Genomic DNA, 70325 nt, shown 5'->3' on the forward strand with positions numbered 1-70325 from the left:
CACGCACGCACACGCACACACACACACACACACACACACACACACACACACACACACACACACACACACACACACACACACACACACACACACACACACACACACACACACACACACACACACACAGTTTCTCACTTCAGTCACAACGCTGTAATTGAAAGCTGTCAGTCTGTGGGGATTTGACGGTAGCTGGAGGACTTCAGTGGTTTCATGTCTTTGACATCACCCCTCGCTTCACTTCGACACTCCAGTGTGGGCCTATACTCTCTCTCTCATCTGGGTCCCCTTTCAACGCTCCTCCTTATTACACATGCATGCACACGTGCACACAAAGCATCATGTGTGAATTCGTGTGCAGTCTGCGCTCACACACTACACACACAGATACAGAAAACTTAGGCAGAATGCCCAAAACAACTTCACAGTAAAGTAAAAAAAAAAAGCCATGCCGAGCCATGTGTCCCATAGGGCAGGAGCCTATCTCCTGTTTCTGTAGCATGAGGTGGCTTGATGTGCAAGTACCCCCCTTTGGACATGACACTAGTATGTTGCAAGGACTTACCCGCGAATCCAACCCTTGATGCTGAGTGCCAAGCAGGGAGGTATGGGGTCCCACTTTTACAGTCTTTGGTATGACCTGGCCGGGGAATCGAACCCTCGACCTCCCAATCTCAGTAGACAGTCTACCCAAAAGGCCACTGAGCTGGTCAACTTCACAGTAGCAGCCTTCAAATACCACTGGCACAGTGTTCTCATGATTCTATTATGATAGCATATTAGTGGAATTGTCCCTAGATAGATCCAGTCCATGTCTGGTTTAGGGGTGCAGCAATTAATCAACCTAATCAATTTAATTGATTATGAAAATTGATCGATTATTTACTAAATAGTTTTTCAAAAATAGCGATACACAAGCAGACGAAGCTTGGTGAGGCTATACTATTGTACAATGATGTATAAAATGGGGCTTAAATGGTTAATCAGACCAATCAATATTTTGTGTGTGGATTAGTTAATAAAAAATGCTTTGTGCTTCTAGATTATTGGATTAATCAAAAAAGTAATTGATAGAATAATCACTAAGAAGATAATCAATAGTTGCAGCCCTACTCCAGTTTCTGTGTGACAGACAGTATTGCTGTAACTATAGCACTAGTTAGATCCAGTCCAGCCTCATTGTCATATTCACTGGGACTCCAAAGTGATAATGGTGAACCAATGTTAAAGTCGGGCCATCTGAAGCAGAATAATTTATGTTCATCATTTGCTTCCTCTGATGTCTAAAAAAGTCTCCAATCTCCCTCCCTCACTCTTTGGCTGCAGTGACTAAACAGTGTAATTCATTCATTATGGATTGAGCTCCAAATTAGGTTAGCACATATTCAATCATTAATGTAGGCTCTTTTCTTTGACCGGCCTGTTGAATCATTAATTAGAGTTTTGGAAATGCTAATTTGTTCTGTGATCTGCATGGACATCTGGAAGTTGGATGGACTGAATGAGGGGTGTTTTGCAGTGTTGTTGTTGTGTTTATGTCGGTATCTGAGGTGGTTTCTACGTGATCTGCTGTTAACGACTTCCCTTGAACAAGGCAAACAACCAGAGACAAACACCCCGCACGCACGCACGCACACACACACACACACACACACACACACACACACACACACACACACACACACACACACACACACACACACACACACACACACACACACACACACACACACACACACACACAGAGAGAGAGAGGGGTCATGCTTGAATTTATTTGAAACATTTCACAAGCTGTTGATGTTAAATTCCATCTATTTCCTAATTTAGCCTATGCTCTGTTGTACAACGGTGACGCATGCCAAAAGTAACTGATCTGCAAGCTCAACATAGCGCATCCCTGACCCGTTGTGAGCTTGTAGATAAGCTATTTTTGGCACACAACACTGTTCTCCAACGAAGTATAAGTCAGACTTACTCAAGCACAGATGGAGGATCAAGGGTAAGATAAACACACAATATCGCACAAGTCTCTAAGACCTAATGTAAATACAGAAGCACGCACACTTTAATATTCCTGCAAAACATCAAATTATTACACTTGATTCAAGGTGTATATTTTTGGTAAATTTGTACATGGTTAAATCGGAAGATATAGGCCCCCATGGGGCATTTGTATGCCATATACTTTTTCAATAAATCAATGTAGAGGTGATATGTTTATGCAGGAATTAACTTTTACAATTGGAATTGGATCTTCAGGGGATTTCATTCCCTGCACCACAAAAAGGAAACAGCAATTAATTTGTTGCTTTGTACATAGTGTATGTCAATGGCTTTTTGTGGTCATATGCACATACAAGCTGGTAGCAAAGACAAGTCTGGGGCCTGGGGGGTGCTGTTCCCCAGGCAGTGAAATGTACTCCTCAAAACTGTGGATTAATTATAATGAATGACTATGCGTGGCAGGGGCGTCTGTTTCCGTGAGTCAAGCATGAACCTGACCACATACCACAACGTCTCATGGTGGTGGAGTATAGCGGCAGGGACAATTCCCTATACCGCCCCCTACAACCAGCCATAATATTCTTGCTTTTTCTTAGGAGGCTGGGTAGTTGAAGGCACTGGCTTCATTGGCGTTTGTGTCCATCTTAAGAACTGCTGTTAAGGTGATGTCACACACCTTCAGGGGCCACATCAGGCACATAAGGTAAACTGGTAACACCAGACCTTGAATTTCTCCAGTAGGAACCTTTGGTTGATCTTGCTCAGGCCAGCCGAGAGCTGGGACGTGACAGAGGCAGTCCTGTGCCTTCCCAGGCTCCGCACACGTTGGTCCACCATAAGCGGGACCATCGATTGAGAAAGAGATGTAATTCCTGGCTCCTTTCCAGATTGAGAGGCTGAGGGATTTGGCTGGCTTTATTTTCATCCGAGCCCATGCTTGCAGCTCCTCAAGTCTTTTCAAGAGTCTGGTGGTGCACGCTGCAGTCTGAAGGAGGGTGATTACATCATCCCCGTAGGGCCAGGAGTCAATGACCTTATTGGGATCTGACTCCTCAGACCATCTGTCTTCCACCAATTAGGATGATCTCGAATGCTACTGTGAAACGGATAGGAGAGATAAAACAACCCATTGCTATCCCTTTCTCCAGCTGATGCCAACCAGTTGACCAATCTCCTGGGTTGTGTATAGCAGACGTGGAAGTTGTTGGAAGTGGTTAGCTACGAGGCTTTGGATGCATGGTGGTATGTGGAACAGTTGAATGCAAAATTGATGAGCTGATGGGGAACCGACCCGTAGGCATTTGGAAAAGAAGATCCAACCAAACTATGTGGAGATCTGATTTGTTGCGCTTGGTTGTCTGGATTTGTTCCCAGATCATGGCAGAGTGCTCCACCCAGCCAGGAAAACCTGTGATTGCCTGCCTTCTGACAACTGGTGTTGATGTAGTTGTTTACATAAAGGGTGCGAGCACGACGCCAACTCGTTTCAATATTACTGAGCTTTCTTACCAGGTGCAGCCGGTGCACGGTCTAGAAGAGTTACTTTACAATAATACATCTCTATAAGAGAATACCAGCACCTTTAAGGCACTGTTATAGGCCTATATTAAGTTGGCATGGTGTACTGCAGAGCAGACAGAACAACGTACGTGTTTCGGTGTCAAGCCTTCGTCAGCGATGTATCAATGTTCAGTAGTTGTTTGCCAGGTGGTAGTTTGTCATGTGCTTTGCCACTGATGCCTCTGAACTGGTTGATGTTATGGGAGCGTGTGTGTGTGTGTGTGTGTGTGTGTGTGTGTGTGTGTGTGTGTGTGTGTGTGTGTGTGTGTGTGTGTGTGCGTGCGTGCGTGCGTGTGTGTGTGTGGAGAGTAGAGGTGTCACAGTTCTGAGTTCATAAGTTTATGGCTCTTGCACAGTTCTCCAGATGGTAGCAGAGTGAACAGTCTGTTTCTGAGGCTATTGAGGAAAGGCTTCCTAAAATCAGTCAAGGTAGTCAGAGCAAAGCAGAACCCCTGTCCCCATCACTCATAAATGAAAGTACACAGCATCTACATTCATACATGAAAGTATACACTTTCAACATGCATGAATCATGAATGTTAATTTTGACTATATATTAGGTCTTATGCAGCATGTTTTGAAAAGGAAGTGATGTCATTCACTTTCCAAATTAAGGAATGTAAAAATGGGGTCTGTTAGATCTATTACAAAATCTCTGCATCTACATTATTTCCATAGCCGTGCTCAACAAACTATAATTCATGGTGTTTGTATTCATGTCTATTTTCTCCATTGGTTAATGGTAGTCATCAGTGATCTATAGCCTTAAGTTGTAACCTTTGGCTCTCATCGGCAAATCTGTGAATCTGAGTAAAACATTTAAATAAATAAAAAATAAACATCTGAGTGGATGTGGGTCAAAGAGATCATAATTTTATTTTTTAATTCCCTCATATCCTTGGCTAAAGTAACATAGTTCCCATATTTGTCTCTGTTTTAAATGCAGTACATGAACTGCCATTTCTATTGGCCCAGAGAATAGAGAACAGAGTTCAGCTCCAATGGTAGTTTTTATTTAGATTACCAGCAGGGTGACGTTTTGAACATCGTAGCTCTTCTAAACGTCACCTTGCTGGTAATCTAAATAAAAATGTAATCTTAATAAAACGTTTGGAGCTGGATCCAGTATGCCGACTCTGTTCCTTTTAAATATTTGTCTCTGCCCAGAACCTGGAATTTTAACTTGCCAGATTCATCATTTACTTGCTTGCTAAAACTCATCTTCTTAATGACTCCAACAGTGAAAGCACCGTACTTTTTTTTACCTCTTGGTTTTGAAGGATCCAAAAAGGGCCAACAGAGCACTGCTATATTTAGCTTCTAGCAGTACCCCCTCTGCTGGTCTTTATTGAGCCTCACATGGGGTGGACGACAATCCTTTTTTGAGGTGATCAGATTGGGCTTTTGAGGTCATCAACTGAGTTGATCAAAACTCTTTTCTCTATAGTCACAATTTATCTCACCTTTATTATAATAATATATTAAATAACTGACTCATTCTTTGTTATTTTTTTTAACATATTATAGGACTTATTATTGTCCTATAATAAGACGTGAAAGAAATTGGGTGTTTCAATGGCTGTCTCAGAGGGTGATCTCTGGTCACTCGCCAAACATATCTGATTTCCATTGTCCTATGACAAAGTATAAATTAGAATTAAAGATGAAGTGAAGGCAAGGAGGAGATCCACCACAGTCAGCCTCTCAACTGGCAAGCGCATCAAAGACATCAATAGAGAATGAATATCATTGGAACAAATCATGTCTGAAAGCTATAGTTTCTGTCCCCCACCAAAACACACGCGCGCACACGCACACGCACACGCACACGCACACGCACACGCACACGCACACACACACACACACACACACACACACAATAATGGAAATAAGTTAAGCAATTTTCTGTATTGCGTAGCTGTATATTTTACTTTCAATGTGTGTATTGCTGCAGGGCAGCTTTTATATATTTTCTTTTAATTATCAATCAGTCAATCACCCACACAGAAACATGCACACACTTCATTCTAGTCAGTGTCAGTGTGTGAGTGGACTGGAGGGGTATGCGCTCCATGAATTTGGGGAGGCCTACAAAATTTGTAGGGGCTGAATGCTGTCTGCGTGATAAAAGAAAATCATGGTTTGCCACATCAGGCAGAATTTTAAGCATCAAAACAAATACAATGACCACATCCTTGCGCTACCATTTGTGGACAATGAACTTGAGAGAGTACTGGCTGAATATTAAGCAGTCTCCTAGCGTGATGCTGAAGAAAATCAATCTGATTTCAATTAAAAACAACAGGACATCAAGCACTGAGACGACAGCATCTATATTCTATAGCCTCTCTGAAGAACGATAAAGGGAGAATGTTGATGACATCAAGCACATTGGCTCCTCAGTGTCCAAGAAAATACATCAGAGGAAGCTTTGCCTGCCTGAGGTAGTCTTCTGAAAATCATTCACAACATGATTCAACTTCAGCCTCGTACAGTATGCTTTGAACCGCATATCCACCACAAGTGGACAAAAGGAGTCGACAGCTCTGATAGTAACATAGCAACATCACACACAAGCCCAAGAGACATATCATTATGAAACGTGTAGATTTGCTTTAGTCAAGACGAAAACATAAAAATCATTAGCACCCTCAAAAACTTTTCTTCAGCAACTCCTTTTTACTAGTCTGTGACACAGGGTGAATAGGCTGGATGGAAGATAGGCCCAGCTATAGGGTTCGATTTGCTGGGGGGAGGATAAGGGATCAAATCTATGCTTCTGCTTTTAATAACCCCACCAACAAAAATGGAAAGCAACATTGCCGCAAGAGGAAAGAGGAGTAGGGACAGGAAGAGGTAGACCTGGAAGAGGACATGGACAAAGAAAACTAGGACCACATTTATTGGTGAGATTCGAGAAACATTAGGTTGTTGACCATGTTGTAAGCCAAGGGTTCCCAACCTTTTCAGGCCACGACCCCCCAAAGAAATCATATTTTAACTGGGGACCCGAGGACGCAGAGGGCATTTTAGAACCGAAGGGGACGCGTTTGTTACTTTTTTGGGTGTTTTTGTTACATGAATTCAGTTAATTCGGTACAAAAAATGTACTCCATGAAGTGTAGATGTCGGAGGTTTCTTCTTCTTCTTTTTTCTTCATCCCAAAAGTGGGGGGGGGGATAACCCTCCCCCCAATGGAACTGAGTATGTCCAAACCCCCCCCCCCCCCCCTCCCTCTGCGTCCCTGTGGGGACCCCCCACACTGACAAGCACTTGGAATTGTAGGCATTAATTACATTTAGTTTGACTCGGTTCCACAGATAAATATCGTGAAAATAGCAGAACTAGTGAGCTTGTATAGATCGGCTATTTTCACAATGTTTGACTCTTTCTTATGTAATAATTTTTTTTGACAATATGGCCAATTTGGTATTAAAAAAGTCTTAAAAGTCCTTAAAAAGTCACTTGTGCAGATACCCTGTATACACTTCTACTGTTGGTTTGTTTACTGTTGAGTGAGAAAACAGTGTTGCACATTAAGTAAATCATCTGGGGACCCCCCAAAATAATTTGGGGACCCCCAGTTTGGGAACCACTATTGTAAACCATGGGTTTTTTGGTTAAAGAGCTGGAGAGAGTTCAGCTCAACCTCAGCAGATGTGTGTTTTCTACATGTAAGGGATACTGTTGCAATAGTAGCCTAATTCACACATTTTGACAAGAGCACAGATACAAAAAAAACCTTTCTCAGCTGTCTATACAGTAAAAATCAGTAGGCCTATGTGGAGAAAGAGAAATACACATTTTCATCAGTGTGTAGGCAGTAGTCTTTGGTCAATATATGCATGTAGCCTACTTTAACAATATCTCTGAAAATATCAAACCCAAACTATCATGAGAAAAGTAGACAAATTTACCCTTTTCCACGAGTAGCTGGTTTAAACAGATGAAACTTGTGACATGATCCCTTTACATAATTGGGGTTTTTATTCATTTATTGTTTAAATTAAGTCTTAATTAATTAATTTAATTAAGCAAAATGTTCCGTTAAATGTGTATTGTAGTGTTTTGACTAAATGAGCCCTGTTTTCAAAATAATGCAATAATTAAAAAAAGATATGAAGAACATTAAATAATCAACTGCTTGCCAATGTATTTTCAACTTTTCAAAAAAAACAGAGTAAATTAGATTAGAGTAAAAGTATCAATACTGCAGTCTGGAATTTTAAATTACTTGAGTAAAAGTACAAAAGTATTGGTATCAAAATGTACTTAAAGTACCAAAAGTACAAAGTACTCATTATGCAGAATGTCCCATTTCAAGTTTTAAAGAAGTATTGAACATTTGAAATAGCTACTCCAGTAAAGTCAAAATACCTTAAAATGTTACTTACATACAGTAGGCCTACTTGAGTACATGTGTAACAGAGTGGTTCACTACGTTACACATGTACGTAAGTAAGTACTCTCAAGTACTGTACATGGTTACTATTTTATACCACTGTCCTTTTCAGTCAAATGTAAATCCAGGCCTGCCCTAACGAAATGAAAATTCAGGCTGAGTGTCAGGCTAGAAAGACTGGTGACGCGAGGTTAGGCCTCAATAAAGGCTCACAGCCAATCAGCCCAATCAGACACAGGTGAGACACATTCCAGCTTGGCTCTTTCAAGAACTCCACACATAGGTGGCACCAGGAGCGTTCGTGGACGGTTGCTGCTTGACTGGTGACAACGTATGCTTAGTAGACGAAAAAGGAAATTGGTTTTGGCATTATTGGTGGCGAGGAGGAGGAAGAGAATGAGGGAGGCGGAGGAGGAGAGGAAGAGAGACGTTGAAGTGGCCAGGAGGAGCAGGAGCTTGAGCAGTTGGGATTATTGCCTATTGAGGGCCATCCGTAGGTGTGTGGATACACGAACCCGATGACTAGACGAAACAGGTTGTTGGTGTTGGCATTGTTGGTGGTGAGGAGGAGGAGGAGGAGACTGATGGAGATGGAGGAGCAGGAGGAGGAGCAGCAGGAGGAGAATGATGGAGATGGAGCATGGGAGCAGGAAGAGAATGGAGGAGTAGCAGGAAGAGCATGGGAACAGGAAGAGAATGGTGGAGATGGAGGAGTAGCAGGAAGAGCATGGGAGCAGGAAGAGAATGGTGGAGATGGAGCATGGGAGCAGGAAGAGAATGGTGGAGATGGAGGAGTAGCAGGAAGAGCATGGGAGCAGGAAGAGAATGGTGGAGATGGGGGAGTAGCAGGAGGAGCAGCATGGGAGCAGGAAGAGAATGGTGGAGGTGGAGAAGAAGGAGGATGAGGAGACTGATGGAGATGGAGGAGGAGAAGAAGAGACCGGTTAAAGTGTCTAGGAGGAGGATGTGGGTAGTAGCCTACATCCTAATGGATACAGGTCCAGTGGGCACCTAAACCTTGTGGGCACCTCAACTCTAAACTATGTTTTTTCCCCTCCTAAATGTAATTTAAAAAAAGTATAAATGTATGCTTTGTATTGGAAATGGTAATTTTAGCATGCATGGGTACATTATTGTTGGACCTAAATGTACCCTTGAACTTATTGTTTATCCCCTAAATGACTGCACAGGTTTTGTAGGATACATTAAGTTCAATAATTCATATTTTCCCTCTAAACCGGTATGTGTCAGTGTCACTTAATGACCAGAATGAGTCTTTTCTTTTTGTTTTAATGCAAAATCAAAACAAACATAATAAACTGAACTTTGAACCTGTCAAGTTGATGCTGCTGCAGAGATTTGTTTAGTGTGTGACTTCCTTTCTAGGCAAATGATTCCATTGGATCAACAACAAAGATTTGCAGTTATTGCAAAGTGTGATCTCAGTGTGATCTTCAATTTCAAAATCTCTAGCAAATTTTCAAGACTTCATATTAAACTCAGGCCCTTTTCTGTATTATGACCTTTTATAACAAATGTTAATCATGAGACACACCCATAGAGGTCACAGTTAAAGCTGTTGTTTGGTGAGGACAAGGGGAAAATCTGGTGTTTAGTGAGGATGGGAAAATCCACATCCATATGATGGAGCAGTTTTACTCTGCGTCGTGATATTTCCTTAGTGTTGAAATATTCTGTTGGGCAGCGAAACAAAGCTATTAGCCTACATAATAAAGCCCACAGGTATAGCTACATTTTATTTTGATTAAGTGTGCTGTGGTGGAAAGTATAGTACATTTACTCAAGTACTGTACTTAAGTACAATTTTTAGGTTTTAGTACTTTTACTACTTCTCCATTACATCTCCCCTCAGAGGCAAATATTGTACTTTTACTCCACTACAATTATATGAAAACTTTAGTATAGTTATTTTGTAGATTTTGATTATTACAAAACATACATTAACCACTTCAGCGCTATATAGATTCCGGCCATTTGAAAATAGCCGATCTACAAGCTCACAATGCGTCACGATGCAACGTATTGTGAGCTTGTAGATCTGCTATTTTCAAAAGATTTTATACATTTGAAAACTTGTGAAATTGGAGATTCTGCATAATGAGTTCTTTCTACTTTTGTACTTTTACTCAAGTACATTTTTAATTGTGGACTTTTACTTGTAACAGAGTATTTCTACATTGCAGTATTGATTTACAAAGTAAATTGATACAGTATTGATTTACAAAGTAAATCAATACTGTAAAATTGATTTTAGTAAAACATTTTAGTACTTTTTCCAGTGGAAAAAGTACATTTCTTAAGTTCCACTGGAGTGAGACTACTTGTGGTGAGCTTTAAAATGCTGTCTTCAGGATGTACAGTAGGTGGCGCACCATTGCTTTGAATCAGGTTGGTTCGAGGGAAAACCTGTCGATCGGTGTTGCCAGGTCTGCTTATTATAAGCGACCTTGGGCTTATTTTTCTGTAAAGTTGCTTTTAATTGCGGATTACGTTTTTTGGGGCGTGTTTCTAAAGTGTAGTTGCTAATTATTTGGGCTTGTTTCCTAATGTTGTTTAAACCAGTGGATCTCAAACATTTTCACGACAAGGACTTCCTAATTACTAATTAGTATGTCCGCAGAGCCCCATCTGAAAATATTTTGTGCCAGGAAAATAAAATGTTCAAAAATATTTTTAAAAAAATATTTTTGAAAGTAGCATCACATGCACAACCCGTCGCATTGCGACGTGTTGTGAGCTTGTAGATCGGCTATTTCAAATATCCAATGCATATAGGTTTAAAGTGCTCATGTGGCCTAGTTGCTTCTTCTTTCTTCTTCTTCTATCACTAAATAAAGTACTACTAAAGTACTACTAAATAAAGTACATCAATCAATCAATCAAGAAACTTGATAGTTGCTTCTTTTGAGCTTATTTTTCCAGACCTGGTTGCTTGTTTCTCTCGCAGAACCTGGCAACACTGCCTGCCTATCGATGTCCGAGAAGTCGAACGGAACACACAACAAGGAACGGAAGTGCACGTTGTATGACTAACACAGTAACACAATTATGTAGTTTAGTCAGTGATAATCCAGTTGTTTGAAGAATGCTGGAAGGGAAACCTACGCGGTAGCATTGAGGTTTAGAAACACCATTCACTGTGGCTGACGACGTGTGAAAGTGTCTCTTTAACTTGTGTCAAACACACCAGTTTCATCTGAAAACAGGAGCAGTCTCAGAGAAAGGTAAGGTTAGCATTTAGCTTAGCCACACTGAGCAAACCAACCATCTATCTAGCGTTTCTGTTGTTGATGTTTTGAACTTGGTCGTTTAGCCAGCTTTAATCTGTCTAGTAATGGTGATATCGGATTGGTTTAGACTATTATCAAAGCTTTTTCTGGTTAGTATTGAATGCCAAATAGTTACTTGACTACTGGTTACACACATGAATAGCCTAGTTATGTAACTAGCTAATGTCTGCTATTTTGATAGCGTTAACTTTTCTGTATTGATTGATTGATACTTTATTAACAGTTTGCAAAAAAAAGCACAGAAAATACAGTTCTATACAAGGTCTGTTAAAGGGATTAAACCCAAGAAAGCACTATGGCTTGTTTCCATTAGGGTCCTGTAACCTTTTTTTAATTTGTTAAAATAACTTAGTATTGAAATAGATGACATGGCTTATAACCCCGCGCTGATATCACATTATCTATTGCAGTACAGCTGGGTAGCCTTTGTGTTGAATGAACATGTATTTCCTTGCAGTTTAGAACTAGATTATGATATGAGGTGAAAAATATTGCAAGCATTAAGCCTGTATGGCTCTATTAACCAGTGGTGTAAAGTAAGTACATTTACTTAAAATTAGGAAAATATTGTACTTTTACTCCACTACAATTATATAGAAACTTTAGTTACAAGTTACTTTGTAGATTTTTATTATTACGGTATTACAAAACACACCATTTGAAAATAACAAATTTCAAAAGATTTTTTTAATACATTTTGAACCTGTTTTGAACCTGTGAAATGGCCACAGGTTCAAATAACTAGGTTTTATTTTTGTGTATTTTTGTATTATTTTTGTATGAATCATGTTATTTGAACTAGGTTCAAATAACACAATCAATAACTACTTTTACCTGCACAATGAACCTTTTACCTTTTACTTTTGGTACTGTTGCCAACGTTCAGGGCATACTTTCCAGTACTAGCCTATATATGGAGATCCCCATAAATGGAGACGATCGACCTAAGAAGTCTGACAGCATAGAATCTCTAGAAAGGGAGATTCCTAAACGTACCTAGCTCTGACATCAGAACACCCCTCCTGGAAACTCCATATATGGAGATAACCGAAACATCCAGGACTGACATCATAGTCCCAGATTTGGGCATAACTGACATAGCCCGTATGCCTGACACTAGCTGACGTCACCGTAGTGACATCAGGGGCCACCGCCAACCGTATAAAGGACTCTGGATGCCCTGGTTAAACCACTGTCCTCAGCGACGCTCGAAGATCATCTTAACTCTCTCCAGAGCACCAGGAGATTAGCTGGCCTTACAAACCAGTTAATCACGGATTGCATATTCAAGGACGACTAGCTGGCTTTACAACCCAGTTAGGCCTCTCAGTGGCTCTTGAGTCCGGTTTTAACCAACCAGCCGATTATCAGTATTACAGGTACTTTTGGTACTTTAAGTATATCTTGATACCGATACTTTTGCACTTTTACTCAAGTATATTTTGAATACGGGACTTATGCTTGTAACAGTATATCTACGTTGCAGTATTGATACTTTTACTTAAAACTTGCGAGCACTTCTTCCATCACTGCTATTAACAATACTTGTTCTTGTAATGTCAGGATGGATCCTGCTCTACTGAGGGAGAGAGAGGCCTTCAAGAAGAGGGCTCTGTCCACTCCAGCTGTAGAGAAGAGGCCTACTGACTCGCACAAGAAGAAGAAGGCCAAACTTGACAAGGAAGGGTCCTCAGGGTCCAAACACAATGCTGGTAAGTAGCAGCTGGAACTGTCATGACTTTCCCTCCCAGTGTTGCCAACTCTTGTGAGAGAAATAAATAAGCCAACCCACCTCCAAAAACAAGCCAAATCTTGCGAGAGAAACAAGACAAATCTCACCTCGAATAATGAGCCAAAACAAGCCCAATAATATGTCCATATAATCCTAATTATGAAAATAGTAGCTGCATATATCATTATAATTACTATGTAAGTGTATAATAATGTATGTTTTGGTTATTTATTATAACATTACACACATACTAGAGCCAGGGCTTAATAAGTAGAGACACCAGACAGATTCTGTCACTCAATGTGATTCACATTCCTTCCCAAACCTATGGGGAATTAATAATTATAGTATATACATCAAAGACATAGGCTTGTTTGATTTGCCAAAGAAGCCACAGCGTTTTTAAAACGAGCCCAAAAAAAACGCAACCCGCAATTCGTCATTTCCCGAACGCAACTCTGGAAAAAAAACAAGCCAAAAAGTCACGGTAAATAAGCGAACTTGGCAACACTGCTTCCCTCTGGTCTTATAGTTGGTTTGGTGGTTTATCACTTGAAGACTGGTGTGAAATGTGTGTGTGCCTGTGAAATATCATTGTCACACAAGCCTTGATGTGCATTTCAATATTGACTTACCTTTTCTTAATAACTACTTTTACCTGAAGCATTCCAGCGTAGATGGCAAGGCTCTATGTAAGGCAGTGCTTCCCCAACGTTTTAGCTTGAGACCCAAAAAGATTAATTTTGTGTCTCTCTGGGACCCAAACTAGTGAAAATTGCTTAATCTACAAGTTTGATCTGTAAGTTTATAGATCTGCTATTTTAAAGTTATTTTAATTTATGGAATTTCTTCCATTTAAAAAAAAAATGATCAAATTCTTGTGGACAATTACATTTCCCATTAAAAAAAAAAAAGTCTTGACCCTTTGCAAATTGGTCCGCGACCCACAAGTGGGTCTCGACCCACTGTTTGGGAAACACTGATGTAAGGGATCGTGTACCATGAAGCATTCATTATCAGAAAATAAACGCAGACAGGATGATGCAGGACATGAAGAGGACCCACATGATCACCCGCCTTACAATAATGACCAGTGACCACCTCACTGTACATAACACCGCTTATTACACGGCTACTTAGGAACACAATCAGTAATTTGATGTCCCCTCCCACAGCAACATAAAAAGAGGTGGGACAGTGGACCTGGAAGGGGCTAGCATCCAGTTTGTAAATTATAGGAAGGAATTATAGGCTATATAGGAAGAGACATTTCGTATGAATGGCCTGTAGTCTTGCTGTTTCACCCCTGCTGGTGTCAGAAGCAATTAGGCTCTATTCAAGCGGATGGGTTTTTGTCGAACTTTACACTCTATTTTATTACCTTTTAATAAACATTGTCATAAATACTATATGCTTCCAGCCGCTAGTTTAAAGTCTTCCCACGATTTTGTAACCCCATTTTTGGGCGGTGAAACCGCCCCTATAAGTGAGGTTTGGATATTTGTACAACAAATCCTGCGCTGTGATTGGCCAAAAATGTACCCCGCCTAACCCTGCACCGTGATTGGCCAATCACAGTCTATTCAGGACTGTGATTGGCCAGTGTCACATGACACATGTGCATAGCCCTATATAAGAAACCATAACTTAAAAAAAACTATAAATTAGTTTTTTTAAAGTTATGGTTTCGTCCATCATAAAGAGTGTTTCAATAAATGTATTTATTTTTTGTACATGATTGGTTGACTCCATTCAGTATTGTGATTAGCTAGCAAGACACCGCCCACTTCACACAGGGTGTGATTTTTTTTACACCCAGTGCCAATTGTCTATGTAATCCTGGGCACTACCTTCCCTCTGCCAACCTAGGGAGGCCAGGGCCGAGCTCATGCCTCCTTTAATGCATGAGAGCCAACTGACCACCTTGTCACCTGACAGGGGAGAGTTTCCCTGGTTGGACGTAGCGCGTGGAAGGAACACGTTATTCCAACCAGTTCCTTTCCCCTCCCATCAGGCGCCCCTATATAGCATTCATTTCTGAGTAAATTTTTCGGACCGGATATAGAAAGATGGTGGATTTGAAATGGCTGAAAAATAGGCTTCATTTACAGTCTGTAGAAACCAGGGGTGTGACTATTTTTACGGTCTATGGTATAGAGTAAGCAATACTAAGCATTAAAGCAGCACTGTGTAGTTTGGGGTATCAGTGGCCACTTTGGACACAAATAACATGGCAGCCAATGTCTTTGACTTCATTACCCAAGAGTCTCTGCAAGCATGTCCGGCGAGGACGCACTGTGATTGGCCAGTCTTCGCTTTGACTAGCAGTTCTGCCTTGGTGCCTTGGCAAATGCCAGGATGAAACTCATTGTCTCCCCTATACATAGTAATACAGTCAAGCCCCTAGCAGAGACCCCCCTGAGTCGATACATTTATGGAATGATGATTGTTATTGCTTATACATGTAACCTAATAATTTTGTGGGACAAAAAATGCGATGTAGTTGTTAAAACGTTAGATAGTTCTGCAAAGAGTATAAATGTCTCGGCCCTGTTTATGTTAATGACTATTACTGATTCGATGAGAGAGCTTGAAATGTTGCAGTATGATAACATACTATTTAAAACACAATAGTTCAGTTTTATGTATGAGCTCAATATATTTTATGTCTCAGCAAAAAAAACTACATTTATATCTAATTTATGATAACACTGTTTACCATGTATTTTTGGCCAAAGTTATTACATTACTGACCCATTCTTAGTAGAGTAGAGGCAGGACCCTTCAAAACACTAAACATGCATTTTTAGTATGCACCACCATTGTTAAAATATTCAGAAAAATCTTTAATTGCACATGTGGCATTCTTCTGCTTTCTCCTAAGATATACAATGAAAGCAGTGATGCCAAATCAGAATTCCTTCGTCTTGTATATAGACCAAGGCTGATCTATGCTAGGAAAACCCAAAAGCATGTGTCCAATGACAAATAGATAGTTATTCAAAAAAATTATTGGGTTAAAGTCAGTACACTGTTTAAATCATTGACCATTTATTAGGCAATTCGTGTTTAAGGCATATAAACCATAGTGTGCTCAGTACAACGTGGCTTTTTGCATCACTGTGCAGTGCCACATATCACCTGTCATTTATTTATGGTAATTTTACAGTGTCAAACGTGTTCAAGAAAACAACATTGTGGAATATACACAGTCAAAAGATTACTTGACCTAAACTCAGGATTGTTGCCTGTCTCGGCTTGACAAGCTAATAGATGATGTTGTTCAGGCCTGGTAGACGACCATGGACAAGGTTTAATTTAAAAACCATACATAGAACCATATTGACTGCGTTTTCTGATCTCTTGGCAGCTTCTCACTTCTAGTCAGAGCAGCTTGTTTTATCTTTGTCTTGTGTAGCCAGACGATCAGAGATCTCCGCCTACAGATAGGTCTGGCAACATTATAATTCAATATCTGGGCAGTTAGTCAGTGGCATGAAATGGCTGCTGACAAACCTAATCTATGCCCACTGCATTGAAAACAATTCACCGTCCCTCCCAATATGAACTGATTTTAAAGGTTTAGGGATGCTGCTATTTGTTACATTTCCAAATTGTTTCCACAACAGTTTTAGCCCAGCATTCATTGAATTTAGATCTCACACGAGATGCATCTGTGGGCAGAGATCTCTTTAATCTTGGACATATTTATGCTTCCAGGAGGCCATAGTATTGGGCAACACTCGATGTTTAATATAACATTTCTTCTGACCAAATACGAACATTTGCTTATAATATAAGTAGAGACATGATTACCCTTTTGACATTATGACAACTTTTGGCCATGCTACTTGTATAGAAAGCTCTTAAATTGACACACCCAGTGTTGTGTACTAGGTGGAATAATCACCTAACATATCCAGTATTTCTGAAGCCATAGTGTATGTATCCTAACTTTGCCTCGGTGGTTTCACCGTTTTAATGCACAGATCCCGTCTACAACCCGGCGCCTACTGTATCCGGTAATTTGCACACACATAATGTATCCTAAAGCACTGCCATGCTTGCTTTATTAAATCAGATCAATAGAGCAACCTTGTGTTTTGCTCTGGTACAGTGGGTATTCATTACATAAGGCATTCATTTCTGAGCTTTCCCTTTTGTGTCCTGAAGTGGTGGTGAATAGAGGCATGAGCTTCTAAATGTAATGAGAGGCCAGCTACGGTAGACTTCAATCCAAATCGTTGAGCAAAAGAAGGGTTGTTCTGTCTTGCCTCTAGCCCTCTTTTCTTGTCTACATGACCCTGTTTCGCCGCCATGTCCCTTCCCTCAACATACCCTTCTCTTCCTGTCGACTGTGAGTGAACTTATCACTACTGGGTGGTTTAAAAAAAACAAAACGTTCAGTTCTTTGGGTGCCACAGTCAAAAGTCATGGTATTTGCACCAGCTTCCCCCCCATTCTCCTCATCTTCATCCTACACCACCTCGGTTTCGGACTGTGACGGACGGAGGCTGCTCATGAGCTTGCTGAAGCCTCCGGGGCCTTCCTCCTGTAGCTGGCGATGAGTCTTTCCCTTGGCACAGCACCAACAGTCGAGCAGTTCGTATAGCACCGCCAGAGCAGCCAGGGACAGCACGGTGAGGACGAAGAGCAGCAGGATGACGAAGCAGGCTATATTCCATCCGTCATGGAAAGGGTAGACCTCCTGCACCTGCAGCGAGACCCGGGAGAGAGGGGCCACCTCCGGGTGCCAGGGCAGAGCGCTTGCGAGCAGGGTGGTACTGACATTGGCCATGATTTCTGGAATAGAGAGAGAAAGAAAAGGATAATGTCAGTATTTGCAGAGGTAATGGTTTTTGGTTCTGTGGGGGGAAGTCATTAGAGTATGAAGGATGACTAAGTTTTGTGGTGCTGGTTGTAAGGTTGCCATCATTGCATTAAAGTCAATATTGTGTTGGCCAGTCATACAGTGAGATGGTTAGGCATTGCTACAAGAAAACAATGCCAAACTGCACCTGTTCTAGTAGTGAGGCCATCTGTTGGATACCAAAATGGACTTCTGGAAAGTTGCAACAGTCATTTGACGTGCGGCAACATTTTGGCCGTAAAGATCTTCATTATGGTTTAAAGGAGAATACCGGACAAATTAAGTGTTGCCTTTGATGTCTCGTTACTTACCGACCGACGTGAAAAGTGGCGTTCTTTTTTTCCATAGATTCCCGTGTCGTCATTTTTTAAACCCCCTCCGTTGTCAGAATGGGAGCGTGTGGGTCAGGGAGATTCGTCTATTGTAAGACGAGCAGAAGAGAGAAAAACAACTTTGCCTCGGTTACAATAGACGAATCTCCCTGACCCACGCGCTCCCATTCTGACAACGGAGGGGGTTTAAAAAATGACGACACGGGAATCTATGGAAAAAAAGAACGCCACTTTTCACGTCGGTCGGTAAGTAACGAGACATCAAAGGCAACACTTAATTTGTCCGGTATTCTCCTTTAAGACTATGTGGCTGATGGGATTAACACCACTTAACCTCATGAGGCCTCTTTAGTCTCCACTAACACATGGACACACATACTGTACATACACAAACATCTCTGTACCACACTGACACACACGCTGAGTGAGTAGAGGGGCTGTGCTGTGGTGACCCATTTTGCTTGAGTGAGCTGAAGAGATGGGATAGGGAACATGGAAGCATGTATAAGAAAGTGGCTTTTGAATGCCTCCACAGACCTAGTCTAAATGTCTGCTCCATCATGCAAACGAGTTGTTTTATGCACAGCACACAGGGCTCGTATTGGTATGTAAACTACACATGCCAGTGTGCTGTCGGAATTCAGAGAGTATACTTGTGGACCGTTGTTTTGCACTGCTGTGAGTGAGAGTGTCGATTGCATGTTTGTCCGTTCACATGACGAGATAGGTGAGCACTCCATCTGTAGTGCTAAAGTGGGTCATTCACGTCACCAGGTTGTGTGTCAGTAACGTGATCTTACAGAGTTGTTGTGCTGGCCTTCAGTCTTCTCGGAGCATCCACCCATCCCAGACCAAATCCATCATTTCAGCAGAACTTGAGCTCTACCTGTAACCATGACGACCACCTCTTTGACATCCACCTCGTCTGTTTTGTCTGGCCTTGCCACCCTCCCCTCTCCCCGCCCCCCCCCCCCTGGCTCTTCTCAATGGATTCACACACACTGACAGATTGGGCTCCATTATGACATCTGTTATCCCATTCCAAAATGAAGCCCCACCCTAATTCAACCATCTAAAGGTGTTGTAGGACCACAAACTGCTTTGTTTGTGCACAGATGCTCTCCCCCTTAACACACACACACACACACACACACACACACACACACACACACACACACACACACACACACACACACACACACACACCCCCTAATGTCTCTAGCTGGCTCCTCACAGCTGTCAGTCCTGCATTGATTTCTTGTTGAGAGAAAGAGGCATCTCTTTAACCAGCAGAAAGACACACAAACATGAGAGATGTTTGGCATTCAAGCAGGACAGTGCAGACAGCCAGAACCATGTTTATTTAATCCCCCCGTTTTAAAACGAATCTACATCTTCATCATTATATCATTTTCTATTACCAGCTTTAATCTCCCCTGAATTATTCATTCTAACCTAAATGATATAGCCTAGGTGTTTGTAAAATATATATGACATACATTAGAGCAGATTTTTTTCTGATGCCATTGTTCATAATTTCCTCTTATTCTCTTTGACCAAATCTGACTGTAAAAGAATAAATGCACTATGGACAGAGTGGTGTAATCTACACCACTAATTCTGCTTTTCAAAATGCAACACACACACACACAAACATATGTACATCGTAGCCTAAATGTCCTAACATAATCCGTTTTCTCTCTCACACCCATACATACACAGTTAACCAAAAAATCTGCAGACTCACCTATGTGTCCGTGTCAGTTTCCAGATGATGTGAGTGAAGAGATGCTCTCTACTCTCTGCTGCTCCACCTTATTGCTCGCTCTTCCACTCCCGCGCCCGCGATCTCTCCTTTATTTTAATCGTCGTCTTCAGCACGCTCCCCCCTCTCTATCTCTCTCTCTCTCTTTCACTCTCTCTTTCTGTCTGATGCCACTCCTTGCAGCTCTTTAATATCTCAGCCTACCAGAGAACGGACATCCATTTCTCTCATTGGCTACGCTTGAATTCTGCCCCCCTGCACCATTAGCGAGCCGGCCTATCACGCAAATCAAACGTCCCGCCCTCTGAGTACCATACATACAGCAACAGCAGCTCCCGCCTACACTGTGAATCATTCATGAGTCAGTTGCCAGCAGGGCGGCTCTCTGATTGGCTGTCCTCCAGCACAGACCTCAGGCGGAGCATACTCTCCCCCCCCCCCGGGGTGCAGCAGCATCTTGAATGATTTCCAGCTGGTTGGGGCCTCGGGTCCATAAAATCAATCTTATCAGATGACACTAACATGCTGCTTATGTAGCCTTTTAACCCTTTAAGACCGGGAGAGGCATCTGTGTCATTTTTTTATTTGACCTAAAAAGCATTATTTTACACTTTGGCTATTCAAAAATCGTGAAAATGAACAAAAATCTTTGAATATATATATATATATATAATATATATATATATATATATATATTTTAAAGCGAACATTTTTAACTCCGTCCGCGGCCGAATGCATATAATTTTGGGGGTCCTTGACATGAAAAAGATTGAGCACCACTGATATAAAAACATACGTTTTTCAGAATGCTGTTGGGATTTAGGAGACATTCGTAGAATCGGCTTCAGGTCTTAATGGGTTAAGATGTTGTTTTTGGTGCATCAACTGTATACTGTGCTGATGAGGTGTGTTCCATGAAATGTTTACCTTTCATGCAGATGAAATGAATAAGTCACTCAGTTGTCTGTGCTAGTTGGCAATATTGGTTCCATCATAGTTGGTGATACTGGTTCCATCATAGTTGGTGGTTACAGCCCGTGTGTAACATTTGGTCCTCAGGCTTTATTAAAAAAAAAAAAAGGTCAAACTGTGTGACTCCTAGAGCATTTTAAACAAACACCTCTTTCTCCCTGTTCTCCAGACTCGAGTAATGGCAACTTCAGTCTGAAGGCTCTCACCGGTAGCTCTGGCTACAAGTTTGGTTGCCTGGCCAAGATCGTCAACTACATGAAGGTAAGACCCTAGGCAATAGTGATGAGCGGGTTGACCCGTTAACCGCGGATCAACCCGCGGCGCGGGTGGTCGAGTCAGGATTTCGCCCGCAATTATGCGGGCTGCGGGTGAGCGGGTCAGCCGCTCTCAAACATTTTTTAAAATAAATCACATGCTCTTGTTTTGTCTTTATTCCTAATAAGAATAATAACAAAGAGAGAGAGAAAGAAAAAATAGATTGTGGAGAGAGAGTGTGACCGAGTTTCGTAAAAAGCAACAGCACGGTTCAGCCAGAACTGCGAAAAGTGGCAGAAGAACTAAAATAAAGGCAATAATAAAACGGGGCCTGCTGCCATGCTGGCCCCGTAATTAAACAGTTTGAATACACTTGGGGTGTATACTTGAAGATTATTTTCTAACCTTCATGATTTTACAGAATATAGGTACGCCCCGTGGGGCTTAACCCGCGGGGCGGGTTGAGCCATAGATTTATATATGGGTTCGCGGGGCGGGTTGAGGCCGGTTGGGTTCCGGGGCGGGTCATGAAAAAACCCGACCCGCACATCACTACTAGGCAAGACTTACTAAAACAACCACACTAATATAAGAGTGGCCAAGTGTGGAAGTACAGTATTCTCATTCCTTTACAAATATCTATACATTCCTATATATATTCCAGTCAAAATGTTTTAGAATGAGCAGCACTTGATGATCAACAATATTAAAATATAAAATAATAGCCCATCTACAAGCTCACAATGCTTGTAGATCGTTTTTTTCACTATTTTGAAATGGGGCATAAATGGTTAAAGCCCTCGGCAACAGCATCTTGTTAGTGTTGGATTTGAAACAGACTCTCTATCAAAGCCTCAAAAATTGACCAATTTCTGTATTATGCTCCAGTTAGTGAGTCACTTTATTACATCCCCTGTGTCACATTTGGTCCTCAGGCTTTCTGTTGCATATAAACAGCTTATTTACCATTCTGTGTCGCTGCAGACGGCCTGCTAGAATCTATCACACCAGTTCACACTGACTCATCCCTGGCTGCAGGACATGTACCCAATCCACATGTACCCAATCCATGTTCATTAATTATTTTTGAGCGGTGCAACCGCTCCTATAAGAGGGTTTAGGACCCATCCGTGGTGAAAGTTTTTCTTTCCGTCGTGAAAATTTGTCTTTCGCTGTGACTCCATGCTATGGAAAACGCGCCCATAGGCTAAGTTTGGCAGGACGTGCTGTGATTGGCTAGTGAGACACATGATGAAATTAACTTCAAACTTCGTAGACGCGCTTTGATTGGCTAGCAAGACGCATGATGAAATTAATAACAATGTAAAAAATGTAAGCACGTCACTTCGCAGGACGTGCTGTTTTTGAATTGCACATTGGCAATTTTACAAACAATAGACCCAGGTGGTTCATGGGTAATTATAGATGTCCACAATTAGCACAACAGGTCTGTTAGCAGGGGGTTGACCGTCATTGGGCACACATACTGTCATTCATTCACAAACTGACCAAATCGACCAATGAACATTTTTGTTTCCCTAGTCACAGTCAAAGTATTAGGTTTGAAGCCATTTCATATTTTAAATCGCCATCCGTTAGACGATGGTGCCTGGCAGCCACCCCGCTGACTTCAGCCGTACCCAACGAGAATAAGTACAGCTACAAGCCAAATCAGTAATTTCATCATTTTCCTGCAGATTGCATGACCAGCACGGTGCTAATATTATGTGGGCTATAGAGCGTCGCAGTTCCCGCCCACTTCCTGTTTTTTTTGGTGCCGGAAGAAAAAACTCAATGCATTTTTCCATTGACATTTCCAAAAATATTTATATCTATTAATTTAAGCCTCGAATCAAGCCATCATGACATGACATGAATCATGACCATAAAACGTTTTTTTCTGTGATTTTTTTTTTATTTTATATTTAATTATATGATATACTATATTTAATAAATACCCTTTGTTTTGCCGTTTTCAACAACAAAAAAATCACAGAATCAAACGTTTATGGTCATGATTCATGTCATGTCATGATGGCTTGATTCGAGGCTTAAATTAATAGATATAAATATCTTTGGAAATGTCAATGGAAAAATGCATTGAGTTTTTTCTTCCGGCACCAAAAAAAACAGGAAGTGGGCGGGAACTGCGACGCTCTATATGCAATGGCGAGTACAGATTTTGATCCGTAGCGATCAAGCACCTCAGAATTAGGCTACTCCTTATCGTGCTGAAAGTTTGGCCTAGGTCTAAAAATACTCCTAGGACACGAGCGGTAGTTATGCAGCTTCCTACACACAATTTCAGCCAGGAGTAGGAGATCACTTTTTAGAATGAAGGACAAAGGACTTCACGGTTTGTGGACTCACTGAGCCGTTAAAATGGAAATCATGATTTCCACTGATGGGGTCTTGTAGCTGTTGTATTTTTTTACTTTCTGATAGTTGGCAGTTGATAGTGTGCCTTAATGACTATCATGCATGCACACTACTGACCATAGGCTATACAGTATGTTTATTTTGTCTTTGGCAATGTTCTTATTCATCAGAAGAACCTATAGCCAGTCACTGTCGGCTGGAAACCATGTCCAGAACCATTACTTCTCAGGAAATGGGAAGAAGAACCTGTGTTCCAATGGATTCTGCGTAGTTATTATTTTAATCACAAGCTCTCCTTATTTTTCATTGGTTAAATATTTATAAAAGCAACACAGACTTGATCACTTTCAACCTGGCGTTCCTTTTTGGGCATGTCGTCAGAGGTGACAAATTGGATAATTGCAGTTCTCAAAGCATCGCATCACTCACAGCTTGTAGAGCAGATATTTTCGTTACACAACAGCGCTGTAAGATGACATATGGAGATTTCTGCCCGACAGCAGCGATAGGAAAGTTGCTTAGAAAAATCGCTCACTTACATGCAACAGTCAACTCTCGCTGAAATGGCAATGCCACAAGTTGAATCTAAAATTTAGATTCTCTCTCACACACTCTCTCACTCTCGCAAATTCTACTTATGGCCCCAAAAAGGCTGGGTGGGTGTTTATTATATGAATCCATGTATGTTTGTCTATCTCTCAATCAGACGAGGCATCAGAGAGGGGATACGCACTTCCTGACCCTTGAGGAAATGCTGGATGAGACCAAACTGTTGGACATCGGGCTGAAACAGAAACAGTGGCTTATTTCTGAGGTGTGTTTGTCTTTTTGGATCAACATTCATAAACCATATGAACCGTTTTGATCCCTATTCTCTGGGCATGTCATAGTGGGACAAGAACATTCTGTGAAAATATTCAAACAAACCAGAACCCTTAGACCCTTGAACTTAAAACCTGAACATCTCCTATCCATTTGAACCTAGGCCTTGCTCAACAATCCAAAGATTGATGTGCAGGATGGGAAGTATGCCTTTAAGCCAAAATACAAGCTGAGGGACAAGAAGTCCCTGCTGAGGCTGCTGGACAAACACGACCAGCTGGGCCTGGGAGGAATCCTGCTGGACGATGTGGAGGAGGGTCTTCCCAATTCAGCTAAGGCCATTAAGGTAAAACACACTATTTCTATGTAAACTCTACACCTACGTTTACGTCACTCACCGATATGAACCGATTTTCATGTGAAATGTGTGTAACAATTAGTTATTTTCAGCAAGCAACACTGTTGCATGTCTGAAGTGTAAATTAGGCTTTAGCCTTTAGCAGACCGAGTATTGTTGGGGACAGTACCTTTTTGAAAAAATCTAACAAACTGATGCACACTGTCTTATTTGCTATTAAAACATTTATAGAAATACATAGCATTTTTAATGTGAAAGTTATGTTCCTTGAAAAGGCTGCCTTGTTGACATCATAAAAATAAATGTCCCATTCCCGAGTTGCGCATCGGAAATAGCTGATCTGAAAGCTCAGTGTGTCACATCGTAACATTAACATTAATCAGACATAAGACCATGTAAAACCATTTGGTCCGCCTACAGGCTTTAGCGGATCAGATCATCTTTGTGACCAGACCAGACAAGAAGAAGGTCCTATTCTACAATGACAAACACTGCCAGTTTGTGGTGGATGAAGGTGAGTACTGGCCAGGTTATTTACTCTTGATTATTGAAGTGATTGTCTCCTTAATTCTTAGATGGAACTAGATTTGTAAATTCAAGATTATTTATCATCAGAGGTAGGCGTATGCTATTATAGTTTACAAATGGTATAGATAGACATTACTATTTGTATGTTCCTTGCTCCCAAGCTATGCAGCTGCTTCAAAATGAGTTTGACCTTACACTTGGCTTCTTTTGCCATGATTTTACATGCATAGTGATACAGATCTAATCACCTTATGTTTCAATTTAACTTCTTTAATTCCTAGAATTCCAGAAGCTGTGGAGGAGCGTTCCAGTTGATGCCATGGACGAAGAGAAGATTGAGGAGTATCTCAAGAGACAGGGCATCTCCTCCATGCAAGAGACAGGACCAAAGAAAGTGGTCAGTGCCTTTTTGACCCTCCTGTTACTTTACTTCCAATAGACCACCGAAGTCCTGACGTCACTCGTTCATCCCCAGGTTTGCGGAAGTAATTTCTCTATGGAGAATAACATTGGGTCATCTTAGAATCGTCTCATATAAGAATTGTGGTCCAAAAATAAACACACTGTCCCGGCGTTATTGTCAGGGAGGAGGTTCTGTATCGTTTATGATAGTCAGTCACTTATATTTGATACAGTCTGTTTCTGGCGAAAATGTAACTAATTCGGCGGAAGTAACATTAGCGTTTTCTCACCGTCAGTTGATGCTTCATATCCATAAGAGTCAAACCGCCGGGGTCATTTGTTTATTTTTGGAACAGTTCTTATTTGACGCGATATTAAATACGTCTATGGGATTCAGAACGGGGGTGGAAAACTGCGAACCAGGTAGACAAACAAAGGATATGTAAATGACGTCAGACTTCGGCGGTCTATACTATGCCCTTTCCCCAAATAGTAAAAAAAACGCATTGTCATCAAATGTACCTGTAATCTCCTTTCTGGAGATTGAACATTTGAATCAGAGTTTACAATCACAAACGGAGCTGTTGAATGAGATTTGTATTGTCAACTGTGGTTTTGCTGCTATACTCTTTGCAGTGCCCGGTGCAGAAAAGGAAGAAACCGGGCGGCCAGAAGAAGAGGCGCTTCAAGACTCACAATGACCATTTGGCTGGTGTGCTGGAGGACTATTCAGAGGGTGGTGTGCCTGCTAAGAAATAAGATCCCCCTGCCTCTATTTTCTGGTTCAGAGAGGTTTGATGCAGAAGCAGTTGTCCAGAAATGACATGGATCAACGTCAAAACAAAGACTTTATGGGTGTCTCTCTAGTGTTAATGGGCTCGTTTTGCTTTCCTTGCACTCTTTTCTCAGTGATGAGTGTTCTCGCAGGACATGGACTGAATAGAAGCTGTACAATTTAATGGTGTCCAGTTGCTATGTTGATCATTGATAGCAGAGACCAGAGGAATGAGAGCCAGTTTAGATTATTATGTAAGACACTGGATGTCTGTGCCAAAACTACAAACAAAAATACGGGGCGCTGGCATTTACTTCTTAAAGCAAAATGCAAAGCTGTACATATTTTTTTTAAGCTTTACTGAGTATAACATGGACATTCACAGTAAAATGCTAAATTTTCCATAAGTTTATTATTTGGATTTAAATAATAAATTGCATCTTTGGCAAGATTTCTGTATCGTTTCATCAGAACTGCCTTACTAACAGACTTTTGGTTTGTCATTATCAGAGCTGATGTATGTCTAGTGTGTTCTACTGTGTGATATACAGTATCATCCCACCATCATTTTTTCATGCAGTACAGATACCATTTGGTGTTTTTCTTTTACTTTGTGACTATGCCATAGTAATAAACTCACTCCTTCACATCACGAATAGACGGTGAGATCAGGTGTGTTGGATCTGTTGCAGCCTGTCACGTCTCTGGCTACTATCACTAATTCATGTGTTTGCACAATAAACCCATAAGGGCACGGTCACACCAAACTATGGCTGCCCGCTGATTAACTCATGTTGGGCAGCCGACTGTTTTTTGCAGCCAGCGCATTCTAAAAAGTAGTAGCTTGCAGCACATTCTGTCCCAATAACTAGTGACGCACCTGTCGCTCACTTTCAGGACCCTCCCCGTAGCCAGCCAACATTCCCATTGAAAAGCATTGGCAGATTACGCCCCATAGTAGAACAAAAGTGCGGTGTGACCATGCCTTTAAAGGGGAATACCACTCATTTTCAACATTGAACTATGTCTTTAATATACCTAGAACTGTTGTGTTTATCCTATGTTGCCTAGAACTGGATAATTGATTGAGGTCATGTGATCAGTGACATACGCAGGGTGTACTTTTGGCTGAGGGGGCGGAGCCAAAAGCACACCGTTCTAAGGTGTATTAAAGACAGTTCAATGTTGAAAATTAGTGGTATTCAAGAGTTATTTTTGTATGGAATTTAAAAACATGTCTTAAAAGGGTACTGTCATTACAGTTTAGGTCTACTTATAATACTATTACAATTTAAGTGCAAGTAGTCATCACAACCATTCACTGCTCTCTTAACAAGTTAGAATTTATTTAAGTAATATAAGAAGAGTGAAAGTAGGAAAATGTATAGGCAAATACAAAACACAAAACACTAGTGCAAACAAGGCTATACTTTTATAAATTAAAACCGTTTCAGCCCTTCTAGCAAGTTGATCAATTATTAGGTTGGCTTGTACTGTGGCTGGTTTTGACCGTTTTCTTTAAGTGGTGGTAGTTGGGCAAGATCTTCATCAGAAAGTCGAGCTGAAGAGTCTGGGGCTGAAAAAAAGACAAACAAATGCATAAATAATAATGCAGAAGTGGTGCTTTTCTTCATTTTATACCTTTTGAACTATTCAAGAGGCATTATCCATTTCCAAAAATCTTGTGTTTCCATTCTTTCATCCAGGAATATTATTTGTTAATTTTGCTGGTTGGCACAATAAGACAATGGGTAATAACTGAACAATGAACGATAGTGAAATTATCTAAACTAAAATGTCAGACATTACTTAATTGGCCTACTGGCAGCGTTAACAAGAAATTTTGCGCTGATCAGTCCAGTGGTTTGCAAGATTATACTGTATATTAACCATAAACGTAATCTTGTCTAGTCCAGAGCTGCCTCACCTTATTTCACAATAGTGCATGTACACACAACACAGGTTTCAATATAACAAAACACAGCTATGTACCTGCGGTCTCTCGGTCTGTACTCGTCTCATACAGCCAGAACCGTAAATGACTGTATTCTCCGGTATGACCTCGCAGGTGTTCACCTGGCAGAAAGCGCCGATGATACAGCCACTAGTTAGGATCACATTCCTCCCGACGTCGGCTGGACAACAAGAGCAGAGCACATTTGATATAGCACAGTACAAAGTAGTTAACATGGCTCCAATATATATTGCATTTAGCAGAATATTTAATCTTAGGCAGTGACTGACACCAAACAGCCTAAAAAACATAGATGCAAATAGGCCATCTCACCTTTAGATTCAATAACATTGTTGTCACCAAGTTTCATGGCTTGTGATACTGAAGAGGAGGTTAAGGCCAAGTCAATGGTACATACGTTAGGTACAGCATATACATACCAGGTCTATAATGGCTTTGATTCACCGTTACTCTTTTCAGACCAGTCAAAGGATACCACATCCTACTTCAAATACGTTGTTTATGCCAATGGTCATCGTCTTGGGCTCCACTCCCTCTGAATCTGGTGTGATGTTCTCTGGGTAACTGTTGGAGGTACCAGACAAATGATTGTGTGAAGACTTTTGTACAAATGGGACCAAATGGACATTTTACAGACAGGTAACTCTTGAGAGTCTACAAATGGAACCGTTACAAGTCCATTTGGTTCCACTTGTAGACAGAGTTAAATTATTTTACAGCGTACAATCCATAAACAGAAATGATGATTTCTATAATAACCTATTAATTATGAGAGCTTGCTCCTCTATCAAGTTGCCCTCTCCAATCACAATGGGTCCTGCCTCTGCAATGATGCGAGCTTTGGGATGGACCACCGTCCTCGAGCCTGGTCAAAACACACACACACAGATAAACAAAGATCCTTCATTAAAAGCACTGTATAATGTTCAATCTATGCCAACCTGTGAGTTCCTGTAGAGGGTCCTGAAAGTGAAAACATTCATAGTGTGTGACCATCTTACCAATAGAGACATCTCCTCGAATTTCACATTCAACACACACCACTGCTCCAGCAGCGATTTTGACGCTGAAAGAAGAAGCAAGTAATGTTGAGTAATAATACAATAACAATAATAATAAAAACCAGTGGTGTAAAGTAACTAAGTACATTTACTCTCAAGTACTGTACTCAAGTACAATTTTGAGGCATTTTGACTTTACTGTAATTCATTTTCAGTACTTTTACTTCTACTCCACTACATCTCAGAGACAAATATTATACTTTTACTCCACTACAATTATTTGAAAACTACTAGTTACTTTGTAGATTTTGATTACAAAACATGCATTAGCCACTTCAGCCCTATACATTTCACCCATTTGAAAATAGCAGATCAACATCAAAAGATTTTTAGACATTTTATACATTCGGAAACTTGTGAAATGGGACCTACTGCATAATGAGTACTTTTACTTTTGAGTATATTTTGATACCAATACTTTTGTACTTCTACTCAAGTGCATTTTGAATTCCGGACTTTTACTTGTAACAGAGTATTTCTACACTGCAGTATTGATACTTTGACTTAAGTAAAACATTCGAGTACTTTTTCCACCACGGATAAAAACATTGTTGTTTTTGCCAGCGCACGCGTTACATATACGTTTAAGATGGCAAACGGCTCGTCGTCATTGCTTTTCAGTTCCACTCTATTCTTTATTCTACAGGATGTTCATATGTTAATGTTAAATAACTTTTCTTTGGCCTTCATTACCTTTTCTGAACACTTTGTTTATCAGCCATGATGGAAGCTCTGAAACTCCTTACTTCCGCTGATCCGCTCACTCGACAATCGATTTGGAGTCCTGGAGATGGCTACGTCTGCGCATGCGACATAGCTTTATATAATATAATATAATATCAGTGGTGAAAAAGTACTCACATTTTTACCTAAGTAAAAGTATCAATACTGCAATGTAGAAATACTCCATTACAAGTAAATGTCCGGAATTCAAAATTGACTTGCTTGTAGATCTTGTGTAAATCTGCTATTTTCAAATGGCCGAAGTGGTTAATCTACAAGGTAGCTAGGAACTAAAGTTTCAAATCATTTTAGTGGAGTAAAAATATAATATTTGCCTCTGAGATGTAGTGGAATAGAAGTAAAAGTACTGACAAATTTAAATGTACTTAGTTTTTACAGTCTATGGTCTCTAGACAGGGACAGTTAAACTGTATTTTGTCCCTTCTCTCTCCCACTATAACATTGCGTCACCGGGCTTCCCCAGGGACTTTGTGCAGTACCTGTGGAAAGCCTGCTTTCTATTTACTGCTCTGTGCTCTGATCCGGTCTAGAGCCCGCTTACTGTATCCGGCAACATGCACCAAACACATAGATGAACACACCGTTTCCGTTTCCGTTCTAGACCCAGACCGGATGAACAACCTGCAGAGTGAATTGACCCCAGCCAGTACTACTGCCTGTACCGTGTCAAAACAAGGGGGGAAGTGTGTTATTATGAAAAAAGATAGACCAGAGACAGAACAAAAAGAGGAGTGTTGGGACGCGGGGAGAAGAGAGGGAGCAGGGGAGGACCGTGGTGCCAAAATGGCTCAACCAAAGAAGAACTATGAGCTGCTTTGTCTGGCAGTGGTTGGTGTGTTTGTAACGGTTTGCGTGGCTCCTCTGACAGCTGACATGTCTTCGTGTAAGTCTGTTGGCAGCAGCACAACAACAACAACATGTCCATTAGACTGCTGGTTCTACACAGCTAGCCAGTTTGCACCTATCTCCAGTGGTGGGAAAAAATACTCGCATGTTTTACTTAAGTAAAAGTATCAATACTTCAATGTAGAAATACTCTGTTTAAATTGAAAGTCCAGAATTAAAAATATACCTTTTAGTACAAAGGTATTGGTACCAAAATGTACTTAAAGTACCTAAAGTAGAACGTATACTCGTTATGCAGAATGTCCCGTTTCACAAGTTTTCAAGTGTATGAAATGTATACAAAATATTTTGAAAATAACAGATCTGCTGCAATGCATTGTGAGCTTGTAGATCGGCTATTTTCAAATGGCCGAAATGTATACAGGGCTGAAGTGGTTAATGTATGTTTTGTAATAATAATCAAAATCTACAAAATAACTAGTAACTAAAGCTTTCAAATAATTGTAGTGGAGTAAAAGAATATTAGCCTCTGAGATTAGTGGAGTAGAAGTAGTAGTAGTAAAGTACTGAAAATTGGAAATACTCCAGTAAAGTAAAAAAAATCTCAAAATTATACTTATATACAGTAAATGTACTTAGTTACTTTACACCACTGCTTATCTCGTTATAGTTTTCATTGATGTCAACTTGCAGGTTCGGCTACACAAGTTAACACTTCCAGTTTAAATACCAGGGAGACAGAGGGGGTTCATTTATCCATATTGAACCCTCCAGACTCCAGCAGCATGTGATGTTAGTAGACGTAGGATGGCAAAAGTGAAGGGATCAAGCAGTCAGTTCAAATAGAATGAACCTCAGGGTTTGAAATTCCCTCCCAGGGAGTTACTTTATCCTCTTGAAGTGGATTGCTGGAACATGTGACACCGGTGTGATGCAGCAGGCACAACTCACCCCCCCCCCCCCCCCCACACTCACATGCCTTCCGTCAGCCAGGCCAGTTATTACTGCTTACTGCTTGCCTGCTGCAGTGCTTAGTAAGATGGAATAAACAGCAAGTTGCTCTTTAGACTTGAATCAGAAGCATTAAGGTAAGTTGCAGCTTGACTTGACAGCAGATGGGAATTACGAAGTAAAACCCTGAAAAGGCGATTGAAACGCTAAGGTAAATTTCTGTCTTTACATTTATGACAGCACTGGAGCATGCAAGCTACAGTAGCACCAGGCTATGCTTGTTTACTTTAGTCCATCCCATACATGGATACTATGGATGGATGCCCTGCTAATTAATGGCAAGAAGGGTGTATTGTAAACAGTGGCTGGACATTTGGGTGTGGTTTTCTACTGGAGAGGTTGAATATGGCTATTATTGTCGTTGTCTCTTTAATTTTATTCTCAATGTATGTTTCTGGTGGATTATATAAATCTGATGATCAAATAGATTGCATTGCACAGTGTGTGTTTTGCCTCTGTTTCAGTGGGTCATCCTCATCGTCATCAACAAAAGTCTGTAGTCCCGAAGATGGATGAAGCTTTTCTGACAGTAAACAATGAACTAGGCACTGAGTTGGTCGTGTCATGGATATCAGACCACTGCTATCAGGTAAGACCGCCGTCCACGGTCCACCACACACACACACACACACACACACACACACACACACACACACACACACACACACACAGACACAGACACAGACACACACACACACACACACACTCCCAATGTTTTTGGGGATTGAATATTGGAACATATGAAAACAAAATTAAATTTCTGTTTGCCTTTTAGGCTACTGATAATGTACTAAGGCCAAAATAGGCCATATTTAATACATTTATACTAGAAATGACCGATCTACAAGCTTGCATGTCGCATCCCAAGGCGTTGTGAGCATGTAGATCTGCTATTTCCGCTACTTATGAAAATGTATGAACATTTTCAACAGATTAATTTGATTATGTAATAATTGTAATAATTGTTGGTCTATACCCCCCACACACACGTTTCTTCTCAAATAGATTCTTGGCATATTGGATTTGTTTTAATATGGTATTGTTGTTACTGCTATTGTTTTGAGCATAAAGTGTGTGTGTGTGTGTGTGTGTGTGTGTGTGTGTGTGTGTGTGTGTGTGTGTGTGTGTGTGTGTGTGTGTGTGTGTGTGTGTGTGTGTGTGTGTGTGTGTGTGTGTGTGTGTGTGTGTGTGTGTGTGTGTGTTTTGTGTGCGCGCGCGTGTGTGTGTGCCAGTGTTTGTACCAGTCTCTAGGGGTGGTGCCTGCAGTGCCAGGTCCTGGCATGGCCAGCTCAGCGGACTTCATTGTGGGAACACAGCATGGCATTAAACTGCAGCTCAACAGCTCCCCTATCAGCCTGGAGCTGTGCACGTACGTACTCTGAACATGGTTCATTTTATGTCAGCATATAAATGATTTAATTTGATACAGAAATATATTTTTTTAATCCAATATCCTGCTAAATATTTTAAATACTTCAAGGTAAATAATGCCCATGTCACATGTTGCCAAATTGAAATAAATACATAATAAACATGCTGAGTAAGTTAGTTAAGTATTTATACTCAATCCTGTGTTTGTGTGCGTGTGCGTGTGTGTGTGTGTGTCACGGTTTTGATCTTTTCACTCAGGGTTCCATTCCACTTTGGGGAGTATGGTAACTACTCATTGTGGGTTAAAAATCTGAATGACCCCGCAATTGTTAACTGCTCCTTGGTGACCGAATCAGAACCTGTTAACAGCTACATACGTGAGTCTCTCTCTTTCTCTCTCTGACACATTAACACCTGCTGCCTACTACAAAATATACTGTATATTCAATCCATGGACCACATTTACCCCTCAGCTATCTTGATAGCCTTCCTCTTGCTCACTGGCCTGGCCATTGTATCTGCCATCGGAGGTACAATATTGGGGTAAACACAGTTTTTATTTATTTTATTCATATTTCTTATATATACAGAGGCGTTGCTGTCGTTAAAAGCATTTCACTTGAAAGCATGGCATGAGCACTGTTCTTGTTTAGTATGTACTATATAAACTGTGTTTCAGTGTGGACTGATACCATTGCAGTGGTTCTCAACTTTATGAATTAATTTATAGTTCTTTTGTTAGTTTTTTACATACTGTAAATGTCATACAAAGATTAGCTCAGTCACAGAAGAGCAGGGTGCAAAGTTAAAAACATATATGAAATGAATGTGTTTTTGGCGTTCATTTTGATTGCATTTGAGCACAATGCTATAGTCACTCACACTTTACAGCATTGTAATTGAGACCCCCTGCTTGGCACTATTACTGTGTAATGAGTAGAAACTGAAGATTGTAGTAATTGACTGATTATTTCCAGGCTGGATGTGGTGAAAAGTGCCCTCTTCCGATTGGGCAACACCATGGAGACCGAGAGGCTCATCAACTCTGTGAGTATGTTTGTGTGGTGGGCATTCTCATGATTACACAAGTAAAACATGATTTAGACTGGGATGTTTCTGGAATTAGAACAAAAAGATAGCATGCTACATGTACATACTTTAATGGAGGAATAACCATGAAGTCATGTTATGGTCATGTCCATCACTATTTAAATACATAGGCTAACTAAAGACTGTCCTCCTGTACATGGTTTATTTCTTTATTATTTCTTTAGTTTTAGTTGAGAAGCAACAAAATAGGATTGATCGTTTCTATCCCATCTCTCAGGAGCTGGGCCCCCCAGGAAGATCAGTGGATGTAGTTCATGATACTATCCTCCCTCCACCACCCACCCCCAGTAAGAGGCTACGTTCCTTGGACACTTTTCGAGGGTAGGCCCCTCTCCTCTCTCCAGCTCTTCTCGGCTTGTTTAAAGATACTGAATGGATTACTGCATTGACTGTGATATATTGAGAAATGAGCCTGTGGACCACTGAGTTTAAAGGAAGGTTTTCTGTGAGCCACCATCCATGGAGAAACACTAATTCAGTAATTGTTTGTAGGTAGATTATCTTACTTGCATGATGTAGACCTGTGAAGGGAATTTTTTGGTCATATCTTTTAAACCCTTTATTTTCTTCTTGATTGGTACACTGCATGTCCATGTACCTCACTTACATTATCTGGCATAATGGTCAAACTGAATGGATAAAGACATTTTGTGTAATGCTTATTTCCTCTCAGAATCTCCTTGGTCATCATGGTGTTTGTGAATTATGGAGGAGGACGGTACTGGTTCTTCAAGCACGAGAGCTGGAATGGTGAGCACAACTCTCTCGGTTCTTTCAAACCCTATCACCAATTCTTCATGTCGGAAGTGGTTATTTGTGGAATTGATGGGCAATTCCGTTATCTCTATTTGTCTCTGTACAGGCCTTACTGTAGCTGACCTGGTCTTCCCTTGGTAGGTTCACTTCCTGCTTCTTTTTATGCTCCCCCAGTTTTAATTCAGCACTAATGAATAGGTTACTTTGTGCTAGAGTTATTGAGCTACTGTATAGGCCAATGTATACTTGCCGCGTCTACTTGGAGGCAAGGGTCCGCAACTCTGCATCACATAAAGTTCATCACCTTCTCTGACCCATGCTACAGGCACGTGCATGCCAGATTTTGTGATTGCGCATACTTAAAGTGCGGACAACTACACTGACTGCACATGTAGCCTACTAGGGGGAAAAATGGACTGCTGTATTACTGTATATTATGTGACATTAAATAAAGGACTTGAACTTATAGTGCTGTTCGTTGGCAGGTTAATGATATACAAGCAGAACAGAATACAAACCTGAATAAAAAAGATTACTTGATGATTTGTTGTATCTGAGGTCTTCAGGGTATATCTGTAAAGCACAGAAATAATTGTCACTAAATAGAATTAACTAGGACAATAGACCTCACAAAGGCCTCTTGCCAGGGCACAGCTCCTTCAGTCCATTGGGTTGTGCTTTGTATTGAGTGCAGCCCATGTTAATGTTGCTCTTGAACAGCGCGTCTACGGACACCAAACTGTAGAATGTGTAGAACTTTGTCTGCTGAACGTGGACCCTCCCGGTTACATGGTCGCGCAAAAGTAAGATCAGGCCTTACCAAGGGCTCTGCTCTGCCCACTGTGTGAGTATCCCATTTCCTCTCTCTTTTCACACTTTCTATCCCCCTTTCACTCTCTCCTCACTTCTCCCTCCCCTGTGTTTCACCCCACCCCACCCCCGAAGGTTTGTGTTTATAATGGGGACGTCAATAGCCCTCTCAGTCAACTCGGTGCTGCACAGAGGCACATCTCGAGCCACTTTACTATGGAAGACTGTGTGGAGGAGTCTGCAGCTCTTCATCATAGGAGTCATCATCATCAACCCTAACTACTGCCAGGGACCCTGTGAGCACAGCCACACATGCACACTTCTATAGCAGTGTATCGATATCAGACACATTCCCCTGTCTTATACTGCGTGTGCTTGTGTTACAGAGAGCGTGCCTGTATAGGCGTGTGCGTGCGTGTGTTTGCTTGTGGCTGCGGGTAATGTAATGGGTACTATGCATGCTCATACTCTGCTCTCCTCTGCAGTGTCGTGGGACAACCTACGGATCCCAGGTGTGCTGCAGCGACTGGCCTGGGCATACCTGGTTGTAGCCTGTCTGGATGTGTTGGTGGCCAGGGCTCGCCTCGACAACCTGCCCATGGTCAGTCAACCACTGTTGTTTACCCTAAGCTTTTAACCACTTAACCACAAAAAAAACCTAAATAATTCAGAAAATAGTCGATCTACAAGCTCACAACCCATGTGTGACATTCAAAACATTTTCTAATTTGTTAGATTTTGTTTTGTTTGTAATGACATGCCCAAAATTGGAATGCCAGGGTTAAAGTGGTTAATTTTCCATCTCAAGTGTTCTTCCTTAGCACAGGTTTTGTATTGGAATATTGCTATAGCTTCTATTGCTATGAAATGAAATGGTACAGATTTTCTGACATTCTTACTGTAATCTTGTACTTTATTTATGATACAGTAGATGCTTTGTTTATAAATGTGTGTACTGTTTAGTCCAATCTCGTTATTGCCTCTTTATTTCCCAGGATGCTTGGTGGTACCCTGGCTGTGAGGTTCTACTCTACTGGCCTGCCTGGGTGTGTGTGATCGTATTGGAAGGCGTCTGGCTTTGCCTTACCTTCCTACTCCCTGTTCCTGGCTGCCCAACGTGAGTCAGACATGAGTGTGTGCACATGCGCGTGAGTGCACATGAAGTGTTTCGTTTTGTGTGACGAAAGAGGGAAATTGTGCAAGTGACAGTATTTTCATAAGAGATGCTTGCAGCAGTTAACTTCATTCCGGATTAGAAGGCTGCTTTTAAATCATGACACTTTTCACTAACAAATTGTATGAAACTTGACAGTTACACGAAGAAATTCAAAAATAATCAGTCATGTGCAACACAATAGATTGCTATTATTTATAGGTTCTTTAGTTTGCTCTCTAGATAATATCATCTTGCTGGATGATATCATTTCATCCACTAAGTCCTAGCCTGGCTACTTTAACTATCAGAGCAGTAACACTTGTTGATTTGTGAGAGGAAAAAAACAACCTACAGTAAAAAGGCAAAATGGGTGTGGATGAAAGACCAAACCTGAATCACTGCAGAGTGAAGACGTTAGATTTCCTAATCTATGTCCAATAATGTAATGGATGTTGAAATCAAGCACTGGCTGTTGCATTAAACTTATTTTCACAAAGTTGAAATGTGTGGAGCTGTTAGCGGCTGAGCTCCAAACAAGCTTCAGGCGTGCTGGAGAGGGATTTACACTACTATGCAACTCAAATGCAACTTGGATTAAACTAAGCTTCAAACAACTAAAGCTGCATGACGTTTTACCATGTAAAACGTGGTAAGCCAGAGTTTTCCCCTTGACTCTCTGATAAGTATGAAAAATATTCAACACCAAGTTGTCATGAACCTTTTTGAAAGAGTTTGGCCATGATCCACTGCTGACCCCTGCAGAAGAAACTGCAGAAGAAACTGACTTGCACACCCCCCCCCTTTCTTTTTGTACAGTGGCTATTTGGGTCCAGGTGGAATTGGGGACATGGGTCTGTACCCTAACTGCACTGGGGGAGCAGCTGGGTACATTGACCGCTGGCTTCTGGGGGTCAACCACATCTACCAGACCCCTTCCTCCCGGGTTAGTGACCAACTTTAGAAACCAAAAACACTGTAACCAATTTAGTCTTAATTATAAGAGGATGTGATGAGCTGAAGATAATTTTTTTGTCATTACTCAGTAATGAGTGATTCTAAACATTATTTGGTCACAACCAAAGTCAAGTCTAAGGTGGAAGAATAAACTATTATTGTATTACATATGTCTAGGATAATCCAATTGTATTCACATTCTAATTAAGGTAATTTATGCGAGTCACGTGCCATATGACCCAGAGGGTGTTCTGGGGAGTATCAACTCTATCGTCATGGCTTTCCTCGGATTACAGGTTTGTGTTTTCTCAGTTTTCCCCCCCTTTCCCTCTTTTTAATCTTCCTCAAGCAGAGGAGATTATCATTAAGGTCTCTGGATCCATCAGACTGAATTAATTGTGTTGTGGATGTGTGTTTCTGTTTTTGGCTCCGCCAGGCAGGAAAGATTATGTTACACTACAAAGATCTCCATTCAAAAATAATGTCAAGGTTCCTTGTATGGGGTCTCATGCTGGTAAGCAGACTATGTTGCTATATCACATCTGTGCAGCTCATGTGTAAATCCATCTGTTATCTCTATTCCAACATACTGACTCGCTGTGTGAAAGCAAGCCTGTGCCTTTTCTCAAAGGGGTGTACTTTCTGTGAAATGTGTCCAGCTCTTGTTGAGCCACAGCGTTTTTTGTGTTGCACAGGGAATCCTATCAGCTGTTCTTACCCTATGTTCCAGAGATCAGGGCTTCATTCCTGTCAACAAGAACCTATGGTAAACCCACTTGTATTAGCAGAGACTTGTATTAGCAGACACTACGTGTTGTTTTTCGTACAGGGAGCGACTTATCATACCAATAAATGCACAGCTAGATGTAAAGTTTGTAATAAATATATATATTTTTTAAATGCAATATATGACTGGTTTTTGGTAGTGAAACTGCCGGTTATTTCTAAATGTACATAGAATATGTTTCTAGAATTTTGGCCATAAGATTTTTTGGCTTTGTGTCCCAACTCCCAAGTGGCCAGTGCAAATGTTTATATTTGTCTACCCGAGTAATGATGTCATACTTGTTTTTTTTGGAGCTGATTATGCCTTCAATTGTGCTCTGCATGTCTGTCTATTTTCCAGGTCTCTGTCTTATGTGACAACACTAGCCTGTTTTGCCTATGTAGCACTGGTGCTGGTATACTACACAGTGGATGTAAAAAACTGGTGGTCAGGGGCTCCCTTCTACTACCCTGGTGAGCAGCTTGTGATTTCTGTTATGGGGCATGTTTACTGTGTTTTAATGTAGAGTGAGTTCCTTAACCTTACCTCTCCATCCTGTGTGCATGGTTCCAGGCATGAACTCTATCCTGGTGTATGTGGGCCACGAAGTGTTTGAGAATTACTTCCCCTTCCGTTGGCGCATGGCCAACAGCCAATCCCACGGCGAGCACCTCACCCAAAATCTCTTCGCTACTTCCTGTTGGGTCTTCATCGCCTTCCTGCTTTACAGGAAGAACATCTTCTGGAAAATTTAGAAGGAGAAATTCTACTCAATGCCGGGGAGGTTCTGACACAAGGCGAACTGTAGTTATGATTTGTGGTCTGAAGCATTTTGAAAACAGAAAGTGGAATTTGTTTTGGCACTGTAGTGTAGCTACAGTATACTGTTTGTTATAGCTGCTTAGATTCAATAACTGCCAGGAAGACTCAACATAAACCTGAGTGTTCACTTTCTCCAAAGATATGCTAGACTGGAACCAGCTGATTCCTGGAAATGGTTGAACGTGACTCAGGAAGAACTGGTCGATTTGAACACTGAGCAGCAGTACGATTGACATTAATTGCTGTGTGTTATTTAAAAGTTGTGTCTACTTCTTGTCATTCCACCGCCAAAAAGTGTGTATGTGTTTGTGTGTGAGTGTGTGAGTGTGTGCGTGTGTGCGTGCGTGCTTGTGTGCATGTGTGCGCGTGTGTGTGTGTGTGTGTGTGTGTGTGTGTGTGTTCTGTCTAATAAAGACCATCCCTTTGTTGAGGAAAGTGATTGAATTCCTGCTTCTGTTTTTTTTTATACTTACCATTTGCCATGGTAGTACATAAACAATTTGTGTTGAGTGCCAAGACTTCATATTATAATTGATACAATGTAAAATAAATATTCAATTAATTTGGCTTTTCCATTGCCCCTGTACCAATGTCTTATATGATTTGAAAATGACTGTAAAACGTGCTCTATGTTGTACGCATATGTAAATGACTTTTGTATCAAAATTCTATTACTGTGTTTGAAAGTGTATTTCTCATTTAATACTGCCTTGACAGTTATCAAGGCAGTATATATTTTATACATTTGAATTTGGGCATCAAAGGATAATTTGAATAAAACTGACTTAAAGTATGAAGCACACATTGTTCTTGTTTTTCTAAATCTGGATAGTTTTTGCAGTGATGGCAGTTCTTTAATGTTTTTATTCAGTCACCAAAAGTATCATGAAAACGATAGATCTGCTTTCCAGTGGTGTAAAGTAACCAAGTATATTTACTCAAGTACTGTACTTAAGTACAATTTAGTTTCTAGTTAGTTACGAAAACGAAAACTTTAGTTACTAGTTAGTTACTTCGTAGATTTTGATTATCATTACAAAACATAAATGTACCACTTCAGCCTTATTTAAACTTTGGCTATTTGAAAATAGCAGATCTACAAGCTTACAACGTGTCACGATGCGACGCGTTGTGAGCTTGTAAATCTGCTATTTGCAAAAGATTTAAAACATGTTTTAGACAGGCTATAACTTGTGAAACAGGGTGTTCTGCATAATGACTCCTTTTACTTTTGGTACTTTAAGTATATTTTGATGCCAATACTTTTGTACTTTTACTCAAGTAAATGTTGATTACCGGACCTTTGCTTTTAGTGTTTGAGTATTGATACTTTTTTTAAGTAGAAAATATGAGTACTTTTGCCACCACTGCTGTTTTCCCAGAGGGAGAGTGTAGGACATCTAGTTATTTGTTTTTTATGTCTTATCTCAACAACAGTATCATGACCTCAGTTAATACTTCTCCGTGGCCTCTGCTTGTGCTTTCTAACCGTCAGTGTAGAGAGAGGTGTAGTTGGTTTATTGCTCAATAAGGCGTGGGAATCCAGTTACAGTGTGAGGCACCTTGTGAAAAAAACAAAAGGTTATGAGGGTATCACCGCGTCTCGCGACAGGTTAGCTCGGTCTCTATTCTTGTCTATTGTGAGAGTTTTTCTGCTCTCGCGCGACATCAGAACTTTCCCACGCCTGTTGTTGTGGCGTCTGCCCTATAGCCCGTCACCCCTCCTCCCTCTCTTCTCACCCCGTCACCCCGTCACACCCCCCACCCCCATGCAGCGTTGCCATGTCCGCTTGTTATGAGCGACGTTGGGCTTGTTTTTCGGTAAAGTAATAGTGGTTAGTTGCGGGTTGCGTTTTTTTCGGGCTTGTTTTTTAAGTACTTGGGCTTGTTTTTCTGTAAAGTTGCTTGTAAATATTGGTAGTTGCGGTTTATTGGGTCTTGTTTTAAAATTCTAGTCACCTGGGCTGGCTTCCAATCTTTTTTTTTATTGTTTAAACCAGTTCTCAAACATTTGCATGTCAAGGACGGACGCCCAAATGAATGTATTCTGAATTTTTCTTTTCAAATATATATTCCAAATATTTTACTTTTTCTTTTCAAGATATTTTTTGAAAATAGCAGATCTACAAGCTGAGTAGATCGGCTTATTATCAAATAGCCAATGTATAGGTTTAAAGTGCTCATGTAGCTATGGACCAGACTTTAGACTCCCCCCCGAGCTATTGTAGATTGTCGCTTCTTTTGGGCTTGATTTCATAGACCTGGCTTCTTATTTCTCTCGCAAAATCTGGCAACAGTGTCTCTCTCTCTCTCTTTCACTCTATCCCCTCTCTCTCCCCCCTTCTCTCTCTCTCTCTCTCTCTTCCAGTCTGGTTCAGTGTGTTGTCCTGTAGTCTGTGTGGTAAGGGGCTGAGGGCTGGGGACGGGGGAGGGAGGGATCTCGCGATTGTTGGGACTTTTTTTTTTTTGGGAGAGTTTATTGGAAGATGGCGCCCGTTGTGACGGGGTAAGTGTTGAAATTCGGAGCAAAACGAAGTCATAAACTCTTTGAAAAAAAGTTTAAATGTATCGTTTGAGTAATGTTTGCCATTCTGTCGCGTTGAAGCGGAGTGTTTTAGGAGTGTTTTATCGTCCCACGCGACCCTCACCACACTTTACTTTGTGTCTAAATGTTGGGCCAGGTCTCCACAGCCAGTGTTGCCATGTCGGGTTATTATAAGTGACTTTGGGCTTCTTTTTTTTCTGTAAAGTTGCTTGTAAAAATTGGTAGTTGCGGGTTGCGTTTTTTTCGGCTTGTTTCTAACGTGTACTTGCTTATTTAGGCTTGCTTCCACGTGTTTTAATTATTATTAAACCAGTGGTTCTCAAATATTTTCATGAAAGTGTTCTGTCCGTAAATTGTGCCACAGGGAGCATTTGTGCCGTTAGAAAGTTAAAAAAGAATTATATATATATTCCACATTTTATTGCAAGAGTTTTTGAAAATAGCAGATCTACAAGCTCACCACGCGTTGCGACGCATTGTGTGCTTGTAGATCGGCTGTTTTCAAAACGCCGATGCATATACGGTAGGTTTAAAGTGCTCATGTGGCCTAAGTTGCTTCTTTTGGGCTTGTTTTCCTAGAATTGGTTGCTTATTTCTCTCTCAGAACCTGGCAACACTGGCCACAACTCGCCACCCTTCTTCTTGGTATCATCACGTCTTATAAATGTATCTGCTGGATTCCTACGCAAGGGAAACACATCATTTATAACATTCTGCGTGTGACATATTCGTCCGATGTCTTTAAATCGCATTCGATTTACCACCCGCTTTGAATAAGTTTATGTAACCGTTAAAAGTAACGCTAAAGTAGCGCTCCTCTGGTTCAGTAACGTTAAAGTAATGCTGAAGTAGCGCTGAACTCTGGTGCATTGGAGTACATGAGTGTATTGTTTATTTTTATTTTTTATGCATGTCTTTTGTAGCTTAGCAACAAAGTCACGTAGACCATTGGTTCTCAAAGTGGGGTCCTTGAGGGAGTTCCAGGGGGTCCCCAGCTAAATGATGGATAGATATAGCAACCAAATGGCCCCTTATGGGTCTGTAACTCTGAGAGTGTACAAATGGAACCAAAAATTGACCATTTAGGGCTCTTGGAAATTAAATTAACATTGATTTTGCAATATAAATTGTGGTCCCAGAGATAGAAATGTCATGAAATGGGGGTCCGTAGCCCTAATGCATGTCAAACTGGGGGTCCTTGAAATTAAAATGGTTGAGAATCATTGCTAGAGTCGTAGAAATCTTCTCTTATGGGGGTCCCTGGCAGATCTTTTCAAATGGGGGTCCGCAGACTAATAAGTGTCAAGTTGGGGGTCCTTGACATGAAAAAAGTGCATATGAGTTTGGCAATATGACCGCCTACTGAAACTATGTCTACCGTACAAACTGAAAAGTAACATTCTATTTGTATTATAGGAAGTTTGGTGAGCGACCTCAACCACAACGTTTGACAAGGTAAGAATCAACAACTGTTATAATAATCCCTCAAAAACTCATTTCAAATGACCCCCCATTCAAAAAGAGTTGTGTTGTGTTCACATCAGCTGTGTGTGTGTGTGTGTGTGTGTGTGTGTGTGTGTGTGTGTGTGTGTGTGTGTGTGTGTGTGTGTGTGTGTGTGTGTGTGTGTGTGTGTGTGTGTGTGTGTGTGTGTGTGTGTGTGTGTGTGCGCGTGTGTGTGTAGCTCTCATCCAAGTGTAACTGTGTGTGTTTTCCCACAGGGAGGCTATGAGGAATTACTTGAAGGATAAAGATGATCAAACGGTGCTCATACTACATGCAAAAGTCGCTCAGAAGTCTTATGGCAACGAGAAAAGGTTGGTGTGTGTGTGTGTGCATGAGAGAGGTGTTTGTTGTGGAGGAAGATACTTCAACTTCTTGAAGGTTTATTGTCGCATCACAAGTTTAAGGTGTAAAAGAGAAGGTGAAATTATTTTGCGGTTACAAAGTAAGAATAGCTGGAAAAGGTCAGATTACAGGATATACAATATCATATAAATTTATTCAAATGTGTGTAAAATGTGTGTGTAAAACTCAATGCTGTACCCCCTCCAACTGTATATGCTTTCCCCATTTTCTTAAACTGTTTTTAGTATATTTTGACCCTTGCTTTGGCAATGTAAACGTATGTTTTCTCATGCCAACATAAATTGTATTAAAAAGGCAGAGTATCACAGTCTCCTGTGCAAGTAGGAGACGTCTCTTAGCAGAATGATCAAACATGTAAAATAATGCATGCTGGGAGCAAGGAGTGCATTCATAGACATGTACGTAACGTGACGATAGTGCCTGTGTGACATCCTGTGCTAACTTGCCAGACATGGTGACATGGCCCAGTCTGGTTCAAAACTGATGGTTGACAGGTGGACACTGTTCCATGGTCTGGTATTGATGTCCTCATGATGCGCAGCAGTGGTTCCCAAACATCTTCGCTCGAGACCCAAAATAGAAATTTGATGTCTCTCCCCGTGACCCATACTAGTGAAAATAGCCGATGATCTACAAGCTCACGCGTGCGTTGTGATCGGCTATTTTCACTACTTCTTAAATTGTTTATTTCTTAAACGTATGGAATTTATTGAATTATTTGGAAAATGTATGAAATTCTTTTGAAAAATGTTTGACTTAAAAAAAAAAATCCTTTATTTTGATTTAGTTTTTAAAAATGTTAATCTTTTGAAATTATATATATATATGAAAAAAGGGATATTTACTTGCAAGTCGCGACCCAAAAAAATTGCCTTGACCCATTGTTTGGGAAACACTGATGTACAGTATGCGTATTTACCTGCTTACTGTAAATCTCTCTGGATAAAGAGCGTCTGCTAAATGCCTAAATTGTAAATGGATGGCCTTCTGCTTTCTCAATGTGCCAGGTTCTTCTGCCCTCCTCCTTGTGTCTATCTGATGGGCACTGGCTGGCAGAAGAAGTTGGAGAGTATGGAGAGAGAGGGCTGCTCCGAACAGGAGGCCCAACCCTGTGCCTTCATTGGCATAGGCAACAGTGAGCAGGAGATGCAACAACTCAACCTGGAGGGGAAGGTGGGTACACAATTCATAGCAACACAGTGCTGTATAGAGTTTGTTGTTTTATTTGCAATCCTCATTTGTTGTGGTACATATACTACACACGTGTACACGCTGACCACAGTTTACTCTTGTTTACTACATACAAGGGAGTTAAACTTCAGAGGTGTCAAATTAATTTGAGGTTGTGGGCTAGATTGGTCAAAATGTGACTTAGTGCGGGCCAGATTACTTTTTGTCGCTGCATGCAAGCCACGCATGCTTGCTCCCAAAATGCGTTCATGTCACATGATGAGTATCATTCTTAGCCTATTGATTTCAGGTCTAGGACTGAACAGGAGGAATCTGTACACTGTTTTATTTGCATTTCATACCTTGTCAGATGTGCACAGGAGCTTTCTGCCTGCCCTGCAGCGTATAGAGTTCTATGATGGAGCGAATGTCAATATGGTGCTGTTAATGTGGTTATAGTCAGAAGCCCTGGGTGTCTAAACGTTCTGAATTTGAAGTTTGGCACTCGGTACCATTATTGATTTTGCAGGAAGAATGGAACAATTCTAAGTAGAAGCCACATCAGCATGAATCCGTTCCCAGTCCCACACATACATCTTTTGGTCTCATATGTAGCAGTTCATCACTGTATCCAACTTTGAAACTTGGGTGACAGTTTGGTATAAAGTATACCATACATTTTGTAGGATTTCCTCAGTCAAGGGGGCCACAGGCAGCCTTTAAAGCGCTAGGAAAACAATGTATGCGTTTCCCAACATGCGTACAGCAGATTCACCAGTAAGTGATGGTACATAATAATGGAGGCTAATAAAGGAGGCTAATAAGGGTGCAGAACCGGTACTCTGTACTGATGAGTACTGGCCCAGTTGAATCACTGTCTGTAACAACAATGTCGTTCACGAATAGTCCAATTGCCAGCCCTGTAAAATAATATTTTCGGACTAATTTAGAGCATCAAGTTGCTGATGGTTGATTCTTTCGGCTGTAATAAAAAATTAACCCTTATGATTAATACATTGGCATCCATTTTCAGGCATTTTGTACAAAATGCCTCAGTACCAGCTCCACAAACTCCAGTGTGACGAACAGTCGGACACATATAAATATACATGAGTTATGAAGCGGTTGGTTGCCAACTAGAGGGACAGAGCAGCTGCCACACAAAGATCAAATTATAAGTGGACTTATATATATAATATTTTAATTAATACATTTTGTAACACTTCATATGAAGCCCATGTCTATAATACATTATGTACATACATAGAATGCCTTATAATATGCCTATAACACTGTATAAATGTAATTATAAGCACACAAAATATTCAAAATGCTTTATAATCATTACACCCATATTATGGCTTATAAAGTCGACTGTCCGTGAGTGACCCACAATCATAGTGTTTTAAAATACACATGGTTTTAATACATTATAATCACTGTTACAATGCATTATAGTGTGCTTATAAGTGCTGTACGTGATCTTACGGTGCTTTAAGTAAAGTAATGACATTCCTGGAGGTGTAGGCAGACACTTCATGTGTTGTTCTTGCATAGATTTAATGCTGTTTATTCCACTTTACTTAATGCACCCAATAACCACTTATGGTGATTTATAATCACATTATAAAGCGTGTTAAACTGCGATTAGAATGCATTATAAGATGATAATGTATTACAACCATGAGAATTCTAATACACTATGATCCTTGCCAAGTCTGTAAGTGACCAGCAATTATGAAGAATTATGATACTTGACTTTGTCATTATAATAGGCTCATAATGTGTTAAGATTATTTTTATAAAGCATTATGAATACTTCTGAGTGCTTATAACTGCATAAAGGTTAATCGGACTAATCGATGTAACCGATTATAAAAACATCTGTTAGAACTTTTTCGTGTCGATTCGTTAGGGCAATTCGGTTAATTTCCCAGGCCTAATGCAAAAAGCCCTTATCTCTCCCTATCAGCACTTCTGCACAGCCAAGACGTTGTATATCAGCGACTCGGACAAAAGGAAACACTTCATGCTGACGGTGAAGATGTTCTATGGGAACAGCTCCGACATAGGCGTCTTCCTCAGCAAGAGGATCAAGGTCATCTCCAAGCCCTCCAAGAAGAAGCAATCCCTCAAGAATGCAGACTGTGAGGGTGAAAGCACAGGCGTGCATTTACACAAACACACATATACACACATACTCACACACACAAAGAGACAGTCTCTTACAGCATGTATGGTACAGAGTAGAGCTCGCCATACAATTTGTTTTATCAGGTAAATAGAAAATTGTGTCGGGTAAATTGTGCACACCACAAAAAAATCACCTTGAAAGTATCTGTATCTGCTAGTTTTTAAAGATTGATGAAATAGTTTTTTCCTACTACTCCACTTACATTTTTCATACTCCATGCTCTATTGGCTAGGACTGACTTCTCCCTGTGTCCTCGTTCCTCCTCTCTCCAGTGTGTATAGCATCAGGGACCAAGGTGGCCTTATTCAACCGTCTGCGCTCCCAGACGGTCAGCACCAGGTATCTCCACGTGGAGGGGGGGAACTTCCATGCCAGCTCCCAGCAATGGGGGGCTTTCTTCATCCACCTATGTGAGCCCCACGTCCACCTATTCTTTTTAAGCATTTCTAAAGCTTGTTTTTGTTATTTATAAACTATTATGACCTTTTTAGTCATCGTCCTCTCCACCCTCGTCTTTCCATTTTCTTTTCTTCCCTTTGCATTGTTGTGTAAAGATTGCCTTTCTTACTGTAATTGACGGGTAGGTCAGGGTATAGAAGTAACATGTTTTTGTGTGTACTCTGCCTGTGTTTTTAGTGGAGGATGATGAGTCTGAGGGAGAGGAGTTTGCTGTGAGAGATGGCTACATTCACTATGGCCAGACAGTCAAATTGGTCTGCTCTGTTACCGGCATGGCTCTGCCTAGGCTGGTAAGTGTGTGTGCGTGCATGAGTTTGTGTGCGTACTTGTGAGCGCCACATGTTCCCAAAAATATAGTAGAATTTGATAAATAGACAAGTTTCCTGGTCCTCACACATGATTCATTTTGTTTTATGGTTAAGAAATAGTTAGTCTTACAAGGAAAAGATTCAGGTTCTTATTAAGATTAGCCATTTAGAGGTTAGGTTTTAGAGGTTGGGGTTGGAGTTATGTCTGATTTATAATTAGTTGAGGCATGTTGTGACACAAGCGTGCAACTAAGCACCAGTCAGTAGGGTTAGTGTCAAAGACGTCAACTTTTTTTGGTAAAAAAGTCATGTCCTCACAAGTATAATAATCGTGTGTGAGAGAGAGAGAGTGAAAATGATACCACATGAGTGTTCTCAAGTCAACCTAAGCATTCATGCGTTGTGCACATCATGTACAGGTCATTCGTAAAGTGGACAAACAGACAGCATTAATGGATGCAGATGACCCAGTGTCACAGCTCCACAAGTGTGCCTTCTACCTTAAAGATACAGACCGAATGTATCTCTGTCTGTCTCAGGAGAGGATCATCCAGTTCCAGGTATGCACGCCTGTGTATTTGATACACTTATTTGTTTTAGCCCTTGCTCATTTGATTTTCCTATTTGTCTCCTATCTCGTCTCCTATCTCTCCTATCTCGCTCTCTCTGTTTAAGAAAGTAGGTATAGCTGATATATTGTACTTTTACCTTAGCGCTAGGTATACTCTTAGTTGCTTGTTTTAGAAGAGAATGCAATTAAGACTTCTGGTGATTAGTAGTTTTCTTGCCTACCTATGTTGAATGCACTTATTGTAAATCGCTTTGGATAAAAGCATCTGCTAAATGACTGTAATGTAATAATATCAACAACAATGACTCAATTATTCAGGTAAGTTCTGTAACGTTTTAAAGACTATGGAGAAAATGTAAACAAATGGAAAATTATAACCATAATAATTAACAGGATAATGTTTATGTGTAATAACTGGTCAAAGCTGTGAATAAACGGTCCTTCCTTTGCACTCGAATCTGGGCCCTATGATGAAAAATCGGTAGAGCCTCTAGTTCAATGTTGGACTAGTGTACACAACAATTTTTTTTTTTAAGGTAATAATTTTTTTTTAGAAGGTAATGATGATGATGGACTTTGTTCTCGACCCTCCTGCAGGCCACACCCTGCCCCAAAGAGGCTAATAAGGAGATGATCAACGACGGGGCATCCTGGACCATCATCAGCACCGACAAGGCAGAATACACCTTCTATGAGGGCATGGGCCCGGTCCCCACGCCTGTCACACCTGTCCCCGTAGTGGAGAGCCTACAGGTAATGGCACTGTCCAATCTGCGTTTGCATCTACGTACATGTGTCATGTTATCTCACTCAACCACCTGAACCCTAGAGTCCCTATTCTGAGGCGAACATTCTTGTAGATATATTATTACCATATTATTGATCTACTTACATCAGAACAATGGGAAGTTTTTTCTTCGGCACAACTAATCATGTACTAACAGTACCTTGCTGTTCTAACCACATCCTCTGTGACCAGGGTTGCCAGATCTACTTATTATAATTTCCCCGCAAGATTGTATTTGAAAATAGCCGATCTACAAGCTCACAACGCGTTGCATCGCGACGCGTTGTGAGTCTTGTAGATCTGCTATTTTCAAATAGCTGATGTATATGTTAAAGTGCTCATGTGGCCAATAGTCACTTCTTTTGGGCTGGTTTTCCTAGACCTAGTTGCTTGTTTCTCTCACAGAATCTGGCAACACTGTCTGTGACTGAGGCTCATTTGTGAGAGTGGATGCGCAACACGGTACACAGACAAATAGAAATGTGTTCTTCCATCTCTCATTCTCTGTCTAGTTAAATGGGGGAGGCGATGTTGCCATGCTGGAGCTGACGGGACAGAACTTCACCCCTAGCCTCAGAGTCTGGTTTGGAGATGTAGAGGCTGACACCATGTACAGGTAGGTTATTATTAGTCTGTCTCTGTCCGTCTGTCAGCCCATATGTTTTTCTTTCCTTTTGTTGTAGAGCCTGACTCATACATTGGTTTGGCCAATCTTTCTGCCATTATGTGACTTTACTGTCAACATCGGTATTGACAGTTTATGCAGCCATTGTGTCCTGATTTTAAACTTTTTTTAAAAACGTTTCAATAAGGCAGATCTACAAGCTCACAGATCGAGATGAGACACGCCGTGAGCTTGTAGATCAGCTATTTCTGAAAATGTTTTACTGTGGTTAAATAAAATTAAATAGAGTCAAGTTATTTTCAGTTATTTTCATTTTGGTAGTCTAATATACAGTTTACATTTAAAGTCACACTGTAACTTTCATTTCTTCTTTTTGGCAACGCCTCTGGCGACGTTCCGGTCATTACAGTGCTTGTCTCTGTACGGAACCTACTACTCATAAATGAATGCTGCAGGGTTCAAGTCGTCAGAAACTGTATTTATTAACTGTAAAATGCATCAATAAATACATTTCCGGTGCTAGAGTTGGGGGGCCAACACTCGCGAACAGAAAGGTTTAATAATGTTCAGAGAAGTTGTCAAAAAACACACTTATTTGGAAAGGTTAATGTGAAAAACATACCAGTGAAAGATTATTTCAAAAATGTATTTTGTTTAATTGGAAAAGTTACACAGTATGACTTCTTCATGAAATCTTCATTAAATTAAATAAAAATTTCTCAAATAGAAATTAAGTCTTTAAGTTTTTCAAATTGATTAAAAAAGGTAGCACTTCTTGACAAAATAGTCACATCATCAGTATCAGGTGGTCTAGGACTCTATTAGATATTTTGTTGTGTGTTTGTGTCACTCACACCATCTCTCATGCATGTCCCCCAGGTGCGGAGAGAGTGTGCTGTGTGTGGTGCCTGACATCTCGGCCTTCAGGGAGGGCTGGCGCTGGGTGAGACAGCCGGTCCAGGTCCCCGTCACGCTGGTCCGCAACGACGGCATCATCTACGCCACCGCGCTCACCTTCACCTACACCCCCGAGCCGGGCCCCCGGCCCCACTGCAGCGCCGCGGGGGCCATCCTCCGATCGCACAGCACCTCCTCGTCATCACCGGCATCCTCATCCTCTCCGTCATCGTCATCGTCACTGGGCGGGCTCGGGGACAGCCAGGGGGCCTACACGACCAGCGACTCCGCCAGCAGTATGTCGTCGGGGGCGTCGGCCATGTCCGTGCTCTCATAGTGATGCGTGTTTGCGCCTGCGTTTGTGTAATTAATGAATGGATGAGTGAGCGAGCGAGCGAGAGAGACGACGTGTGTGTGTGTACTTCCCAAAGAGGCTCATGGACCTGTGAAGGACGGCACACCGAGTCAGTGACTCTTCATCGGGAGGGCAGGTGTGTTTTTAACAGGGAAAAGAGAGTTGGAGTTCAAAGACAGATATATTGTCTCCACTCTAGCTCCCTCGTGTGGATGATTGTGGATACGACAACAGCCCCTGTCAGACAATTTGACGCCCACAGTTGGTGCATCCTTCTACTCTTGCACCTGACATTCACCGTAGCCTCTCTTGTGAAAGACACTTTTTATATATTTTTTCTGGGTTTGGAAGATCATTTCACCATGCTTACTTTCTATCGGGACTGTGCTTTCACAGCAGAACAGCTTGATGAATTATCGTTGTTGTGCAAGGCGAACCTTGTAGGGGGGATACATTCTAATAGTAACATAGTTTCTATGGACCAAGGAATATTATTATTATATTATTTTATTCGTATGGTATTTTATAAGCTTTAGCTAAGGTACATTTTCACATTTTTATTTTGTATCATAACGCATAGTAAGTTCACTTTTGTTACCAAATAGATTGATTTGTAACTTTTGTTGAGAGTTTTGGTCTCAGTGGGGTGTGAAAGGTAGACATAACGCCTGCGTTATATCCATAGTTGTGCGCGGGTGTCATTGATTGAAAATATCCGACCTACAAGCTTGCAACGCGAGCTTGAAGATCTGCTATTTTCTGTGTCGCGCAACTAAGTATAAATACGGCTTAAGAGTAGCTGTCTCTGTATTGTGAGGTCTCGTTCACTTATATGCCTCGGTCTTTCATTTGCTCTGATGTGTTGGACAGGACAGGATAGCTAAATGCAGACCCTGTCTAAACAGACACAACATTTCAACTCACTAGTTCCAGAGCAGTACAAACAAAGGGCTAGTTCCAGAGTAGTACAAACAAAAGGCTATATAGACAGAAGGACACCCATTAAACTGTCGAGACAGGCCTGCACGTATACCGTTGACTTGCCGCATTGCTGCCTTTGATCTTCCTGGCCCCTGGCCTCAACTGACCTTTACTAGACCTTTTATACGAAAAAGATGTGTGTAGTGTACATTGTGTATGATGATGTTTAATACACCATCAATGTATTTCAGGAGACCAAGGCCTGTGATCTAATCAGTTTGCAGTTTTTTTTGTACCAGAGCACTCAATCAAATTTAAGCCTGGCCCCTCTCCAATCACCTGCACAGAAACGGATGGTTGTAACATGAAGACAGTGCTTCTTGCTTCAGCGGTTTCAGCAGAATATCAGTGGGTGGGAAAAAAGACAAAAAAACTTTATTTGCCGAGAGAGAGAAAAGAATAAAGAAAGGGTGTAGCGTCTCCCCTCCGCCCGTTCCACCTTTTCTCACCCATCCTGTTCTTGTGCACGCATCGACAGTTCAGAGGAGCTTACGCTTAGCATTTGAGTTGGTGTCAAGCGTTGGAAGAAGAGCTTTAACACCATCTCTGCCTTGTAGCCTGCTGTGCTCCAGCCCCCCAACCCCCACCCCCCCCATGGCTCTTTTATTTAACAAGGTGTTGCTGGCCTGACCGCCGAAACACTAAAATGGCTTCAGTCGTGCTGTTGAGGTGACCTTCGTCCCTCGTGGGTCTTGACTCAGCATGATCCAGTAAGTGCCCTATGCAGAATTTGATACCTCCACATTATGTTCTCTCAAGTCTACACGCTCAAATCCTGAGTGTTCAACTTGACGATGTAAAAATGGACCTGTAAGGTGGGGGTGTCAGAAATACTACCATGTGTCATTTAAATTGTGTTGCCTTAAAAACCACTACTTAAAGTGAGAGAGTTCATCCTGCTCTTGTTTCTCACAGTGTAGCTACATATTTACACTAAAGTCATGAATGTCTTAGTGTGGCTTGCTTACTGCCAGTTGGTATTTTAAATGTCAATGAGGGAATCAGTTTGTTTTTTAGGACATACTGAACATGCCTAAAATGCTACAAAGTACATCTACTATTACTCAGCTATGTATTTACATCATGAGCTCTACTCTGTAAAATCATTGGTGTTAACTTAACTCTGGTCCATTTGGTTACATATGCAGACTCTTGAGTTAAATTAACATCAGTTTTACTGTGATAACCTCAAATGGGTTCATTATACCTTTTTTTTATCACTGGTGCTGTAATACAATGAAAAGGGATAGTTACTGTGTTGCTGTAGAAATAGGTTACTGCAACATTTAGAACGTGTGTTTTTTTTGTTTTTTTTCTGGATTCACATTTGGACTAACCATAATAAGCTGAAAATCTAGAGCTGGCTTGAGAGCTGTGGTTTAAGGAGGAACATTTCCGCTCACGTTGGTATCATCGGTCATGTGCTTTATCCCCTAGAGCTCTGTTACATTGACCACTATAATGTTTTAATGCTAGCCCTTTGCATGCATTCTCACCTTTTCTTATAATTTTCTTGTCCTCATGTATGTCCTGCTACGAGGTTAATGCAGTTGTCACTTGTGATTACCCAGCATTGGGTTTTACAGAACTATCACAAAGGGTTGAAGGACACACTTCTCATTCTTCTAACAAGATTCTAGCCTGGGCCCAAAGCTGGCCCTTCAGAGGTGCCCGGGATGTGCATGTTTTTGAGTTACTGGCACTCTGGGGAAATCCTCAGTCCATTTCTAAAATCTTGAGATGGTTTTATTGCGGCTCCTGAATAACAACTGGTGTGATTGCCTCGGCTCAAAGTAATTGGATCCTTCACTATTTCAGTCTCCTTAATTGCTATGGATCTCGGCAGCTTAGATTTTTGTTTTTAAATTCTCTGATTTTGAAACGCCAGTGTTCTCCAGAACCAGGTTTATAATAAGTCAGCTTCATTTTAACATGCCAAAAAAGTTAATGTTTTCATCCAGGCAGCTTTACCTGCCTTAATCATGTCTCCTCTCTAAGTCTGATGTATACTTCACCGTACGACACAGCAACACGCTATGAGCTTGTACATCTTCTATTTTGGATAATGTGTGACCAATGACCATCATACAACAAAGGGCTTATAAATCTCTCTCCTTTCTTTGTCTTGTCTCCCTCATCCTGCCATCTGCCATCTTCTCAAGTCCCTCTACAAGTGAATCAGTCTGCCCGGTGTTCTTCAATGAAATGTCATGAATTAAAAAAAGAAAGCTGAAGTTGGCATATCTGTGTTTTTTTTTGGTGTTTCTTTTATGTTGGTATTCTGACAGGTTTTCACTTCAAAGTGTCAGCAGTTGTTTTGCTTTTCAAGAAAGCCCAGTCTGTTTTTATTCCAGTCCTCTGGACTGCGCCCCCCACAGCCGAGCTTGGCCCCCACTGAGGTCTTGATGGACATTTGTCAACTGCACATGCTCTGCAGGGTAGGGGGTCAAGACTGGCCCCACTTTTATATTTAGACTTGCAAGAGAGAAAGCTGATACTGTGTAAGCCTACTGTTCCCATGACTCTGTGTCTGTGCGCGTGTTGCTTGTCCTCTGAGGTTAAACCTAATAGTTCACTAAATGTAATCTCAAAGATAGCCCTGGAGATGGTGCATGCACACACGTTTATGTAGCAATATAAAACGTGTCTCTGTAGGCAAGCCAGATATATACTGTAGCCTGGCAGCAGCAGCTGACCAAACATTTTAAATCCATCCAAATCCGAAATATGTAGATACTTAAAAACTTTGCTGTGTGTGTGTGTGAGAGAGAGAGAGAGAGAGAGAGAGGTGTAGGGGGAGGGGGAGGGGGAGGGGGAGGGGGGAGGCAGGGAGGGGGAGGGGGGCATGTGTGTGTTGCGGCTCCCGGAAAAGCATGGACGTCACTGGCCGGCCTTTTACCATAGCTACACAACAGTGTTGCCATGTCCGCTTATTATAAGCGACTTTGGGCTTGTTTTTCTGTAGAGTTGCTTGTGAGTATATTGCTGGTTTGCAGTTTTTCGGGCTTGTTTCTAAAGTGTAGCTGCTTATTTGGGCTAATGTTGTTTAAACCAGTGTTTCTCAAGCATTTTCAAGTCAAGAACCACAACATTTATATATATATATAGTAGACCCAACCAACCTTCTGAAAATATTTTGTGCCAGAGTCCCCCATACAAGATTTTGTGCATTTGAAAATATTCTTACATTTTTTTTCTTCATAGCAGACCTACAAGCTCACAACGCGTCCCATCGCGACGGGTTGTGAGCTTGTAGATCGGCTATGTTCAAATAGCCTTAGCCTACTCGCTTCTTTTGGGCTCGTTTTCATAGACCTGGTTCCTTATCTCTGTCACACAATCTGGCAACCCTGCTACACGCTCCGTTCGGGAAGGGATGAGTTGAGGAACGTGTACGGACAGCTCCAGGTTCTGTAGGATCAGGCTAGTCTATGGTCAACTATCTGCTAGTTGACCAAAGAGACACACTTTAGTTGTTCTGGAAACGGTAACAGAAGAAGAACAAATGCCACACTTGTTTACACTTTTCTACGGACCATGAACATGCACTTTACATGTATCCTAAACTACAATGTTATGAATGGGACTACAATAGAACTACTGCGCTCAAGATCTGCGCTCCATGGAATCTGGATCATATGGAACCGCTGTGCCAATATGGAATTTAAATGCTCATGGATGTCTTGATTATTTTTTTCTCTCACGTTTAGGTCGATCTGAGTTTTAACCGCAAAGCCGGTCAAAGCCTTCCCTGTGGATGACATGACGAATTCTCTAAACTTTCAGCACTTTTTTCTAAAAAATTGGGGTTTTAGGCTATTGGATTTTTAGATAGGCAATTGCATTTTTTGGGATTTTAAGTTTTATATTGTAAATCGGCAAAATAATTCAGTGTTTTTGATGGCACAGGTCTGTCTTTTTAAACATCTGTGATCACGCTGAAAGCTGAATAAACATAAACATAACAAACACTTCTGAAGTTCTAATATATATATATATATATGTATATATTTCTCGTGCAAACAATTATATTAAAGTTTCGAAACCTGTTATCATTTTACAACCTCTCAGCTGCCTGCTAGTCTTTAGGGGGGGGTTGCCGTTAATAGAACCCCAGATCGTGTAACGCGCTGGGCGCTGGGCCCATCGTTAAACTTGGAGCGGTTACTCCATCTGTTGTGTGGATCCTATATCCTGATCCTTCCTGGTTAATAGAGAGACCCGACAGGATCAGGTCCGTCTGCCCGCCGCCATGATGATGATGCTGCTGTCCCCGGTCGGGCTCCTGCTCTGCCGCTGTGCCCTCTTTGTAGCCGGGCAGGGTATACTGATGGATAGCCATGCCCACCATACTGACGACCACCGAGGATACCATGGTGGCGCCTTCCCCCCCGGTGGAAGCACCATGTTCAGCCCTACAGGTAGGTCAAAGGGTCACGTTGACACGTTCAGGCTTGTTGTGCCTCTAGTTCAGTCACTGGCATCTTCGGCTCACCTGCAGGACCAGATCAAATGTCGAGGTCCCATGGGGTCATAGCATAAGGTCTATGGCCGTTAATACACATCATCACAGCCACTGGTGGAAAAAGTAGGCCTACTACAAAATAATTAGGCTACTTAAGTAAAAGTATCAATACTGCAATGTAGACATACTCAGTTACAATTAAAAGTCTGGAATTCAAAATGTACAAAATGTAAAAGTACAAAAGTATTGGTATCAAAAAGGAAGTACCAAAAGTAGAAAGTAGGCCTACTCATTCTGCAGAATGTCTCTTTTTACAAGTTTTAAAATGTTTAAAAATCTTTTGAAAATAGCAGATCTACAAGTTTTGTAATAATAATCAAAATCTACAAAGTAATTAACTAAAGGTTTCAAATAATTGTTGTGTTGTACAATATTTTCCTCTGAGATGTAGTGGAGTAGAAGGAAAAGTACAGAAAATTGGAAATACTCCAGTAAAGTAAAAATACATCAAAATACTGTAGGTCACGTTCAGTCCAGGTAGACTTGTGCCTCAAATTCAGTCACTGACATCTTCGGGCCTTCACCTGTGGGCGAGATCAAATGTCGAGGCCCCTGGGGACAATACACCCAATACACATCACATCAATAGACTAGACACACCCCTAGGCTATGTGCTCGGGCCCTTTCCATACTCAACCAGTGGTGGAAGAAGTACTCACAGTTTGTACTTAAGTAAAAGTATCAATACTACAATGTAGAAATATTCTGTTACAAGTAAAAGTACCAGTATTCAAAAGTTACTTGAGTAAAAGTACAAAAGTATTGGCATCAAAATCTACCTAAAGGGCAAGACCACTTTGGTAGAGGTTTATGTTGTGTAGTTACCTTGCCATGATGCAACTCCAAAGGTGGACAAGAAATAAAAAATGATTGCTCCATTGATTAGAAATTGATAATCCTGAATATACTCCTCATTGATTTACATTGTACGCTGAAACAGCTCTCAAAGTCACTGTTTTAGACAATATAGAGCATCAACCAGTACTGTTTTTTTTTTTTATAAAAATGATTTAGCTATTTTTATTAGGAAGAAAACCCAGAACTGATCTTCAAATAGTAAAATCAACAGGAAGTTGACATTTTTATTAAAAAAAACAAACATACTGGGTTTGTTGATGTTCTATTGTCTTAATCAGATTTCTTTGTGTTCGTTTACATGCTAAAAGAGTGACTATGAGAGCCGTTTCACTGTACAATGTAAGTCAATGAGGAGCATATTTTGAATTATCAATTTCTAATCAATGGAGAAATGTCCCATGTCCCAAGTTTTCAAATGTATAAAATGTCTACAAATCTTTAGAAAATAGCAGATTAACAAGCTCACATTGCGACGCATTGTCAGCTTGTAGATCGGCTATTTTCAAATGGCCGAAATGTATGTAGGGCTGAAGTGGGTAATGTATGTTTTGTAATAATAATCAAAATCTACAAAGTTACTAGTAACTAAAGTTTTCAAATAATTGTAGTAGAGTAAAAGTATAGTATTTGCCTCTGAGATGTGGAGTAGAAGTAAAGAATAATGAAAATTGGAAATACTCCTGCAAAGTAAAAAATACCTCAAAATTGTACAGTACTTGAGTAGATTTACACCACTGGGCTTGTGCCTCAAATTCAGTCACTGACATCTTCGTCTTACCTGCACCACGAGATAAAAATGTCGAGGTCCCATGGGGACATAACCCAATACACATCACATCACACTAGACGCGCTCTGGCCCTTTCCATACTCAACTGATTGAACAGCTGAGGGTTCTCATCACTGGTGAGAAATGTTGGCCTCTTGAGAAATGCATGTTTTATCAACAACCATGGCATTGATTTAGCTTTGGACTGACAGATATTTTATTTTTGTATCGATTCTGGCATACACACAAATGTTAGAATCGATAAAATAAATCTCTGTCAGTCTTGGTCCAAGACTAGGATTGATGTTTAGTTCCGTTCCATGGGCATGGGGCCCATGTTGGTGCAAAAAATGTATTCTAGTGTGGATGGGCAGAGGAGGCTATTGAGTGCAACATCCTAGTTCAGTGGAGGAATGGAATAAAGTGCATTATACTTAAGTTATACTTACATTTAGAGGTGCTTGCTTGTACTTGTAATTTCCATTTCACGCTACTTCATATAGCGCACTCCTCTACCTTTCAGAGGGAAATATTGTACTTTTTACTCCACTACATGTATTTGACTGCTTCAGTGACTTTGCAGATTTAGATTATTAATACAAACTAGTAGTTAAACTACCTAGGCCTAAGTACTGTATATGAAGTCATTAGGTACCACCTTTTCCAGCTGCAACTTTAAAGTGGTGAACATGAACACATTCATTATTAATAGTTATAGACAATAACATGATATACTGTGTATGTTTCTGCAATGGGCAGTCTATGGGCTACTTTTACTTTTGCTAATTTAAGTACAGAAATGTGACTATTGCAGTCAGCTATCTCATTTTGTGACATTTGTTTCAGCAATGTCACGGTTGTTTACTTCTTTCTGGACCCCCCCCCTCCCCCCCCCACCCAAACGTGACGCATTGCAACACTTCAATCAAATTAGTGTTGGTCCATTTTACTGGATTAAATCATGTTAGCCTACCACTTTAGCCTTATGGGCGGACTTTAATCAAACAGTGGCTAGCTAATTGTCCCTATACTTAAAGGTAGCGCAAGTGATTTGTTGTTTTAAAAATACATTGTTTATTTATTTACTTGAAGCTCTATATTCTGATAGTAATCAGTGCTACAGAGTGTTTGTTCAGTAACAGGGGTCTCCCTATCTCTCCAGCTCTTTAGTAAATAGAAAATACATTTTCAGGTGGGTTGCCAATTTCATCCAGAGAGAGAGTATCCATTTATCAGCTTAAAATTTATAGTGTTCCAATTTTGTCTGCTAATTTGTTTGTGTCATCACTTGTTTATCCTGTATCCTGTATGAGTTCTATCCCCTGATTGGATAAAATTGGTATCCGACTTGAAAATGCATTTTTTTTTGTTTACTAAAGAGCTGGAGAGATTGGGAAGACCCCTGTTACTGAACAAACACCCTAGCAATGATTAGCCTACTATCAGAATATAAAGAAAATCACATTTTGCACCTTGTTGGCTGGCAGTGGGTCTTAGCAACAGACCTTTGAACCACAACCCCTTTAACTGTATGAGTCACCGAGAAGGAAAACGACTCTGACTCACCAATAATTATGAGACTAAACTAGAGGGCTGCTGGAAATACCATACATTAGAGCAGTGGTTTGCAACATTTTCATTTAAATGACACCAAAAATGTGGACCCCCATTTCAAAATATTTTGTGACACAGACCCCCATAAGCGAAGATTTATGTTGTTAGATCAGATTTAGTAAATATGATATTGTCTCTACGGTATACTGTAGGTGGGGAGAGTGAAACCTATGATCTATAGGCTGGACAAGAACTCCAGCCGAAAGTGTCAAACCAGAACAACAGGAAGTTCTGGTTGGCTGGACAACATGTAGCCATGTATGTGTGTACTTAGTTAGACGCTTTATGGCAGTAGTTCTTTTCCAGGCTTTATCTTCTCATGAGATGTAGATAAAACTGGGAATGAGGTTACCTATGAACTGAGCAGTCATTCCTATACATGCTCTCATTGGACTAACTTCTGAAATAATAGTGACATTTAAATGGTTCCTCATTTTCCTGGGGACCGACTGGAACCCTCTCAAGGGCCCATGGGAATCCCCGGACCTTACTTTGAGAACCACTGCATTTAGAGTGCTCAGTCATCATATTATACTTGTGAACACCCATACAGCAAATAGGTACAGTTAAGTATGTGCACACATACAAAACCTTTCAAATACCTAAGAGAACTCAGCAAATCATCATTTTGTTACAATGTTGGTGGGATTAATAATTATGGTGACGATAAATGTTTTTATTGTCTCCGCCAGAGGTGGAGAGTATGTTTTCGTTCTTGTCCTTCCGTGTGTCCCCCCGTCTCAGCCAAGCTAACATTGGTCAAGCTTCACGTGACACGTGACAATATGTTGTCACCAATGCTTTTGATTGGCTAGCGAGACGCATGACGAAATAAAAACCTATAAATAGGTGTGTCTTCCATCAGCGAAGCTAACATTGGTCAAGTGACACGTGACAATATGTAATATAAATAGTTAAGACAGGATTAATCAGGAACAGTACTGGCGGAGACCTGTGCTCCGAGGAGCACATTTTCTAGTTTGAAAATGTCATTATATTATATAAGAGATAATGGAGATAATGGTTGCAAGTAGTTGCAAGGTAGCCTGGCATTGGCCAGACTGATAACGCGGATTCACTCTCGCGCTCCTCCCCGGTATCAGTCTGGACTTCGGCCCATAGGGAGCGAGTATGAGAAATCAGAAAATGTTTTGATGCTTTTCGACCTATATGATTTCAGGGAGTCAACCAACCACGTCCATTCAGCTTAGAATCCATAGAGTAGTAATGATTTTGCCCATGCAGGATTAGAATGGTGTTTCGATGTCTCCCTCTGTTGAATTGCACTGATAAAAGGAAGGAGGGATGGGAGGTTATTCTCATTCGTCGTTCATTCCAAATTATGACTGCACCATAAATGTTTACTCTTAACACTCAGAGTTAAATGAACACTGAGGATTTTACCCTGTGCAATATGCAATAAACATGCATAAATAAATATTATTTTCATCCTGCACCTGACTGGTGTACGTCAAAATCCTCTTAAAAGAAAAGTTCCATCAACCTTTTCCTTGCCTTTTCCCCTGGACTGTGCAGACCCATGCATGATGGTGTCTCCACACTGTACGAGTGAGGCCGACCGCTACAGCCTGGAGGCCCTGAGGAACATCCACCACATGATGGACGATGACCAGGATGGAGGGATTGAAGTGGAGGAGAGTGTGGAGGTACACAAACCCACTCCTCTTTTAACTTAGCATCGGTTACTATGTCAACAGAGGCGTGTGTGTGTGTGTGTGTGTGTGTGTGTGTGTGTGTGTGTGTGTGTGTGTGTGTGTGTGTGTGTGTGTGTGTGTGTGTGTGTGTGTGTGTGTGTGTGTGTGTGTGTGTGTGTGTGTGTGCGTGCGTGCGTGCGTGCGTGCGTGCGTGCGTGCGTGCGTGCGTGCGTGTTTGTTTTCTTTTTTTTGTTATCTGGTTTTATCTGGCATAAATAATGCTTTTGTTAGTTTTAGCTATAACTGTAATAGCCTCGGCATGTGTGTGTGCGCACGTCTCTTTCTGTGTGTGCATATGTACTGTACGTGTGTGCTTGCATAGATGTGTGGAAGTGTGGAAGTGTGGAAGTGTGTTATGGGGCTGACAGAGAGGAAAATATCACAGACTAACAGATGTGTGACAACAGGTGCTTTGATTTGATCCCACATTTGAATGCTACTTCAAGGATAGCAGCAGAGTAATCTTGTTTACGTCTACCATTTGTTTTGAGGCTCCAGTCCTATATTTATTCATAAGTTCTTGAAAAATGCTTGAACTGGCATTTGCACAGTTTTCATTATTTGTGTCAGAAAATTAGATAAAGAATGAACAAACACAAAAAGACAATGAATATATTAAACTTTGTTTCGTTTTGCTGTCTCTAAGGAAAAGAGAAGTGTAATAAATAATGTGCTGCTGGAAATAGTCCCTAGATATGAGTGAATAATCGCTTTAAGGCAAACGTTTTCAGTTCAGATAGCAGATCTAACGTAAGAGTGTTTTTGAAATTGACATGTTATATATTTATTTCTTTAATTAGTGAACCAGTGTAAGTCAAACCGCATTAAGATTTGTCCAGTTGTTAGTAGGGCAAACCAGCTCTTGGTGTGAAAGAGTCTATTTGGCTGTGAAAGTGGATGCCTCAGCTTATCACACACGTGCAAAAGTATGTATTTGTGCATGTGGACATGCAATTTGATATTTTGCATGTTTTGGTTCCAGTCCAGAGTGATTAAGTGTTTTACCCAGAGTGTGAATGGACCCCTAGTTATTAGTAGGATTGGTTGTAAACTCAGAATTCCAGCAGAATGTTATGGCGCTCCAGAATGTCTTCCAAGGATACACTATCCCACGGCTCGGGTTGCGGTAACCATAGAGACGGGAAGGGAGGGGCAACAGTTCCTCCGAAGACAGCCATTAGATTTCTACAGCCATCACATGAAGACTCCATTTACAGCCAAGGACACATTCCAAAACACACCCAGGGAGCCTCCTTGTGCACACTTACTCACAAATGCACACACATTTATACACAGCAGTGGTTCTCCTACTCTTTAATTTCAAGGACCCCCATAACTCTGAGAGCGTACAAATGGAACCAACTTGACCCATAAGGGTCTATTTATTACATTCTCAGAGTTACAGACCTGTAAAGGTCTATTCTGAACCCCTCAAGGAACCCAGAGTGTCCCAGAACCCCATCTTGACAACAACTGATATAAAGTATACAACCAACATGATTATACATCAATGCTGAATGAACGTGGGGTAGATCCACTCTTTTCCTACATCGAAACATGAGAACATAAAATCTTAATCTTACCACATCTGACACTGACGAAGGCTGGACAGCTGAAACGTTTGTCCTTTCTTGTAAAGACATGGAGAAATAAAAGAAACTAACTCTGAGTGCGACCCATCACTTGTTTAAACATAAAATCTTTGCAACAGCTCATTTATTTTCAATACCGAGTCGAGTATCTGTTCGGCTAATGTTGTCTCTCTGTGACCTCTAACCTTATGTATCGAAGTTAAATGGCTGATGAAGACTTTGACACCTCTCTCTCTCTCTCTCGCTCTCTCTCTCACTTTCTCTCTCTCGCTCTCTCTCTCACTTTCTCTCTCTCTCTCTCTCTCTGCCTGTCACTGTCTGTCTCTTTATGTCATGTAGTTCATCATTGAGGACATGAAGCAGCAGCAGACCAACAAACACAGCCACTTGCACAGAGAAGATCAACATATCACTATAGAGGAGCTCTGGAGAGGATGGAAGTCGTCTGAAGGTGTGTGTGTGTGTGTGTGTGTGTGTGTGTGTGTGTGTGTGTGTGTGTGTGTGTGTGTGTGTGTGTGTGTGTGTGTGTGTGTGTGTGTGTGTGTGTGTGTGTGTGTGTGTGTGTGTGTGTGTGTGTGTGTGTGTGTGTGTGTGTGTGTGTGTGTGTGTGTGTGTGTGTGTGCGTGCGTGCGTGCGTGTTTGTGTGTACTGGTATCTTTATTAGAACTAATTGTCCTCACAAGGATAGACAGTTAGGGAAAGTTGCCTCAGACATTTTTCTAGTCCTCACTTTTCAAGAGGCTGTTTTAGGGTCAGAACTTAGGTGTGTGTGTGTGTGTGTGTGTGTGTGTGTGTGTGTGTGTGTGTGTAGTATATGTATGTAGGGAAAGGTGAGTGTGAAACCGTGTCTCTGACTGTCCAAAGTATTTAGCAATTCCCTCTCACACTTTCATCTCTCATGTGGCTTTCCCTTGTCGTTTCTTCTCTCAGTTCACAACTGGACTCAAGAGGAAGTGCTTCGCTGGCTAAAGGATTTTGTGGAGTTGCCACAGTATGAAAGGAACTTCAAAGACTTCAGGGTCAATGGAAACACCCTCCCCAGGTGAGGGCAACACTATTGCCAATGCATATGATTATACAGAAGGCACAGCTTTTAGCATGATAACCTACAAAAAGTAATAGCAGTATTCGTAATTTTCAGTTCCAAAGATTTGGTTAGGCTGAGACATTGGTTTTGTTGTGGTTACAGTAAGTTATTTGGTTAAAGTTTGGTTAAGGGTTTGGTCAATGTTAATGTTTGCTTCATGTCAAAATACTGCCTGCTTGAGTTTGCATGGTCCGCATTTGACTAGTAATCTATGATATTAATTAAGTTAGAGTCATTTCCGTTACTTGAACTACTAATAAGCTCCAAAATACCGATACAGCCATGCAATGTTTCAAATACTTTAAATTCACACAAAAAACATGGTAGAAACAAATCCATTATGTGTCGTAAGGTAGAAGTTTATTAGTTCCCAGGGGGGAAATTGCTCGGGCAGCATGGTACTATATCACTTGTTTGTGTGTAGGATTGCCGCCCAAGAACCTTCATTCCTGAGCGGCCACCTCAAGGTCCAGGACCAGAGAGACAAACAGAAGCTTAGCATCAAAGCTCTGGATGTGGTGCTGTTTGGACCACCCACACGTAAGGAGAACACCACTCGAACTTCTTCACCTTCTTTACCCTTCTACCTTCATTTAATCAGTTTCACTTTAACCTGGCTTTACCTTTTTTGATTGATTGAATATTTTATTAGGCAAAAAATGTAAAACAGCACAGTTACATTTAAAATACTTTGTCTAACAGGTCCGTTCATAAAAGTCCTTGCGGACTTGTTTCCAATGAGGGCCTTGGTATTCAATTCATAGGCAACCTTACTGTCCTCTGTCTGTTGCCTTTCCTCACTCTGTTAACAATGGGCTGATTTGTTTGGATTAGATTTGAATCTATATTTAGAGATATACACACAGCACAATTTGGCTGGAATTATCCATTTGAACAAAGGAATCTACGATTCAGACATTGCACTTGTTAAATCTGCAATGTGTAAGTTTCATATTGAGCTGATAGACCACACCTACTTACTCAGTGGGGATGTTGAATTTGGACCTTCAGGCAGTACCACTTGTTAACCAGTAGTGGCCATACCCTACCACAGGGTCTACATTTCTCAATAGAAGAGCAGGGAGACCAAATAAAGCCACAATTACACTTTAACTCACACACACACACACAAAAAGTTACACGGTGGAGCTTTAACCCATTAAGACCTGAGGCCGATTAAACAAAAATGTTTTCTAAATCCTAACGCTTTAAAAAATAAATGTATATTCAAAGATTTGCACAAATTTTCACGATTTTACAAAAATAGCAGATATACAAGCTCATAGCGCGGCACTCGGTGCCGCGCTATGAGCTTGTATATCTGCTATTTTTGAATAGCTAAAGAAATCTTAAAATGACACAGATGCGTCCCCGGTCTTAATGGGTTAAACTCTATCTTGAATTTAAAGCACACACATTGACACAACTTAGCAAAAATCTTGGTCTAAAATGAAGTTGAATTCCTGTTCCCCTGTTTAGGTCCTCCTCATAACTACATGAAGGACCTGCTGCTGATAGTGTCCGTGGTGATGGGAGTCGGAGGCTGTTGGTTCGCTCAGGCCCAGAGCAAGTCCAGCAAGGTCCACATCACCAAGATGATGAAGGACCTGGAGAGTCTACAGACAGCCGAACTGAGCCTCAGAGAGCTACAGGAACAGTGAGTATACTGTAGTGTGGGTGTGTGTGTGTGTGTGTGTGTGTGTGTGTGTGTGTGTGTGTGCGTGTGCGTGTGCGCGCGGTGGTGTAAAGTATCTAAGTACATTTACTCAAGTACTGCATTTAAGTACAATTATTAACGTATTTTAACTTTACTTGAGTTTTTCCAGTTTTTTACTTTTACTCCGCTACAATTATTTGCGAACTTTAGTTACTTTGCAGATATAAATGATTATATTATAAAACATACATTAACCACTTCAGCCCTATTTTATACACAGGCTATTTGAAAATATGCGACACGTTGTGAGCTTGTAGATCTGCTATTTTCAAACATCTTAGTACTTTTACTTTTGGTACTTTAAGTATATTTTGATGACAATACTTTTGTACTTTTACTCAAGTAACATTTTGAACACAGGCCTTTTACTTGCGACAGAGTATTTTTATATTATGGTATTGCTACTTTTACTTAAGTAAAATATCCAAGTGCTTCTTCCACCACTGCACTCAAAAGAATTGTTTCATTGTGTTAGACTGGAGCAAGCCCAGGAGGAGAAGCGCAACGTGGCCGAGGAGAAACAGAACCTGGAGGAGAAGATGAGAGACGAGATCATGGGCGCCCAGGAGGAGGCGCACCGCCTGCATCTACTGAGACGGGGAGCAGTCAGTGAACTCAGTCGGCTCAGATATGCTGAGGAGGAGCTGGAGCAGGTAGCCATACTGTTTCCCAAACAGTGGGTCGGGACCCATGTTTGGGTCGTGGTACCAATATTTATCGTGGTCGTGGTACCAATATTTATGGGTCGCGAGTAAATATCCCCCTTTTGTTTCTCCGTTAGCTACATAAAAAAATACACACATATTATTTAAAAGTTTAAACAAACAAATCACAACTTTTCATCAATTAAAAACAATTCCATCATTTTTCAAAAGTATTTCATAAATAAAATAAAAATAAATAAAATAAACATTTAAGAAGTAGTGAAAATAGCAGATCCACAAGCTCGAAACGCTAGTTTGAGTCCCGGGCAAACATCTTGACCTAAAAAGTTTGAGAACCACTGCTGTAGAGGCTCATTAACAGTAGCACAGAACTTATTTTCCTAAAATATGATTATAAGACCACAGACCCTATTCAAGACCATATCGTCACTGTTGAATAGAAACCTTTTTTCTCAATATTTAAACTTTTCAATATATTTTTTGTAAATTAGTGCCCAAAAGTAGCGAAAGTAGCCGATCTACAAGCTCAAAGTATGCTGAAAGATTCTGACATGTTTTATTTAAACAACATGCCTAAAATAGAGACGCCAGGTTGAAAGTGGTCTGTGGGTTTTACAATAATAACTATATTGTATCCATTGGAACTAGTTCTTTTTTTGCATTCCCTGAAAAGTTATGGTTTTGGACACACAAGGTGGCTGCCTGTCAGCGGCGATATCTACAGTAGTTCTTCTTACCACACTGCTGAGTAACCTCTTTGATGTCAGCACATGATGAATACTTGATCAATCCAGAGGCCCCTGACATTTGGACTGGTGTGTTATTATCCCCCAGGTTCGTGGAGCTCTCAAGCAGGCAGAGAAAGACATGCAAGCTAGCTGGACCGCAACGGAAGCCCTCCAGTTGTGGCTGCAGCTGACACACGAGGTAGAGGTCCAGTACTACAACATCAAGAAGCACAGCGCTGAGCTACAACTGGGCAGTGCCAAAGAAGAGGTAATTGTCTGTCTGTCTGTCTGTCTGTCTGGCTGTCTGTCTGGCTGTCTGGCTGTCTGCACTGTACTGTATCTATATATATATATAGGTAGATAGATGTCTATCTGTATCTCTTGATCTGTCTATCTGTGTATTTATCTATCAGTCTATAAATCTATTAAATGTGTTTATCGCTTTAGTCTATGAAGTGAGAGGCTAAAAGATGTGTAATGGTGTCCTTTATGTCTTGTATCCAGGCAGAGAAGATCAAGAAGAAGAGGAGTTCATTGTTTGGGACACTCCATGTGGCTCACAGTTCCTCTCTGGATCAGGTGGACCACAAGATACTGGAGGCAAAGTTAGTTGGACACAATGTCCGTTGTGTCGGATGTTTTTGTGTGCATGTGTGTGTGTGAGAGAGGACTGAGAAGTAAATGTATGTATTGGTGTGTTTTCAGGGTTAAGCACCTTGCACATGAACAGCATCAGTCCCTCTGGGTTATGGAACACAAACAGCAGACAGGGACATGCCTCTCTGCCACGGCTATGAAAATGATAATGCATGTACGAAACATCTGAGAGTATTTCAAGATATTGATGTGTTTTGTGTTGTGATTGCCATTTGGGACCGTGACTTTGGAAAGCATCCCTGTTGGATATTGAAACATAACAGAGATAAACAGAGAAAAATTTCCGCAATGTAGTGCCAGAGAACATTAAGTCCGGGATACATATCCATATGAGGGTCTCGATAATAATTCAGCATTGTGAAAACTAATATGGCGGTACTCAGGTGTGTCGTGTTGTTTTGCACAGCCCTTCAGAACATTGACAAACTGGAGCTTGTGAGCATGTTGACTAGTGTGACGATGGTCTGTCTCCTTTGCCAAAATGGAAATAGCTACCTTTATACCTAGTACCGTTAGAATGTTTTTCACGCGTAGATTATCAACGATGACCAAACTTTCATGCCCTTTTTAAGTTTCCTGTTCACTTTTACTTCACCAGGCTATTTTCAGTACACTAATGTTGATGCCTTTTTACCAAAGAAATCTGCATTTTTATTTGTATTTATTTTTTCTGTTTCTTACTGATGAAGCATTGAAAAACATTAAATCTATTGTTTTGCTACACATTTTATTAACTTTGTCTTCTATTAATTTCAGTAACCTCAACCATTTCATTAGCTTTTACCATTTAAAAAAAGAACATGGCCGTTGTCAGCAGTCAAACAATTACTTGTCAATAAATTATCATGTCAATAAATACTACATTGGGTTGGTCACGACAAGCACGGATCAGTATTTCTGGGTCATTGTCGAACAGGTTTGTGCACCGCTGTTTTATAAATGCTTCTGTGCGCTCCACAGAAACTCCCTGTGTGAGGTGACGGCCTGCCTTCGAGAACGCCTCCATCGCTGGCAGCAGATTGAGCGTATTTGTGGCTTGTACCTCATCAGGAACGCTGGTCTGACAAACCTCACGGCCAAACTCTACTCAGACCCCAACGCTCTTCTCTTGGCCAGGATAGCTCATCCGTCTTACTCCAGGAGCCACAGCTCCGACCATGGATCTATGGAGGATTTGTCCTTTGAACCTGTGTCTCCCATTATACCACAGGCGCCAGGTGGGTAACACAAATGACAGTTAAAGTGAGGCTAGTGAGGAAAATCTTTAGGGGTGTGCTGATATATCGTCCCGCGATATATATCGCGATACGTTTTCGTGACGATATGTATCGTTTTGGAAGAAAAAATATATCGTATATATATATTTCTTTTACAATAATAATAATCAGGCATGCAAACAGCCCCGAGGTGAAAAGGGTGACAACATGTTGTTTTTTTTCGGGTCAGGTGTCACACTATTGCCCTATTTGGATTCAAAACGGCTATTGTAGCTGAAAAGCTACAAGTTTGCATGTCTGATAATGCAAAAACAGAATTATTTGTTTGCATTTGCTTTTTTTCTCCCCCATATATTTTTTATAATAAAAAAGTGTGTATCGTATCGTATCGAAATCGTATCGAAGTTGTGAGCCCAATATCGTATCGTATCGTTTCGGGAAATTATCGGCACACCCCTATTTTGCACTCTTGTTTTATGAAGAAGAAATCTTTATATTGTCAGTGTCATGGGACTTAGTATGGGACTGTTTATTGTTTTTAACGTAACAGCAATATATTAGTAAGATACACTTTTGGA

General features: G+C 40.9%; 6 protein-coding genes across 7 annotated transcripts in view; 4 read left to right on the top strand and 2 right to left on the bottom strand.

Moving 5' to 3' along the window:
* The first annotated feature begins 10995 nt into the window (after positions 1-10995).
* gtf2e2 (general transcription factor IIE, polypeptide 2, beta) lies at positions 10996-27118 on the top strand. The gene is made up of 8 exons (XM_080444777.1): positions 10996-11208; positions 12838-12986; positions 21115-21206; positions 24286-24393; positions 24565-24747; positions 25180-25273; positions 25569-25684; positions 26326-27118. The coding sequence occupies exons 2-8, from the start codon at positions 12839-12841 to the stop codon at positions 26446-26448; spliced, it is 864 nt and encodes a 287-aa protein (XP_080300903.1). The 5' UTR covers positions 10996-11208; position 12838; the 3' UTR covers positions 26449-27118.
* On the bottom strand, positions 17484-20036 carry smim18 (small integral membrane protein 18; the record flags this gene model as incomplete). The annotated part of the gene is made up of 2 exons (XM_080456680.1): positions 19956-20036; positions 17484-17809 (listed from the first exon to the last, which is right to left on the bottom strand). Exon 2 carries the CDS (start codon positions 17802-17804, stop codon positions 17484-17486), a length of 321 nt encoding a protein of 106 aa, XP_080312806.1. The 5' UTR covers positions 17805-17809; positions 19956-20036.
* A 672-nt stretch (positions 27119-27790) lies between the features above and the next one.
* Positions 27791-30258, bottom strand: LOC308097167 (dynactin subunit 6-like). Its single transcript, XM_080444806.1, has 7 exons — positions 30194-30258; positions 29441-29505; positions 29199-29304; positions 28915-29003; positions 28752-28799; positions 28457-28599; positions 27791-28040 (listed from the first exon to the last, which is right to left on the bottom strand). The coding sequence occupies exons 1-7, from the start codon at positions 30220-30222 to the stop codon at positions 27936-27938; spliced, it is 585 nt and encodes a 194-aa protein (XP_080300932.1). The 5' UTR covers positions 30223-30258; the 3' UTR covers positions 27791-27935.
* Positions 30259-30959: 701 nt separating this feature from the next.
* hgsnat (heparan-alpha-glucosaminide N-acetyltransferase) lies at positions 30960-40625 on the top strand. Its single transcript, XM_080444729.1, has 18 exons — positions 30960-31127; positions 32566-32690; positions 33334-33470; positions 33731-33849; positions 33946-34015; positions 34450-34519; positions 34800-34903; positions 35256-35332; positions 35445-35475; positions 36284-36444; positions 36634-36749; positions 37144-37265; positions 38121-38247; positions 38468-38554; positions 38695-38772; positions 38954-39024; positions 39385-39497; positions 39598-40625. The coding sequence occupies exons 1-18, from the start codon at positions 31028-31030 to the stop codon at positions 39777-39779; spliced, it is 1890 nt and encodes a 629-aa protein (XP_080300855.1). The 5' UTR covers positions 30960-31027; the 3' UTR covers positions 39780-40625.
* A 1643-nt stretch (positions 40626-42268) lies between these two features.
* On the top strand, positions 42269-54848 carry LOC308097136 (recombining binding protein suppressor of hairless-like). 2 transcript variants are annotated; one of them, XM_080444739.1, is made up of 11 exons: positions 42269-42352; positions 43808-43846; positions 44111-44206; positions 45266-45431; positions 47401-47581; positions 47895-48032; positions 48259-48371; positions 48809-48949; positions 49558-49713; positions 50260-50363; positions 51252-54848. In XM_080444739.1, exons 1-11 carry the CDS (start codon positions 42333-42335, stop codon positions 51604-51606), a joined length of 1509 nt encoding a protein of 502 aa, XP_080300865.1. In that variant the 5' UTR covers positions 42269-42332; the 3' UTR covers positions 51607-54848. The 2 variants fall into 2 exon arrangements, with proteins under 2 accessions (XP_080300865.1, XP_080300866.1); XM_080444740.1 differs by having other exon boundaries at positions 47401-47575.
* A 1793-nt stretch (positions 54849-56641) lies between these two features.
* Positions 56642-70325, top strand: part of LOC308097118 (stromal interaction molecule 2-like) — a 16307-nt gene continuing 2623 nt past the window's right edge. The window contains exons 1-10 of the mRNA XM_080444715.1: positions 56642-57026; positions 61906-62036; positions 64016-64127; positions 64607-64718; positions 65188-65303; positions 66243-66420; positions 66956-67133; positions 67980-68141; positions 68378-68478; positions 69491-69747. Of these exons, the coding sequence (XP_080300841.1) occupies positions 56858-57026; positions 61906-62036; positions 64016-64127; positions 64607-64718; positions 65188-65303; positions 66243-66420; positions 66956-67133; positions 67980-68141; positions 68378-68478; positions 69491-69747 (1516 nt within the window). The 5' untranslated portion in view covers positions 56642-56857. The remainder of the gene's footprint in view (positions 57027-61905; positions 62037-64015; positions 64128-64606; positions 64719-65187; positions 65304-66242; positions 66421-66955; positions 67134-67979; positions 68142-68377; positions 68479-69490; positions 69748-70325) is intronic.

This window comes from Gymnoscopelus braueri, assembly GCF_963280865.1.
Source record: "Gymnoscopelus braueri genome assembly, chromosome: 2".
Classification (NCBI taxonomy): domain Eukaryota; kingdom Metazoa; phylum Chordata; class Actinopteri; order Myctophiformes; family Myctophidae; genus Gymnoscopelus; species Gymnoscopelus braueri.

What these genes read in the sequence shown, in the direction of transcription:
- gtf2e2 (XM_080444777.1), top strand. Translation starts at nt 12,839, where the DNA reads ATGGATCCTGCTCTACTGAGGGAGAGAGAGGCCTTCAAGAAGAGGGCT. An exon ending in AGATCGTCAACTACATGAAG is followed by an intron (nt 21,207 to 24,285) that starts GTAAGACCCTAG and finishes TCTCTCAATCAG; the next exon opens with ACGAGGCATCAGAGAGGGGA. An exon ending in CCAGTTTGTGGTGGATGAAG is followed by an intron (nt 25,274 to 25,568) that starts GTGAGTACTGGC and finishes TTTAATTCCTAG; the next exon opens with AATTCCAGAAGCTGTGGAGG.
- LOC308097167 (XM_080444806.1), bottom strand. Translation starts at nt 30,222, where the DNA reads ATGGCTGATAAACAAAGTGTTCAGAAAAG. An exon ending in AAACAAAGTGTTCAGAAAAG is followed by an intron (nt 29,506 to 30,193) that starts GTAATGAAGGCC and finishes TTCTTCTTTCAG; the next exon opens with CGTCAAAATCGCTGCTGGAG. An exon ending in CGTATTTGAAGTAGGATGTG is followed by an intron (nt 28,800 to 28,914) that starts GTATCCTTTGAC and finishes CCTCCTCTTCAG; the next exon opens with TATCACAAGCCATGAAACTT.
- hgsnat (XM_080444729.1), top strand. Translation starts at nt 31,028, where the DNA reads ATGGCTCAACCAAAGAAGAACTATGAGCTGCTTTGTCTGGCAGTGGTT. An exon ending in ATCGGAGGTACAATATTGGG is followed by an intron (nt 34,016 to 34,449) that starts GTAAACACAGTT and finishes GATTATTTCCAG; the next exon opens with GCTGGATGTGGTGAAAAGTG. An exon ending in GGCTCCCTTCTACTACCCTG is followed by an intron (nt 39,498 to 39,597) that starts GTGAGCAGCTTG and finishes GCATGGTTCCAG; the next exon opens with GCATGAACTCTATCCTGGTG.
- LOC308097136 (XM_080444739.1), top strand. Translation starts at nt 42,333, where the DNA reads ATGGCGCCCGTTGTGACGGG. An exon ending in CAAGAATGCAGACTGTGAGG is followed by an intron (nt 47,582 to 47,894) that starts GTGAAAGCACAG and finishes TCCTCTCTCCAG; the next exon opens with TGTGTATAGCATCAGGGACC. An exon ending in GGCTTTCTTCATCCACCTAT is followed by an intron (nt 48,033 to 48,258) that starts GTGAGCCCCACG and finishes CTGTGTTTTTAG; the next exon opens with TGGAGGATGATGAGTCTGAG.